We start from the raw sequence: 61,141 nt of genomic DNA on the forward strand, positions 1-61,141 counted from the left end.
TTCAGAGGCTGTCCAGGGGGACACTGAAGAGGGGTGCTGGTTGGTCTGGGACCTCACCACCAGCTCTGCTCTGCCGTTGGCAGCAGAAGTGGGTCTGGGGGCTTGGTGGGTTTGGAGCCATCCTGCTGATGATCTGTGACAGGGACAATCTGCACTGTGATGACCAGGATAACAGAAGCACGTGCACTGCCTGCAAGGAGAGGGGGCGACGGGGAAGCTTGTGGTCCTGGACTTTCAGCATCACTGCTCAGCTACCCTGCAGGGATTCTGACCCACATGAGTGGCTCTGAAGGCAGAGCTCAGGGCCAGAGTTTCAGCTCCTGATACACTGTGATGTTCCTTCAAACCTACCTCAGACTGGCAGCTGGTCCTCCCCAACATCCCCAGTGCCACCAGGCACACACACCAGGGCAGAGCTCTGGACATGAGCTGACTCCCCTTTCTCCCCCTCTAGGGGAGTGGAGAATGCTGACATGACTTAAGTGCCTACTGTGAGCTGGGCCCTTTCCCAGAACTCTGACTATTCAAGCTGGAGGGCAGCATCTCCTCACTTCAGAGGTGAGGCTGCTGAGGCCACTGGAGGCACTCCGCCAGTCTGCAGCAGATCCAAGCTTTCCTATTCCAGCACCAAATCTGGCCTCCTCCCTGAGTGCTCTAAGTTCCTTGGCCCTAAGGATCTCAGGGGCTGAGGAGGGTGGTCCGGGGGGGTCCTCAGTTCCTCTCCCCCACTTTTGGCCAAGATCCAAGCAATTGCCTGCGGCAAACATCATTGCTGGGGCTTGGTACATGGGGTCTAATAACCACAGGATTTAGGGGCTCCCAGGACTGAGGGGGGTGTGGCCCCTACAAGCTCCTGAACCTTCTGGCTGAGATGAGCACATCAGAGCCAGAGAGCTGAGGGACCCACAGCAGGAGGGAATGTCCGTGTGGAGAGCTGGGGGACACAGGGGCTTTGCTGTCTCTGCCCGGAATTTCTTTCTCATCACCCGCATCTTCAGCCTCACCTCTGGCAGGTACTGGGTGCCTGCTGTGGGCCAGGCACCATGACAGGCATGTCACGTGGTCCTTTCATCCTCATAGCCTGAAATTAACCCTTTGGAAACGTTATCATCCCCACTCTATAGCTAAGGAAACTGAAGCCCGGTGAGAACAGCAACTGAATTCCAGGGATGTCCTCGCCTGGTGGGTTCTGAATCCCAGCGCAGGCTGACTCCTGAGCTCTGCACTGACTCCCTCCACTAACAGGAACTGGGAGTCCTTGGGCAGTTCCTGTGGGATCAGTCTTCTATGTGGATTATTTCAGAGCTGCACACCCATCCTCTGAGGTAGGGACCTGTGTGATCCCCATTTTGCAGGTGAGGAAACTGAGGCAGCTCAGAAAGTTGAAAGGCCTTGGCCAAGGTCACAGAATCCACATTTCCTGGGCTCAAGTTGAGACTTATCTGAATCCCAGCTTGAAGAGAGAATCCCTAAAGCCTGCCCCATCCAAACCCCTCATCTTATGGCTGGTGAAATGGAGACCCAAAGGGGAGCGGAGGCTCACCCAGACCCCACAGTGGTCGTCAGCAGCAACGGGACGCAGGTCTCCATGGAGTCCCTCACATATAGTTTCCATTTTACAGATGGGGCAATTGAGGCGTGGAAAAATAAATGGCACAGAGAAGGCTAAAGGAAGTCAGGGTGGTAAACCCAACTTTAGCGCAATGAGATTCCTGAGGTCTCTTCCCCTACCTGCCAGATCCCCCAAGACCTGTTCGGGGGCAGGGCTCCTGGCTTCAGCCAGCTTGACCCTGGGCCCGCCTCTACAAGTTCAGATTTTCTGCCACTCCAGCCCTGAGCCCCTGCCCCTGGCCTGTGCGGTGCTCTGCCTCACCTGTGCTGGTAAGCTGGGGGACTCGGCCAAGGGCGGTGTGAATTTGGTGCTGTATGCTTTCAACTTATAATACAGTGCTGCAGGTCAATTAACTCTCAGTAAAACTGGAAGAAATAAATTGCGACTTGGGAGACACAGATTTGGGTAAAACTGAGTGTTTCAAGGACAGGAGTCAGGGGCTTATAAAGACAAAAAGCCAAGAGGCTGTCAAAAGTCGCCTGATGAGGATTGTGACTGACACTGACGTGAGCCAGTCAGGAGACACGTGTCCTTAAGGAATCACAGGTTATTTCAGGATAGTGGCTCAGTAAGTAGCTGAAGTTTCTGGCAGGTGTTCAGGATGACTTCATTAGGGCAGTAAGTGCTCACAGGGCCGGATTCTCTGTGGGCTGAGATGTGCATAAGTCACACCTCCTTAGTGAGCCCTCTCGAGCAATGCAGACTCCATTTTTATTTTTCTTTCACAAAGGCAGTCTTCTGCTGCCAGGAGCAGTGACCCCAGCTCAGCCTGGAGGACATTCAGGTGAGCTTCAGCTCACTGGCTAGTGCTGTAGGAATAGCGGAGTTTGCCTTCGATCTCTTCCCTGCAGGCGCGGCAGCGCCCATGCCAGCTGTGAATGAGCACAGCTACCTGTGCTCAGGCTTGTGCTGGGGTGGGGGCGGGGAGCGTCCCTCCACCCTTCTAGGCTCACCTGGCTGGTCTAAGAATTAACCTGGCATAAGGTAGACTAACAGGAGAAAAATAAAAATTGAATAACACGTATACTTCCTGTGTATACCCATGGGAGACAGCCAGGGTAAACTGAGTGAACTCACCAAGAAGGCTGCAGCCCTCACCTTCAACATCATCTTCAGCTAAAGACTAAAGAGGAAGCTGCAGGCAGCGGTCAGTTACAGAGGTCAGCTACATGGAATGCCCGGAGGCATGAGTTCAGTTAGACAAGGGTTGGAAAGATGTCACGTTGATTTAGACGTGGGAGTCATCAGACTCGCTGCGTGGGAATGGAGGAAGGGAAGACACACCAGAGTGGGTGGGGACGGACTGCTGGTGGGGAAGCAAGCAGATCTCTCAGGAAGTTTGTCGTCAGAAGTAAGACTGGTTCACGTGAGAGGCAAGAAACAGGGAGATGTGTACAGAGAGGGGAATTTGAAATCATCACTGAGGAGGAAGAAGGTGCAAATTAACTAAATAAAAGTAGCAGGATAGCTGGGCAGTGTGACTTTTTTCAGCAGCACTTAGATGCCTGGGGGTACGTAAGGGGGAAAGAATGAGAATCAGTCTGTTGTGTAGTTGGGAGTTTTGCCAAGTAAGTACACTGAAAGGATGGGAAAGGGAATAAAGGATCTAAGTAGGAGTTATTAAAATTTTAGCTCCGGGAAATTGTTGAGAAGGAGAGTATTTCCTTTACCGTCTTACATTCAGTGATTGGGAACCTGCAAATTAAGTTGACTAAAGCAGATTACTGTGAGAAAAAAATTACGTATGAATACATGCAAGAGTTCACAAAGCAATGGGATTTGAAGGGGTGGCTAGAATTGGGGGCTTACATACAATTTAATACATGACAGGAAAAGGAGAAAGGCATTTTCTGAAAAACAAATGACTTCTTGGTGAGAGGGGAGAGAAAGGGCACTTATGGTAGAACAAGTGACATTTAGGAAAGATAGATAACGCCTTAGGAGAATGTATGGGAGAGATGGCAGGTTTGTGACAATGTCCGTTTGAGTCTGGTGCTCCGAACTTGTCTCTAATTTTAAGACTGTTTCCAAAAAGTAAGTAAATAAATAGAGAAAATGAAAAGCCTGAGTCAGATTTCATTTCTCCATGAGGAAACATCTGTGAATCAGTGTTTCAGGTAACATACAGAAAATCTGACGGCACTGTAACGATTGTGATCCATTAGAACACTGAAACAGCCACAGCAGATCCAAACGCTGTCCGTCTAAATCTTTAGGTTGACAGACAGTGATTAACACTGGAAAATTCAAAAAAGCTACCAATCAACATGGCTCAATAACAAGGACAAATCTGGTCGGTGGTTGGGTGCTGCTTAAACAGCTGGCATCCAGGCTCAGTTTGAGTATATAATACTCCAAAGTGCTGAGTTTTATTCCCAAAATCTGCTTAAAAGTCAATGAGATGCAGAGAAACGTGGTTTAAAATACATCAGTTTTAATCATGCATATATAATACAAGAATATTTCCCTTTAATAAACATTGTCAGTATCTTACTTAGCGGGAAATAATTAAAATGTTAGGCAAACAGCCCAGAGCAGGTAAATGTTTACTATTTCAGAGCAGGTAAATGTTTACTATTTATCTTGTAGATCAGATACTTTTCTTCAGAATTTCCACATATTCTTCACGTGCTTTCGAAACCAGATCTGGACTTGGACTTGACTCGTCCATCGAGCCTACGAGAGAGTCTGTAGGACTTAGATTCAAGTTCAATAGTAGCTGGAAAGAAAAAGAAAGAATTAGATTTACTTAAAATACTTCACAGGTAACAAAATGTCAGTTTATTTTTTAAGAAAAGCTGAGACTCTTCTAAGTTTTAAGAACGAAAAATACCTACATATGATTACAACACAAAATACAAGATTACTACTCTAGACTTTGCCCAGGGCTGCACGTTGAATTAACTGCTCCTGTGGCTAAGGATCAGAGCGCCTGGTTTTCTCACTCTTCATTCATTTACTCAGCAACCATGTGCTAAGGCACTGTGTCAAGCACTGGAACCACAAGATGAAGATGACAGAGTCCGCCCTGAAAGATCTTGTACCGTAAACTGGAGAAACAGATGAACAGGCAGTTTCGGTACAGAGACATAAATGCCATGACAGGTATAAAAGAGGGCAGAGTTGGAACACTCAGAAGGGACGTCCAGCTTTGTGTCAATATTGTCCCCTTTGGTGGCCGTGATGTGTAAGCAGATACCTGAAGGAGGAGGAGAAAGTGGGAGAGAGAGGCAAGGAGCAAACACAAAGCAGAGGCAGGAAGGGCGCCCGCGGAGCTGGACGCAGTCTGACCAGCCGCTGGAGCACAGGGGCAGAGCAGGGGAGGAAAGAGATACGGCTGAAGACTTTGGCAAGAGCCAAATCGATGTGGGTGTTTTTCTTCCAAGCTAAGGAATTTGGAATTTTTCCTGAGGGCAAAATGTTAACTAGTGACAAAGTGAATGACAGGAAATTAATTGTCATCCACCAGGGGACAGGTACATGAACTGTGATTGCTTGAGTCTGGGTTTTTTGCCTCAGTCACTACCAAACTCGAGAAGCTGATGACCTCCATTCTTTGTGAGAACAGGTCTGTGTGCAGGTGACAGGCCCACGGGGACAGCAGGAGAGGAAGGGCACAGCCAGAAATAGAGGGCACAGCCAGAAATAGAGAACACAGACTTCTTGAGATTTTTTTTAAAGCTGTGGATCATGATGAATAAATGAGGAATAAGTGCATTTATCATTATGAATGAGATTGTGCTTTCTCATTTTTCATTAGCTAAGGTGTAAGGAAAAATTTAACATAGTATCTGTTATTCAAACAACAGAAAGAGGTGCCATTTACTGTTTACAGTGTATTTTGGAAATCAATGTCTAAATTTAATTCAGAAATGTTGGCAACATACCTTCTTTTAATTCTCTGTCTATATTATTCTCCAACTTCTTCCGCATCTGAAATAAGTCAAATATTATTTTTAATGTTTAAGTTAAATAAGAAACACTATCATAGGAATGACAGCTAGCTTATGAAATGTGGCCTTTAAATAATACTTTTAGAGACTTGACCTAATTTGGGGATTGCTTAAATAGAAAAAATAATCACAGGAATAAAATAAAATAAATTCCTACTCACTTTGATTTTAGATAATAGAGAACATATACGTAAGGCTATTTAGATTCCCCTGATGGAAAGCACAGTAAACACTGCCCTGTCGGATACACATAATCTCAGAGGGTGATGCCTGATCTTATTAGCACAAAGAGTTTAAACAATTCATGTTCTACACTGAATGCATTACTTTGCATTTCTCAGAAAAACTGCCCTTTATAAAAGTTTAGTTTTTTTAACGTTAATGGGTTTTTCCTTAAAATGAGCTTTTCCATTCCAGCACTTTTAGAAAACTAAAATTTTAAGGTCTGTTTTTGCTAATGGTTTTAGCAAAGAATCGTAGATACATAAAATGAAAAAAAGGGCTCTGTTATGATGTCAAGTGAAAATTCTACTGGCAAACAAGTTCAGCAAATGTATTTTGCTCTCTGTATATGACTAAGATATTTCTATCAAAATCTGCTTGAAGAAAAGGAGGCTAGCGCCAGTTTTCAAAGTTGGTTCCTGATTCACAACTTCCTTGAGTTAGAAATAAGGAAAACAATACGTAATTCTTTAACTGTAACTTTGTTTCTGTTCTAGAAGTTGGAGCCAACTATTTGAAATGACTTAATTAGTTACGTATTTAATTATGAAACGTGTGGGGACATTTCAAACTACGTGTCCCCACCTACAGTGTTCTTTTAAAAATCTTTCTTATAAAAGTCACCCGGCTCACTAAACAGGGTCTAAACTAGTACACCAGACATAATAAACACCGTGGTGACAACAGTGACACGAGAGCCGAGGCCTTTGTAAATGTTAGGTGCAAAGACAAAATTTGGGGCTACCATTTGCCAGTATTTTCAGAGACTGTTTTCCCTAACACTCTGACAAGAGCATTCTAGAGAGGCCTTCTGCCATCAACAACGTGACATCAGTGCCAGGCGGGTCCTGTGAAGTGAAAAATGCCTAACAGATGAAGGGAGAAGCCTTTACTGAAATAATTTCATATAACCGTTAATAAACACTATGCAAAATGTAGATCACATTTTTACATGAGTTGAATGTAAGATTACTACCTTTTCCTCTGCAAAGCTATTTTCCTAAATAGGTACTTCTGGGACCTTTATGTTTATTTCTAGGTGAGGACCCCCATGTCCCGATGGTGGAAGTGGTCTGAAGTCCAACATTAATAAGGACAAGGCACCTACAGTTTTACTTAAACTTTTCCATTTAACAAAAACACAGAAAGATGAGAAAATTATACACAGGAAGACAATGTATCAGCAAGTTTTAATTCTAATGATTTTTAATTAGGAGGACTCTTTCATAACTGGCAGTTTGCAGACCATGTCCCACAGAAATGGAAGGTCCCACTGGGGACACTGCAGGATTGAGGTCAAAACTGAGGTCACAGGCTGGAAGATAATGCTGCCCTCTCTTTCCGAGATCAAATTGATAAAAAGACACTTGCCTCACACATATACACACAAGTTCATTTCTGAAGTGAATATATTTTCAGATTATTGATACTTTTTAAGTTAAAACTTGGTGTCATTCTTATTTTAAAGGTTATAAAAATTAGTACAATTCCAGAAATGTAATAGAATCAAGTCATTTAACCACTCTGATTCATCATCCTGTTGTAACTAGGTTAATGTATGAAGGAAATGACACTTGTCAGTTTATAACTATTAAATACATGTATTTTGCTACAGAGAAAAGAAATGAAAATTTGTCGATCAAGGAGCTGAAAAATTAAGTAGAGAAAAAAGTGAATGAAAGAAAATAACTGGAAGAAGTTGAGTGATTGTCTTTCAAAAGATAACACACTTCCTCATTTGTCCATTCAGACAAAATGAAATGAGGGCAGGAGGGAGTCCACAGGGCAGAGAGCTGATACCAGAAACAAGGTTACTGAACTCTGCCTCTGCCTCATGAGAAATGAGCTTAACTACGGTGATAGTTTGATTCGAATTAAAATTCAGAGTGGACGTGCCCTGCCTTGGAAGCCTACTTTTAAAAGAAACGTGACCAGATTCTGCTGAGACACAGTGCTGTGTCATGTAAAAAGTTAAAGTCTTAGAATGTTAACCATTTTAGCTCTGGTGCACTGATATAGTCCCATTTAGAAAAAGGGCTGCTAAACTGAATGGACATTTGAGAAATTTAAAAGTTACTTAAATAAATCATTAGAAAATGTTTGAAAGTGTCAGTAATACACCAGAAGTCCAAAATCAATGAGTGTAAAATTTAGTCTTCCTATTTAAAATAGATTTGAAGGACATTTATTAACTATTGTGGCCATGCTTCATGTTAGGCACACCAACACTTAAAAACTCTTGAACATAAAAAAACCTCTAAAACAGTGAAATTTTGTGTGTTATAATATTGTCTGGAATCCATTTTTAAGTTTTCAATTCTCAGAAAAAAAATCTATGTGCAAGAAAATCTAACAGTGATGTATCTGCTCAGGCTAATTTTAACCTTTTGTATTTTATAGTAATATAGATAAGACAACTGAGTAAAACTGTAAAATTGCTTCTGACATGTAGGACAAAACATCCCAGAAATAAACTAGAATGTGAAATCTGAGGGTAAAAAATTAGCAAAACAGATACGGGGTCCATCTGTTACCACTACAACGATGTCACATGACAAGGCTGTACGTCAAGCAGCAGTAAGAGAGGCAATAAATCCAAGTGTTATGAACTGGAAAAAACTTGCTTCGACAACCAGCACGACTGAAATCAGACTTAGAGCAATACTTCTGTGAAGTTAGAAGAAAATGCTGAGTAAGCTGGAACTTCACAGTAGGAACAGTCCAAAATGTTTAAAATCTTGCACATAAAGGAGAATGTTAAATTCAATCCCAATGCCATTTTTAACATTTTGCTTTCTAGAACCATAGCTGAAAAGCTGTGCAAGTCTGTTGTTTTGTTAAGCCCCATGCAAAAACCCATCCCTTCATCATTTTAAACAGTATGTTCACACCTCTCATGGCATTACTTTATGTTTTCCCAGCAGAAATAATTACATCCCTAGCAATTCCACAAGGCATCTTCTTTCTCTAAGTCTGACTAAGAAATCTGTAAGCAGTAACTCTACAGTAACTCCTATGAGGCTCCCGGCAGTGCTGAGGGAGACGTGTCTCTGCACCTGGACAGAATGGGGCTTGTTAACCTCCCTGCTAAACCTAGCATGATTCGGCCCCACGGCCCCACAGAAGAACTACGTGTACATTGGAACTACAACACTGAGTTTAAAATAAATCATTTTCCAGTGTATCTAGAAGTATTAAAAAATAGACACCTCTTTCCTCCAAAAACATCAAAGGAAACAACTGTCCTCAGGAGTCTTCTCCTGAATTGCTTTTGCACTCACACTCTTCCACCATCATCCTGTAAAGTGACCCACTGTCGATTTTTTGGTGACAACTAATGAAAACATTTCGAGTTTGCATCATGCTTAGCCACTGACAGAAGTGTTAGCCATGCATTTTTTTTTAACACCATGCAGTCTGGTTTCATGACTCTGAAGCACTTAGACTCAATTTACCCACAACACTGTCTATGAAACCTGAGCTTTTTTCTTCTTCGATTTATTATTACATGAAGCCAAGTGAGAAGAAACAGGTTGACACCTCACTTAAAAAGGGCCCGTGCTACCTTTCCCTGCATCAAGAAGATCATGAAAACACCATCAAACCATAAACCAACGCGCACCGATTTAAATGGGTATTTTAACAACAATGATACACAATGAAAACTGGTTGTAATTTAAAGACTCCCTATCATTGCCACCTCGTTATTCCTAGTGAGGGCAAGACAGAGACGTAAGTGAACTTCATTTTAAAAATTTAAGTATTTCCTTTACTTGACTACATACTTAGAAATGTTCTACAATTTCTCAGTAAGACATTTTATAGCAATTAAAATAACAATGCTATAAGTAAAATAGCAATTAAGGATGTACTCTTACAGAAGAAAATGATAAAAAATTTTAAACTTAAAAACAGACCTTAATGTTTTTAGTGTTACAAGTTTGTTGAATTCATAAAAAGAATATATCTTGGATTCCTTTAAATAAAAAACATCTGCATGTGGTTAAGTAGTTCAATGTCAATCATTTACTTACGCTTAGGGGTAGAAAAACTGGGGTGCAGCAAAACTTGAAAATGACTATGAACCAATGCCAAACCGAAATCAATCAGAAGCTAAGCCAAACATTGGAAAGTGGATCTCTAGTTATTTGGCAATAATACTTAATTTCTAAACTAGAGTTTAAAATGGAGCTTTTTAAGAAATTTAAAATTTGTCAGTTTAGTTGCATTTATTGAATAAAGTTAATGACAGGTATCTCTTGAAAATTACAAGTCCAGGGACTTTAAAAAAAATTATAAAATTTGTCTCCTTTATTAACACAATTAATTATGGCTTTTACTTAGTGTGCAGAAGTCAAATAAACAACTCAGAATTTCATCAAATTAAAAACAAGAATTGTATCAGAAATCTGAAAACCAAGGAAAAAAAGATAATATAACTAACCCTGAACAGATCGCTTATGCTAGTCGAAGGGTCTGAAAAATTCCTGAAGTTCCTTCTTCGAGTAAGACTCCTTTCGGTCTCTACGCTAGTACTAGAACTTTCATCAGAAGGCGGTCCGTCAACAGGCCGTGCGGGAACAGAGCCGAGGAGAGAACTCTTGTGCTGCTTCTCCAGCTGAAGCTCAGTGCTCACTGCTGCCAGCCTCTCATTAGCCCTGCGAGGATTGCAAAGCACAGATTTCATTCATTTCATTTTCTTCCTAAGTGATGTGTATTTTTAAAGTTGCTATAATAGTAAACAGATTGTCCCATTAAACTGTGTTTTGACACCAAAACATACCACAGCACAGACCTACTGTAAACAATTACAGTTTAAAACTGTCCTAAAGAAGGACGTATATGCCTGGGGGGCCCTTAACTAACGAGTACTTCAAAGTGGGGAGAGTCAGAGATGGAGACGCCCCCACAGAGGATCCCCGCTGCCTTCTGCACTGGCTGCATCTAGACATGTTCACCCTCAGGAAACCAACTTAGAAATAAAAACTAAACCATCCCTCAAAGCCATTTTCAAGCATTTGCTTTCACCCCCCTTATACACACATTTCACTCACTACCTGGGAGACATTAAGCATGAGGCACTGAGGAACAGTTTAGAGACACCACCTCTCGGGGGCACCAGGCGGCAGAGTCGATGGTGGGAAAGAACTACGACAGCACCAGGGGCAGTTTCAAGTGTCCCCTAATGTCCCAAAGCTCATTTTGTTACTTCGCTTTTACCAGAGGCCTACATCAGCACCTGTTTTCCATAACCAAAAAATACTCCAGTGGATTTTCACTTTTATGGAAAAAAAAGCAAAAAGCCAGAATAGCACTGGGTGTTTGTTTCAGCCCGAGCCATCAGAGGGGCAATGAGCACCCCGAGCAGCGAGAGAGGCCCCACTGAGCTCCTTCCCCAGAACCACACTCAGTATCCCGGCATCACGCCACCACGGCTTTGGACTGTGTCTGTGAGCGCCTGTGCTTTATGCATGTTTATTTTATGCATCCACCAGCAAGATGTGTCCTAAGGTAACTGCCTCTTTGCTTTACACCGACAACTTTCATAGAAACACTCTACTTTTGGATAGCAGGGAGACCTGTAGCTTATACTGTTATTCAGGCACCGGAGGATGGACCTACCCTTTCTGTCTTCCACACACCCTCGGGCAGGCCACCATATTCTTTTTAGCCACTTTGTGAACCACTATACTGCCCTTCACCCCGATGTTAATTTCCCTGTTTCCCAAGCATGCCTTGACGTAGCGGAGACAAACTTAGAAGGATACAGTACTTCATCTCGATGCCCACGAGTGGTGACACCAAATATCACAATCAAGAAAGTAAATTTACCAAACACCAGAATGGGGCCCCTTGGGTTTAAGTTGTACTCTTCCAAAACACAAGTTAATTTTAAACTCATTAACACTTCTATTTATGGGAATTCCAGCTAGAAATTTTGTGATAATATGGCTGTCTAAATTACAAAGTTTGCAAAACCCCTAGCTTAAAGACTAGATCAGGATAAATATATGCAAATATAAAAAATAAAGTCATGTAAAAGCAACAAAAGGCAGCGAGATGCAAACTGCCCTGGACTGACATTTTAAAGGGGAATTCATTTACTAACACCATTTCCCAAAATGACACTATCTAGTCAGCTCTCACTTGCTACTCACTTCATGAACTTGGCTCAATAAAAATTATGCCTTAGAGGCAAGTTAATGAGCTAAATTGTTTTCTATAATTCTACGTTTTAACTTACGAGTTTAGTTGGCTTGCCAATGACATTCCATTTTCTAGCTCTTCCAGGTACAGCTGCCTGTATTTTTCCAATTCTTTTTCATTACAATCAAACTGAAAAGTTTTACTTTTCAGTTCAGTTTCCAGACCTTTAACTCTGTGTTCCATTTGACTTACTGAAGCACGTTTATACTCTCTTAACAAGTCTTCTTGAGATGCTGCTTGGGCCTACAGCAAATTAAAAGGATACAATTTTAAAAATACTTATAACCTAATTAATTACAGTACATTTTTTCCCTTTAGTTTTGAGTCAGTGATTCAGAGAGCAACTTTTAAATGTGAAAAAAAAGCTGAACTTTAAAATACTTATCATCAATGTCAAGTGAATTAAATCTGAATTACGAAATTAAAGTTGAATCACTCTTACATTAGTACTCATGTAATGTGATAGTTCAAAGAATAATAGGATCAATTTAAAATTTTAACAGTTGAACAATACAACCTAACAGTAATCCCAGAGTGTGGTACAGTATTTGAGTCACAATATATTCTTTTCCTCCTAGTCATCTTCATTTACACCAATTGGTCTTAAAAGTGATTCTCTAGTGAGAGATGTTCTGAAAGATCAATTTAGTGATAGTAATGATGGAAACTGAATTATTTAAAGGGAGTAACAAATGCGGCCTTCCTTTCAGAAATCTACAAAACAAACCGCTATATGGGAAGTAGAGGAAACACATAAAATCTACACATCTGAACTGTAATTCTCAGCGAAGTGAATTACAGCACGTTACAGATCAATGCTTCACCTGTAAGAACTGGCTGATTTCTTCCAATCTTTCTGCAATATCCTGTCTTGCTTGCTTTTCAGTCTCCTGTTTGTACCGCATGACTTGACTGAGTTCTTTCAGATTTTCTACTACATCCCGTCTTGCTCGCTCCTCAGTCTCCCGTTTGTACTGCTCCACTGGACTGTGTTCCACTGTGTTCATTTCTAGGTGACGCCTGAGGTGCACTACTTCTTCTTCCAACTGCTTTTTCTCCTCCTCCAGTGTGTCAGATTTCTTTTGCAATTCTTTCATAAATAACTCCTTTAGAAAACGTTGAGTTTCTGCACTCAGATGGAGAAGTACTGAAGATGTAGATTCCACTTTTGCTGGAAGATCAGCATTCTGCATGAAGAACATAAAACTCTTTGGTCATGAGGTTAGCAGACTAAGAACAGCCTAACTCTAAACCAGCATCAAAGGTTGAAATAAATTCAGTTACAATAAAATGGTATCTGCCTTGTGGAATGGAGAAACTCAAATTACTCAGAAAGTCAAGAAAAAAGCTCAAACCACCAAGAGTCACAAAACAATACTGTTTACTGTCATCTTTGTTATACATTTGTACTTGATTTTACACTCTTATTTTTCTGTAATCAGTTCACGTCTTTCCTACATAAAATGACTACAAGGCACCTCTTAGTAGAAAGTCTCTTACCCCTTACTCCCCCAAGTCTTAACTCTCCATGACTTAAAGTTTTAGGGAGATCACATTGAGTTACTTAGGGCTGAATTAATAAATGCCTCCCAAAACAAGACTTTGAAAAAAAGACTGCAATTAATACATCTTACAAATATGGGTTCTAATGCCATAAGCCTTTCTCTGAACCACAAATATTGTATGCTTATTTGAATTGCATTCCAAGGAGCAATGAGTGATTCGCAGAGTTAAGGAGAAACCCATCTCCTAGTGTAGTGGTTTTAAGGTGATCCATACATTTTTCTAAAGAAAAAAGCCTTAATTCTTGTAATCCTTTGTGGCTCTCCACAAAACAAGAGAACATACTCAACAAAGACAAACAGAAATACTTGCTGGATTTTCAGTGACATTGACTTGGAAGAACTACTTTCCTTCAGATAGAAGGATTATTTGGTAAGACAAGGCAGGCAGAGATGGTGGTTGTAAAACAACTACAAATTCCTTGACACTTCCCCTGTGAAATTCCCTCCCCTGAAGTATGTACTGGCCTCAGTCAACTGGTTTCTAGAGGACAGAATGTGGGGGCACTGCTGTGTGATTTCTAAGGCTAAATAGCTTCTGACTTTCACTCTGTAGGGATGCTCACCCTTAGAACCCAGCCACCACGTTGTGAAGCCCAGGCCACCTACTGAGTCTTTGTACATGCAGCTGTCCCAGCTGATGACCCCAGGGAATGTCCTTAACCAAAGCCAGCTCCAACTTCCAGATATGAGCATGAACAAGCCTTTAGATTATTCTAGTGCCCGCTTGATGCCAAGTGGAGAAGAAATGAGCTGGCTCCACTGAGCCTTCTCTAAACACAGATTTGTGAACCAAGCAGATGCTGTTTTGAGTCACCAGGTTTTGAGGCAGTTTATTATATAAATTATTAGCAATAAATAACTGGCACTGATACTAAAAATGGGGCACAGCCATTAAAAAGGAACCCAAAATGTGGGGATGCCTTTGCACCTGGAGGTAGGTGAAACCTGAACAGATGTACAGAAGAGTAAGAGTGAAAACCCAAAGTGTCCCCGAGACTGTGAGTGGAAGCCTGAGGGCCCTTGAAGGGTTGTGACGGCTTCTAGGCCAGGGAAGAAAATGACACTGAAACCGGAGGAAACGGGACTCTTGCTACCGAACAGCTGAAAGTAAAATTGATGAGAGAAGCTAAAACAAACAAAAAGATTATTAAATAGAAAGGAACCAGGATTCACTGGGTTCAAATATCTGTATCCCATTTAAAGCATCCCCACATGCCCAACTGTCACATAATGGGTAAGCAGAGAAATGGCTTCCGGGCTAAGATCAAATCTAGGCTGCTGCCAGGAAAACAATCTAAAGATGAAGCCAAGACTTTGTTAAGACCTTGGAAAGATTTAAGGTGCCGCCTCAAATTCCTTTAAAGATCTTAAAAGCATAAGAATTTCAAAGGCATGGTCCCACAACAGCTTCACAGGAAGCCCAAGGTGAAGTTTATCTCAAAAAGACATGAGAGTAGCTTTTCCAATGGCATGAACCCCAATAAAATTCACAGGAAACTCAAAAGTTTTAAAGAGAACTGTGGTAGCAAAAACACTGCTTGCTAGCTTGGACTGAAAGAGACAAAGACAGTGCAAAACAGGAAGAGGCCTTTGGGTTTTTCTTAGAAGGTCTACAAGGAGGAAGCTGGCTTGAGACAACTACTCAGCTGCAAACACAGGTCACTGCTCATGAAAGGGACAGAACAAAGAGCTCAGAGAGGGCAGCGAAGGAGAACCCCTCCCAGGGTTAGGACTAAGTCCTAATCAAAGAGCCAGCATCAGGCTGCATTTCAGAACTGCTACGGACCAGTGTGCCTCCCATCTTGCATCTGTGAGTGAGGGAGTCCTTAGCAGTTTAGCAGAATGTTGGGTGTGTGGTGGCGAATAACCCGTGTCTCCTTATCCTCAAGCCTCAGCACTGAGAGGAGTGTACCCAAGGGGCTGTACTCCAGAAACCATGCCCAGGAACCTCACCCCACCTGAATCCGGTGAAGATGGGAAAGTAAGACCTTGGACTGGAGCCTGAGCCTACCACCACAGCGACCGAGACCTGCTCAGGGACTGAGTGGGGTAAACGGATTTCTCGTATGGAAGCAATAAGAAAACATTGTGGCTAGTGAGCAGATTATGCTGGTTTTTGAATGTCTCCATAAATTTTCAGTTAATTCCATAAAAAAGGTAGAATGGGGGCCAACCTTAAGTGCCCTCCTCGTAAAGAACAGCAAACGGTGAAAGGGGCACCGAGTGAACTGCAGGGCAGGTCTGAAAAGGCAGTTCAGCTTCTGCCTCGCTCTTAACCCTGGAACCCAGTCTCATGAGGGCAAGCTCAGGCCACAGAGACAGCTTAGGTGTTCCAGGGGAGGTGGTCTACCTGCCCGCCCCACCAAAGCCACAGTCCACCGCCAACATCAACCATCAGACATCAATGGATGAAACTGCACGCGATTCCAGCCCCCCGCCTTCGAGCTGCCCCACCTGAAGCTGAGAGGATTAGAGGCCAGCTGTCTTGGCCACACTTTTCCTAAGTGTAGGTTGTGAACAAAATAAATGCTTACTTAAGCCACTGAACTTTGGGGAGTTTGTTAGGCAAAAACAGATGAACAGAAAAGTGGATGAAAAACGATAGTAAGAAATGTAACTTGAACATAGTAGAAATTGGTCTCCCATAAACTGGAATATAACAAACGTTGAGATTAACTTACTAATGACAAAGTGCTGATAAGAAACAGCAGGTAGCTGAAAGAAAGACCTCAGAACTAGTGAGAAGGAAGGTACTTCAGAGTTCCCCCCAATCACAGTTTCTTACAAATTGACATGTATTTCACAATTTTCCCTCAACTTTGAGAGTAAGGAAGACTGGTAAGCAAGGAGACATAGGATTTGAAGTCTAATAACTGAAAAATAACTAGAAACAGTCAGTTTACCAAAATCAGACTTTTTACCTCATTTCAATTAACTGAACTTCTAAGAGACAGGCAGCTTTGAGAATTTATTAATCTAGCACTCACTCTTCATTTTCCTTTCCTCAGAGAGAAAATAAAATATTATGGAACCGTAAGTATAGTGTCCTTTGGCAGTATTTAAATTAAATACAATTTTTCCTTTACCTGACTTCAAAGCTGGTTGGTAAGGGAAGGTAGGACTGTCTCAGCTTCATGTTGTAGCACAATGCTTCTCCGTATCACACAGAGTGGCTTTGAACTTTTGAAATTCAAACTACTAGTCTGTTATCTGTTTCTGATAAACTAATTGAATATTATCTAATTTTTAACAGCTGTACTCTTGAAAAATTTTCCTTCGATGGGATGAAATACTTATTTCATTAATTATGCATTCAGCTATAGATTACAGCTAGGCATCTCTCTTTTTAAGTAAAAGGAGGTAGACACAGGGAGCTGAGAGTGCAGGATCTACACCAAGAACAAGATCGGCACCAGTGTTACACACAAGAACCAAGCCAAAAGAGGACTTGATCGTGAACCGCAAGATGATGGATTAGAGAGGCTTCCAAAGAGGAAAGTTGAATTAATCTTTTCCAGGCTTAATCTTTTGCCTCTAGATAGTGAAACCTATGGATGAGTCTATGAATTATAATGAGTGCAACATAATGAAGTATATTGCAGACTGAGTGAGCAGATCCTGTGACCATGATTTGATGGAAACTGGAGTGAAGTGGGAGGCAAGGGTGAGAAACAAAAGGTCTGAATGGGGGCGAGGGATGGACTTTATCTTTGCAAGCCTACTTTCTGTCACAGAGTCATGTCAGAGTCAGCAAGGCATAAGCTGGCCACAGGCCCCTTCAGGAAGCAGCAGATCTCCACAGAAGTAGTTACAGATACCCCATGACACTGACTTTTTGTTATTATGTAAAACAACTGGTACTATGCAAGATGACTCGGAAAGAGTTCTCGTAACATCTGACTTGGTACCGGCATAGGACAGACATAGATCAAGGCATCACCACTGAGAATCTAAAAGAAACCCTCACATTTACGATCAACTGATTTTCAATACGAGTGTCAAAATAACTGAATGAGACAATAATAGTCTTTTTAACAAATGGTACTGGGACAACTGGATACCCACAAGCCAAAGAACAAAATTCGACCTCTACCTCATACAATACATACAAAATTAACTCAAAATGAAAGAGCTAAAACTACAAAATTCTTAGAAGAAAACACAGGTGTGTGTCTTCATGACTGGATCTGGCACTTGTTTCTTAGGTAGGACAGTAAAAGACAGAAATAGGTTAACTGAACTTCATCAGTATTAAAAACTTCTAGTCTTCAAAAGACACCATCAAGAAGGTAAAAAGGCAATCTCCTGAATAGGAGGAAATACTCGAAAATCCTACATCTGATCAAAGATTTGCACCCAGGATACAAAAAGAACTCTTACAATTCAATCATAAAAAGACAATCCAATTTTAAAATGAGCAAAAACCTGGACAGGCCTTCAAAGAAGATACACAAATGGATAAGCGCATGGAAAGATCCCCAACATTCTCAGTCATCAGAAAAATGCAAATCAAAACACAATGAGATGCCAGTTCACACCCACCAGGAGAGCTAATCACCAGTGTTGACAGGGATGCATAGAAACTGGGAGAATTACACACTGTGGATAAAAATGTTAAATGGTGCAGCCACCCTGGGAAACAGTATGGCAGTTCCTCAAAAGGTTAAACACAGTTACCGTATGACCCATATGACAGCATTTCCATTCTTAAGTCTATTCCCCAAAGAAATGAAAACATGTTTACATCAAAACTTGGACAGAAATGTTCGCAGCAGCATTATTAACAATAGGCAAAAAGCAGAGGCAACCCAAAGGTCCATCAACTGATAAATAGATAAACGGTTTAGCCCCACAACCGAGTAATGTTTGACAATAAACAGAAATGGAAATACTGACAAGCGCTGTAACATGGATGAACCTTGAAGACGTTTTGTCAAATGAAAAAAGCTAATCATGAAGGACCACACAGCATGTGATTCCATCCATGGGAAACACCCAGAACAGGCACATCTATAGAGACAGAAGTCAGCCTGGTGGCTGCCGGGGGCTGAGGGGGATGGCGGGCTGGGGGTGATGGCCAAGGGATGCAGGCTTTCTTTTTAGGGTGATGGGAATGTTCTAAAATTGACTGTGGTGACAGCTGCACATCTCTGGATATACTAGGAGATACTAACTATGCATCCTAAATGGGTGACTTATATGATACGTGATTTTTTTTTTTTTTTTGGTGCAGGAAAGTAATCAGGTTTTACTTCTTTATTTTTAGAGGAGGTACAGGGGATCGAACTCAGGACCTTGTGTACGCTAAGCATTCACTCTACCACTTGAGTTATGCAATCCCCCCTATAATATGTGAATTATATCTCAATAAAGTTAAAAAAAATCCAAAGGCAGGATCTAGACAATTTTCTTAATTGTCTATTTTGGGTGTACATTCATGATCTGAACTCCTCCATGCTTTGACAACATGTCTAAAACGAAGAGAAAATGAAGGCAATGTCTAACTTCAACTGGTTAGTATAATGACTTTTCTGCACAAGGTATTCTGAAATCCATGAAGTAAATACACACAGATTCTATATCCATTCACAAAAGTGAAGATGCGTTATGACAATTTTCTGGAACATGCCATGAAACATTATCCTCTGATTTTATCTACCTTGCCTCGTGGTGAGAGATCACTAAAAAATACTGTTTAGTAGGGAAAAAAAGTTAACTTCTGTGGGGAAAGGTGTGTAATTTTCAACTTCTCTAAGGGTAAATATCATAAGAAAAAATATATAAAGAAATGGCAGAATGAAAGTCAAAGTTTAAGAAACAAGTGCATTATAAAGATAATAAAAGTGTAATTATAATGAAGATACAAAAGAAAGCTGTCCCTGAGAAGCTAGTGTCCTGCAATGCTCTGCACTGCACTCACGGCTGACGTGCTAGATTTCACACGTACTGGGTTCGCAGCTTGATGTGACCTCCTCTCTGAGTCCTGTGTCTCATTTTCTGAGTTAGTGTGATGATGTGCTGTCACCTCCAGGGAAGCTTCCAACATGGACACTTTCTTTCGGGTGTCAGTCAGCTCTTGCTGAAGCTGTCTCATACAGGCCTAAAGAGAGAACTCTGTTACTGATTTTTAAGTCACCTTATCATTAAGTTACATTAATAATATATAACTCCAACATATGGACTTTGAGAACTATCCCCACAGACATCAATTCACCTTCTTTTCCTCACAGGCACACATTCCTGTTTACTAAATTTCATTAAAGACACACAAGGCATGACCCTCCTGCCTTACTGACAGTAAGTTAACTTAGACAATGGATGCAGCCCCACCAGCCATTCCCTGCCCCTCCCAGGAAGTGGCCAAGCTTTACCCCCACTGAAGTCTCAAACAGAAATGGGCGTGTGGGTGGGATGAGTGGTGGTAAGTTCCACACTGTGGAACACTCTCCCTCTTTCTCATTAGAGGCTAAGTTCAGAGTCCTTCACATGTTCAATCTGGTGTTTAAATCCTTCCAACAGACTCCTATCTCACAATAAAAATGAGGTTATTCCAATGGCCTCTGGGGACCCGCGACAACCTGGCCTCCCCTGCCTCCTGGACTGCAGCTCCTACAGCTCCCCCCACCCCTCCCACTCACTCCCTTCCTGCCACTCAGGACTCTTAGCTGCTCCTCAGTCTGAAAATGGGACCCCGATGCCAAACTCGTACATCACAGAGCGCTCCAGTTCCTCTGTACTGGACAAACTTACATCCAAATGACAGTAACTGAGACTTGAAGTGAGAATTGTGAGCAGACTATTTAAAAAAAATGTTCAAAGTAAATTATAAATAGAACAGGGGAGACTGTCAGTTTTGCTAAAATTTACATTTGTCTCAAATTATGACTGAATGAAAAGTAGATGCCTTTAAGGAGTGGCGAGGTCGTAACAATACATAATTTGAGATGGAAATATTTCAATTTAATTCCAGTTGACATGAATACAAATAAAATTATATCAACTAAAAATATATGAAAAGCTACTGAACGAAAAGTACTGCAAGATACAGTGTTTACACATCAGTTCATCTGGGAAATCTGGATTTGACTGTCAAGGTAATCCACACAATTGAATCTTTTCTCTTTTTTTTTCTTTTACTTTTTTTGTTCACCCAACTGAATCTTAATTTCAAAATACTCATTTTAGGTCTGAGCATTTCATTTATCTGCTTCATCACGACACTAAAATGTGGTGACAGGAAGATTAAAATGATTTGGGCAGTATAAGAGGAAATTACTAAGACCTGCCTGTATCTGTCAACAACTTACAGCTTAATCTCTTAGAATTTCAGGTGACACGGCATCTTTACTCAAAGTAAAGCACCTCTCAGGCCTAACTTTTGCTTGCTGGATACAAGGCATGCTTTTAGGCTGCTTTACAATGTACATATTTACAGCCCACACATTTTTTATATTCAACTAGTTTCAACACTCAGCTTTCATTGGATACTGCTTTGAACTTTCTTTGAGGAAGTCTGAAAATCAGTTCCCTTTCTGGGTACTTACTTCCATTTCTGCTCTGTCCGTTACATACTGATACAGTCTGTCCTTTAAACATCTGGATTCATCGATTAACTCCTTGTTTCCTTCCTCCAGCATCAGAACTCGTCTGCTCATGGCTTCAAGTTTTCCCAGGTGATCCAGAAACGGCGCTGGGATATTAAGTATTGTCTTTTTACTTGTGGCCTCACTTTGAGCAGCTTCCAGTTGCTGTCGAAGCAACACGTTTTCGCTTTTTAGTTCACATACTCTCTCCTCCAAGAATGCCTGCTTTCCAATGTATCTGTTGACTTCCCCTTGTTTGCTCTGAGACAAGGATTCAGTTTCCTTGTTTGAACGCTGGGCTTGGCCTCGGTCTCTATGCACACATTCAAATACCAACGTCGTTGGTCTAAGAGCATCTCTCCTGGGATGGAGCTCAATTTCTTGGCCACGGAATTGACGTTCAGCTTCAGGAAGTTGCTGAGGAAGCACCTCGCTGTTATCTTCTGGGTCAGACAGCTCAAAATCCTTTGTGTCCTGTAAGTGAAACCCCTTATCTCTTACTCTTTGAACTGTACTCAATAAACTGACATATCATAATTTCCTTTGAAGTGAAAGACTAATCTCTAAGTTTATACAACAAAAAGTTTGCAATATCTGGGTATCCAACTGGAAGAACTTAAGGTGGATACAAATCTCAAACTTTAAACAAGCAGAAATCCCCAAAAGTTCAAAAATTTAATTAAAGACAGTGAATCCATGAAAGTAAAAAAGAAACCACAAAAGGATGTTTAAGAAGCTCAGAACTGGGAAGGCCTTTCTTTCTCTGAAATACAACAAACCCAAAAGGCTTAAAATAAACAATGAATAAATCTGACTACACTTAAAAATTATATCTGACATCTAACCTTTACAGCTACCCCCAAAGTAAGAGCCTTAGCTCTGTATATATTTGGACAGGTTAAATTTCCTAAAAAATTTTTTCCTGAGAATACTCCATAAATATTCTCCCTTTCTAACATTTTTAGAGCGAGTTATAAGAATTACATCTACGGATAAGTGATAAATCTAAGCACTGTACTAAGCACGTCTACAAACATCAGTTAACTCAGTTAGCTGTGACAATTCTGGAATAAAGGGTTAAAAACACAAGCAAGCTGCAGGGTTTCCCCCAGGTCTTCTGACTCTCTGACTCTTACACCAAACCAACACTACTTCTCTAGGACAAATATAGAAACACAAGAGAAGCCTTCTACTTCCCTAATGGTGAATACACTAAAGGTCAAGAAGCTCAAATTTACAGAGCTCTTCTTAGAAAACCAGGAGACTATTTGCTTCTGCAATAATTTTTATTTCTTCTTCATGGTGTTTATAACAGTAATGGATGTGAAGTAGCAGGGAAATACAGTGAACTGTTTTATTAAAAATAAAATACTGATCAATAAATTATCACTAAGTATAGATTATGGTATGTCACTATATTCAAAAGCTCCTTGTACTGAAATCGCATACCACATGGAGCAGAGCATTACTTTTTATCACACGTAGGAGAACGACACCCAGACTATGGTTTCTGAACCGGCTATACTTTTTCCTCCTTACCATCAGTGGAAATGATAAAGTAACCTCTCCATTCATCTATCAAAGGAGTGAGATCACTGCCAGAAACTAGAATGCCTGCTGTTAGTAGCAACAGTTTTGAGATCATGGAAAGTTCATCAATTCCTATAGGAAATATGAACAGCCTCTCCTCGGATGAGGCCATCGTGAATGTCACTATGTCACTTTTGCAGGCAAATGGATTTGAATTCAAAATATTGCTTTATCCAATGAACCAGAAATGAAACCCCCAGAAAATATATTTACATATATAGGCTTTTAAAACCCTCTATACTTTCTATACCTATAGTATTGGTTTTTAAACTATGTAAGTATACAAATTCATACACACACATGTTTGAAGATGACTAAAGAAAATACCTCAGCATTCATTTTCTTGTTAGTCTTTTCTGCCTCCTTTTGTTGGGAAAGATGACGGGCCAGGATTTCATCTTGTATTACTCTGGCATTCTGCTCTCGAGAAAGTTGTCTCTGAGCATCATTTTGCTCTTCTAAAACCTGGAGACATATTTCATTAGGTTTGGGGTTTTATACCATGAAAAAAAGTCAAAAAAAGCTCAGGAGGGGAATCTTAAACAAAAAATTTTTTAAACTGTTAAAAAGAAGTAGCCTTTTTAAGCACAGGGATCTTTACTGCACATAAATAACTCAAATTCTAATATATATGACAGCTAAATTTATCACAGAGCAAAAACACAAGGGATGCAGTATCATGAAAGAAAAAATTTTTTAACACTTTTTAAATTGAGTTATAGTCATTTTACAATGTGTCAAATTCCAGTGGAGAGCACAATTTTTCAGTTGTACATGAACATATATATATTCATTGTGACTTTTTTTTTGTTGTGAGCTACCACAAGATCTTGTATATATTTCCCTGTGCTATACAGTAAAATCTTGTTTATCTATTCTGCATATTCCTGTCGGTATCTACAAATTTTGAAATCCCAGTGAAAGAAAATTTCTTTATAAGGCATTTAACCAATTCCATCACAGTCTCAAGGCAATTCAGCCTGGATTTTAACTTCAAAAAGCCAGAATTAACACATGGATTTGAATTAGACTTGTTACTCTGTTGAATGGACCAAAACCGTCAATCCTTATGTTAATGATTAAGCTCAATTTAACTTCCATTCCTTCATTCAGAAAAGACACAGAGCATCTATTAGATGCCAAGAACATCAAGAAATTAGTAAGTTAAGCTCTAAATGTCATAGTTCATGTTTAGGATGAGATAACTTTTATTTGTTTTAAATGAAAATACAGATAAATTCAAAAGAATATTATAAATAATATTGATGAAACAGTGTTAGAGATACGCAATTTTCACCTAAGACTAATTTACCTGGTTTGGTTTATTCCTTATGCTCTTCCGTTTGCATTCTAGTGCCCGGGCAGTGCTTTCAAGTTCTTGGTTCGCGGAAACTTGCTCATTGCATTCTTTCTCTTTTCTTTTTAAGTCATCCTTAGTGTTTTCATATAATATATAAGCATTTTTCTTCTTCTTTGTTTCTTGTTCTAATGTTAATCTGCAGTGAAATATGCTTACCTTAAAATTTATTTTGTTAGAAAATAAAAAGTTCATTTTATGATCTGGTTCTTCACATGCTGATTTATTACCCCAATGGAATTTCTATGTTCTCAATTTTTTTTTTCATTTTTAAGTCTCACATTTTAAATTCCTCACTTCAATCTCTTCATAGACTATATATATGTATATATATATATATATATATATATATATATATATTTGAAAAGTAGCAATGAAAAGACATAATGCTACTGAGTTTCAGTCAAGAGTAACTCTGGTCAATAGTGTAGGAAAGAAAATTTGCAATTATTCAGTAAGGTTTGAATTGAAAATTACCCTTTCCCCCCACATAGTCATAAATTACTCCTTCATTAGGACAGAGAATTTAGTTATTAATTAAAAGAGAAGTTGCTATTTAGAAACAGGTTTATAATTTCATGAGAAATAAAATTTCAACTTCATGAGATATTACAGGGACTCCTACATGATCTCCAGGGGAAGGTAACATCCGCAGATGTCTTTTCCAGAACACTGACCCACTAATTAGCATAATCCAAGGCGAGGCTGGGGAGTCTACTCCCTGATGCCCTACACTTTATGTTTCTTCTTTTGCAGCACTTTGAACTTACCTTGTTGAATATTATTTATTTTAGTAAATCATTTTTAAATCCCTTTTGGTACAAGGCAGGATCCCTATTAAGTAATTAAGAAATAAAGAGTAACCCATGCTTTCAGCACAGACCTTTGAACTAATCTTATCTCTGTATGAGAGAGATGCTGAATAAACTAACCAGTAATCACTTTCCACTTCACTTTTTAGTCCATCCATTCATATGTTAAGAGTCAAACTGCATAAATTTTTTTAAAGTTTCTGCCTTGAGAAAAATGGTCATTTCATAATTCTGCAAGTGGGAATGTAAAGTAATATAAACTTTCTGGAGGACAATTGAGAGATAAGGACCAAAGATTTTTTTAAAGAAATATAGAATGAGTGTGTGTGTATATATATATAGCTGTTATTTCCAAGAGTCTCATATTCCACAATATTAATGAAATTTTCTCCCCTGTAAAATCCCAAAAGGTAAGTTAGCAATCTTAAGACTTTTCCTACATACCTACAGTATTAAAGTAAATATAGAGTTCAAATATTTCTTTAAAACCAAGAAATTCAGTACCTCATGCTGCAGAGCTGTCGTTCCCACTCCACATTTTGAAGTTTTAACTGTGATTTTGCTTCTCTTGTTTTCAACAGCTCTGCTTGTAGCCAGTTCACCTTATTTTCCATTTCTTTAATTTTTCCTGTAAGTAGTGCACAGTCAGATTCTTTCAGTTCTATTGATCTGAATGAATGAACTGGATCCTCAATTTTCAATAACCTATCAGAATCTGCATTAGGAAGAAAACAAACATAGAAACAAAATATACGAGCAATTTTTGTGTATAAAGGACTGTGCATTTTCACATTCATTCATCCATATATTGAACAAATGGATATTGAGCATCTATAACATGGAAGACATTCTTCTAAGCTCTGCAGATATTAAAAGAATGACAAAATAATATTATGAACATTATGCAAATAAATTTGACAATTCAGATGAAGTGGGTAAAATTCCTTGAAAGAGAGAAATTACAAAAGCTCAATTAAGAAAGAACAAATAAGCTAAAAAGCCCTATATCTTAAAAACCAAAACAAAAGTCCTATTTAAAGACCTTACGACAAAGAAAATTCCAGTCCCAATGGTTACACTGGTGAATTCTACCATATATTTTACGAAAATTTAATACCAATTCCACACAAAGTCTCCTCGAAAAACGAAGAGGAAGAACTATGTCCTCATTCTATAAAACTAACATTACCCTGAATCCAAAACCAGACAAAGGTATTACAAGAAAGAAAACTAATGTCATGAAAATGGAGGTAAAAATTCTAAACAAAACGTTAGCAAATTAAATCCAACAATACAGGAAAATTCATCACGACCAAGTGGGGTGTATCCCAAGAACGCAGGGCTGTTTTAACACGTAAAAATCAATGTTATTCATCATATTAACAAACTAAAAAAGAAACCATATGATCATGTCAGTGGATAAAAAGAGGCACTTGCCAAACCTCAGCATCTATTCCTGATAAAAACTTCCAGCAAACTAGGAACCAAGGGAACGTCTTCACTATGACAAAGATCCGTGCTAACCCTACAGCTGACACCATACGCAATGGTGAAAAACGGAACGCTTTTCCCAGAAGGTGAGGAACCGGACAGGAATGGCTTCTCTTACTCCTTCTATTCAGCACTGTACTGGAGCCAGTGCAATCAGGCAAAATAAAGAACCAAAAGGCATCTAGATGGGAAATGAAGAGGTAAAAGTGTCTGCTAATCAGCGGGGAATACGATTACATGATGCGAGTCAGCTAACTCCAACCTGTGGGCTGGGTTGCTTGCTTTGGTAAATAAAGTTTTACTGAAATACAGCCATGTCCATTAACTTGTGTATTGTCTATGGCTACACTTGTTGCAACACTGACAGAGCTGATTAGCTGTGACAGAGAATGTATTTATTGGCTGCAAGTCTTAAATGTGAACTCTCTTTAGTAAGACAATAGTTTAAGAAAAATCTTGACCACCTTTGGTTATGTAGAAAATCTGAGAGAATCCATAAAAAGGCTACTAGAACTAATAAATGTGTTCAGCCAGGTTGGAGGGCACAGAGTCAGTATACAGAAATCAGCTATATTTCTATCATCAGAAACTAAAATTTAAAATATAGTATTTTGAAACAAACAAATAAGTAAAAATACACTATTTACAGCTGCACTGAAAAATAAGAAATACAGGTAAACATAAAAGATGGAAAGACCCAGACACTAAAAACTCTTAAAATATTACTGAGAAAATCAAGGAAGACCTATGTAAATGGAGAAATGAACTTTGTTCAGGGTTAAAAATTCCATTTTGTTAAGAAGTCAATTCTCCCCAAATTAATCTACAGATTCAACATGATCTACATCTCATTTCCAGGACACTAGCAGACTTTTTTTTTTTCACATTGACAAGATGATTCTAAAATTCATGTGGAAAGAAGGGTAATAAAAGGAAACAAGATGAAGCCAGAGGACTGTGGCCTTTAACCATGGAGCTACGAGAAGCAGGAGCTGGATTTTAGGCAAGGAGGTTAACAAAGACCTGAATTTTAAAAACTATCTAGTAATCATGCTGGCGGCGTAGACCAAGGTTCCAGGAGGTGGAACGGCGGAGAAGAAAATCCTGAGGTGATTTCAGCGTTCTAGGAGGGAAGCAGTGATACCCTGACCTTGGGTGAAGGCGTAGGAGCAGCAGAGTCAACAGAAAGCACAGGGAGTGGGAACGGTCACAGCCCCCGGCTGGCAGCGCACAACACGTCTGCTTCTGCTTTGACACAAAGCAGGTTTCTGAGACGCAGCGGACTGTAACGGAGCTGTGCTCCCTGGGGCAGTACTAGGTGTGCAAAGGTTACCACGAGATACTTAAAAAGGCTGTGTAGTCATATGGGGGTCCTACCTTTACTCTCCGGGCCAAGTTGTTCGATTAGCCTCAGGGTACTCTTACAATTAGGGGAAAGCGACTTGTGATCCTCAGAAGCTGTTTCCGGTGCCAGAGTTAAGTCATCGAGGTCATCCACAGAATTCACCTGCTCTGTGACCTACAAATAAATAATGCTATTTCACAGTGTCTCCAACATAGTTGTAAAATACGCTCAGTGTACAGAGGTGATAAATATCCATCTTTTTATGAGAGCAAAAACACAGACAATTCTCCAAACAACTGATTTTCGTCAGAAGGCTAACTTTATCAATAATGTTTCTAAATTATTTTTAAGTAAATGTCTCTACAACAAAGGAGGATTTTCTGTTTTTCCACTCTATCTTTTATAAATTTTTTTTACTACAGGAAAATATTTTTGATTAATATCTTACTATACCTTGTCCTTTTTAGTAGACATTTTCTTTGAAGACCTGAAAAAAGAAAAAAGCAATTCCTTTAAGCCAAATACTAAATATTGAAAATACAAGAAGTATGTAAATCTATTTTTTTATATAAAACCTTTGCATTGATAATTTTCAATAAAAGGGATTAAACAAAAAATGGAAACAGTAACATTAAAGGACAAAGAAAGCATATCAATTATATTATTAACAAAGTATTAAATTTAAATCAAGCAGACAAGGAAAGGAAAAGGAAGAACATAAAATTACTTGTATTATTTGATAGGAAAAAATATACCAGGATTTTCTTGTTGTTGTCCTTTTCAATAAAAACTGGCTTTCATGGCAATAAAACCTATTTGGAAAGTATTACTTAAGTCCTTATATGAAAGAAACCGTTTTCTAATAACCATGACATCAGCTTTTTTGAGGACTTAGTGTGCAACTGCTGTGCATTATTATCAGCACTTTACGTGTCTTAAAGACATTTTAATCCTCACAACAATCCTGGGAGGTAGGTAATACATCAGGTACTTTACCCAGGAAGAAAATGAGGCACAGAAAGGCTAAGTCATTTGTCGAAGCCCCTATGTCTGCCCAGAATTCCAATCCAGGCAATCGGGCTTCAATACTTGCATTTCACAGTATGCTAAGAAAGTAATATTTACTTTTAAGCATTTTTAACTAATGTAGTAAATGAATCTCTATTATTATTCTATGTCTAGGTATAATTATAAGTAATAATTTCTGGGGCATATGTCCAGAAGGAACCCTACTTCAAAATGACACCTGCACCCCAATGTTCATAGCAGCACTATTTACAATAGCCAAGACATGGAAACAGCCTAAATGTCCATCAACAGATGACTCGATAAAGAAGAGGTGGTAGGTGTATTTATACAATGGAATACTATTCAGCCATAAAAACCAACAACATAACGCCATTTGCAGCAACATGGATGCTCCTGGAGAATGTCATTCTAAGTGAAGTAAGCCAGAAAGAGAAAGAAAAAAACCATATGAGATCACTCATATGTGGAATCTAAAAACAAAAGCAAAACAAAACAAATACAAAACAGAAACAGACTTATAGACATAGAATACAAACTTGTGGTTGCCAAGGGGGAGGAGGGTGGGAAGGGACAGACTGGGATTTCAAAATGTAGAACAGATAAACAAGATTATACTCTACAGAACAGGGAAATATACACAAGACCTTGTGGTAGCTCGCAGTGAAAAACATATGTGACAATGAATCTATGTATGTTCATATATAACTGAAAAATTGTGCTCTACACTGGAATTTGACACAACATTGCAAAACGACTATGATTCAATAAAAAAATGTTAAAATAATAATAATAATTTCTGAATCTTAACACCTATTTTTTAAAAATAAAAAGACTTTAGACCTAGGCAATACTGGAAATCTACTTTTAATAAAGATTTGCTTTTGCTAAAGACATTAATCAGCGGGCATTCATTATCCATTCAGCTGTTTGTTCATGCATTTGACAGGTCCTTATGGAGCATGATGGCTTTTTTAATTTAGAACTTAGTAATCCAAAAGTAATCATCTGTGATAGATTGTTAACAGTTTATTATTCTATCGTATATAAACAAAATCTTCCCCTTCTTCCTAGAATCTAAACAAATATTAAGTTAATATAATCTGGTATTTTGTAATAGCATACAAAATCATAGCCACTCATGATGATACTGTCAAGGACACTATAAAATCTAGAATCATCAAGGAATGATTAAACCCTATTCAGTATGGCCTAAGTGTTTGTATAGTCATTATGAGTATACAATTTTTAAAAAATCTATGGACAATGGTGTAACTTTGAAGTCATTATCTGCATATTCAATTGTGTAAGAATATTACGCTTCAGAACTAATGAATAAGCCTTACAACAATACCATACATGAATACTTTACTACAGTATTTTAAAGATAACAGTACAATCAATACACTTTCTAGTATCAGAAATTCAAACAAAGTTAAATTGAAAAACACGTCTTCTATGGAATCACACCCAACAGCACAGAGACATCCCCTACAAACTATCATCTCATCATTAAAAAAAGAAAGGGAACCCCCACGAGCCCCACGTTCCCCTTCACTTATCACCCAGTCCTCTCCTGCCTTCCCAGGGAATGTCCTCTGAGGGGCTGTTCACACTGATTCCCTGCAGCCCGGCTTCCCTGGGGACGTATTACTGAAACTACTTCCGGTCAAAGGCACTTGTCCTCATCTTAGCCTTTCGGCAGAGTTCCTCCGACACAGGTGAGAATCCTCTTGCTTTGGCCTGTGCACTATATGCTGCTGTTCTATTTCCAGAGAAGGTAATCACTGCTAATACGTCTTCAGCTAGAAATAAAGAATTTGTAGGTTTTACCTGCCACAACCTTGATCTCCTTCACTTAAACTGCTGTTGTCATTCCTGTGTAGGAGACCACCAGCCAGCGAGGCAGTCTTCGCAAATACACGTGAAGTCACAGATGCTTTTAATGTCCGTTTTCCACTTTCATTCTTTACTCCCTTCATGTGCAAGCCAGGACAGCTACTTTAAAACAATCCATAAAAAAGCCTATTTTTAAAATATAATTCTACTGATAAATTAAAAAAAAACCAATTTTTGTAAAATTCCAACTCTTACCCATCTTCAATCATTTATTAATTCACAAAATGGTTAACAAGTGCCAACCATATGCAAGGAAACACAAATTCTTGCTTCAAAGACAGATTTACAATTATGATACAATGTGATACGCAAGAGCTGACATATGAAAGTAAAGTGAGCATGAGGAAGGCTTTACAGAAGAGGGGAAATAAACAGGAATCATGAGCAAAAGAGACAGGAGGAAATTATTCTACTTAAGAGATTAAGAGATTAGAATGTGAGCACAAAGATTAGGCACATGGCATTTAGGTGTGTCCTAGGAACCTGGAAGGAAGAGTACAAAATATATGGAAGCAAGTAGAGAGATGAGTCTGGGAAGAAATTCTGAACAACTTCTAGGAAAAGAATACCTACTCCTGAATACTGATATAGGCTTACCTATCAGAATCTGCTTTCTGCAGAGCAGGAAACCGCTGGTCATCAGTTTTTCCCCTCTTCCTCTGCTGAGTTAATCCTTCATGATAGCTGCCATCACATATGGTTTCTGATCCTTTCAGTTCACCACTTTTGCTCCTGTTCTCTTCTACTTCAACCTTCAGTGAAAGTTTGATACAAAGGGTAATTATTACTTTATTCATTATAAAGACTTTGTTATCATTCACTTTATCATTTGACTCAGAGTTTGCCCTGATTTCAATTGATTAAGATATTTTTGTGCTTATTTTAATTTTTATCATTTCAAGTCATTGGAATGTTTGAAAATTCTGCTTCTTTCTGTTTGAGGAAAAGAAACAGAATTTCCAAAATTTCAAAAAGGACTTTCTGAATGTTGTGCTCTTACATCCACTCTTCCCCATGTGAATGGCAGAGACAGAGAAATAGAAAGACAAAGGCATAAAATTTGTCCTCTTCTGTCTTTACCACCAAGATTTTGTATTAAACAGCCAGATTTAGAAGATGTCGAACCTTGGTGCTTCAGTAACAGAAAGGAAACATTCTTCTTTCTGTGCTAAAGCTATCCTTTCCCCACTACTTTTTATAATTCTTGTTTCACTTGGATCCTGGGGTATCAAAATGTGGTGTTTAACAAAACATATAAACCCATGTTTACCGAAAGGAGCAGAGTGAAACTGATGAATTGCCAGTTAGTGTGGAATTCTGCAGAAGGAATAATGCTTCCCAATTTCACATTCAATAACCATGGCCATTTTATAGCTAGACGGCATAGGAGTAATGAGTGATCTACCTTAGCCCCACTGTTTACTGAAAACGGGAACACAACCAAGAAAGGTTAAGTGATTTGTCCAAGTTCCCTAAAGCAGTATTCCACAGCATTTTACGGTGTCAAAAGAGATGATACAATTCTGTAACACTAAATCTAATAAGCTACCAAATAAATTCATCAAATTGATCAGATAAGTGTGACTTCGGCAAAGTTGGGGGCAGGGCTCATATCCTTTTTCTATTAAAGGGGAACACCTTCAGATTTCCATCTTTAACACTCTTTGCACCTCACACAAAAGAACACACACATTTTAAAAATCTATTACTAGAACTAAAAAAAATCATTCAGTGCATCTCAAGACTCAAGTTTCTCAAAACTCAAGTTTTCTCCTTTGGAGATAAATACTGAATTTTTTTTGCTGAGGGTTCATACTACCTATATGATAGAATCATACATGTCAAAACTTCCTACACTTTATTAAATAATATAATGTAAGTGTCTGCCTCAACAGAAACACCCAGAAGTGGTGACTCAAGAGTATGTGGGAGCACATGTATTCTTAAGAATATCTCAAAGTGGCCATGATGGAATTCTAAGTGTCCAGTGATCAGTAAAACAGAGAAGCCTGCACTCACTAACGCACAACACACGGATCAGTTTAGTGAGAGCGTGTGCTTATATCCCTTCTCTCAGTCACTGCTTCCTTCCCATTCTATGGATGTGCAACTTACATTTAAGCCAATAGATTAAAACAAAAAAACAAAACCCTTGAGCTTATTATATTTCTTAAGCTATTTCACTTGCGTTTATTCCGGCTCAGAAGGTCATGTGGCACAAAGCTAAATTACTTTCCCACTTCATACGAAAGACTGGCACAGAGACTTAGGTTGATTAAGGAACAAAACCCAGGAAAATACTTCCCTGAGTTCCTGTTACTTAGATGGCAGAAATAATCTGTTTCTACACGATTACATATTTAGATGACCCCGTTTTATACATAGGCTATTTTCCTAAGTGGAAAATCAGATCAAGTATGGACCAGAATGGAAGAGATTATTGATATAGAGAAAAAAAACAAGAGCAGTAGCAAAGGAACCTCTACCTCTTTTTGAAGCTGAATTTTCTTTTTCCAAAGCCAGGAATTCTACTTGTAACATGCCTACCTCATTGTTAAACCTTTCCATATCTTGGTGTAACTCTTTTAGATATACTTTGGATGTTCTGTTACCATTTGATGGAGAACTCACATTTCCTAATTCAGGGTCCATGATTTTAGAATTACTAGCACCGCAGTTATCTGCAAGCAATGGCTTCTGGAGCTGGTCTTGTATTGGTTTGGTTTTCTTACAAGTATTTGAAACAGCAGACATATTGTGACTTTCTATTTGAATCATGTGTTTCATCTCACTGGAGAGGTCAAGCCACAAACCAAAAAGGCTTTTTGGGTCACTTACCTGAGGTGCACGTCCAATGTCTGATTTCCAGTGAGTATTTTGGCTCCTTTTTGGTTTTCTTTTTGTAGCAAATTCTTGGTCTTCATTCACTGTAAATGGAACTCGGTTCCTTACTTCATTTTCTCTGTCATTACGAAAACTCTCCTCGGTTTTGTTAAAAACGTGTTCAATGTCTGGCTTATCATTTTCATCCAACTTATTTTCATTTAAATAAAGTTTTGAAGATGACTGGCAACCATACTTTCTTGACTCAGACTTGGAATAACATGGAAATACATTTTCAAGACTGGGCTCTTTGTGTTCAGAGACTGCCTGGAATCCTATAGAGACAGAGGCTCCAGGTGCATCCTTTTCCTCAAAATCAAATGTATTATCTGTCACGTTGGAAGGTAGTTCCTTTAAGTCACCATGTAGTTCAGAGTTGTCAGGTAGCGGCACTCCCTTACGATGAAAAGTAATTTTGCCTTTTTCATGGATTTTACTCATTTTCTGGTTTGACTTCTTTGTGATAAATTCTGAATTATGTTTCCAGTCGAATTTGCCTTGTTTGACCCACATGTCCTCATGCTTCTCCACACAAGAATGTTTTGAAGATACAGGTACATCCTTTCTGTCATTTTCCTTATTCACTTCTGGTTCTCTAGGCGTTTTTTGCAGATGCACAAGTGAAAGATTAATCTGGTTGATTTGATCTTCAGATTTCTTTTCTTTCACAGTATGTGCTTGTGAAACACATTTATCCTTAAGTAGTCAAGTACAGATAAAGAAAAATTAGAAAATAATTAAAATTTAACAAACTTTGTAATCTATGTTGGGCTACTCACAAACTAAGAAGTGAAACATAACTTGCCTTAGCCTTGAAATAGGAGAAAAACAGGAACTCAGAAACCTAACTTTGTCACTGTTTGTTTGAACTAAACAATTCACATGTGTTAAATCTACCAAGAATTAAGAGATTAGATTTTTAACATTACAAAGATTTCCTCACTAAAAAATATTTCACCTCTTGTACTTTAAATAGTGAGCCCCTCCAGTGCATGTAAAGATTTTTTTTTAAGGACTAATAACTGGAGAATAAGCAAACTGTAAATTATTAGGTGCCAAAATCAATTAGCATCAATCAGAAAGAGGAACAAATTCCTGAATTTTAATGCAAACGATATACTATGATAGTGATCTATCTCAATATGTATTCTCTGCATCCACTGAGTTATATTATACTCTAACATTCACTAGTGAGAGTGAATGAAAGCATTTTTAATAATATTTACTGGTTTCCTACCCTGAAATGAAATAAATTAGAAAGTTTTTGTTTCTTCCCTAACAATAAAGGTCCAACCCTGGAAGGTTTGATTCTCTTACTAGGCAGTTGGGTTGACTCTATGACCCCTATTCTCTCCCTGATTGTAGATTCTGAAATCGATTACATAGAGATCACAAGACTGTAGATTCTGAAATCGATTACATAGAGATCACAAGACAGAAGAAATCTTTCATCTTGGCATCAATGACTTGCAATTTGAAACTGCAAATTTTGGACCACTGGGAATGACTGTTCCTTACATGAAACTAACTCGGTGGCCATCACTGCTATATTATTTACAATTTCAACTGCTTATATCACATGATTTAATATTTGATATCACCTTCTTTATCATGTGTGGAAGTTATAAAAATGGAAGAAGTAAACAATACTCAGGAAGGTTTTTTGCCTCAATTCCAAGGATAAAGTTTAACTATAAATTGCTATCGATCCTAACAATACTTTTAAGTTTTGTAATTAGATAAAATGCTATTCAAAACTAAACATTAAATAATTATTTATTGACTCTAAAAGTCTAGTCTGAAAGGCAATTTCTTTTGAATTTGAATAACTGTGTTATTAAAGCACAGAAAACAATATAAACCAGAAGCTTAAATTTACATTTTCACATACCTGTGAGAGGTTGTTTTCACTCCCATCAAGTCTTTCTTGCTCTTCCTCAGCTGCCCTTTGGAAGTCTGGGTCTGCTGAAAAATGAATATGCTTAGTTAAACTTCACTACTTAGAACGGCTAGATAAAAGGCATCATCTTTATAAAAACATAAACGTTTCATCAATTGACAGTTTAAATTAAGCTTAATCTTTAGCTGGATATTTACTTCTTTAAGAACTACTTCTAACTATCTAAAACTTCAACAAACTATTTGGGAAATACTAGATGTTACCAGATAAAGGCATACAAACATCTCAAAGTTTCACTCACAAATTGATTCACCAGACATGAACAAAACAAAGAGAAATAAAACAAAATTTAAAAATACAGTAGAAATATACAAAGTCACGATAGACTCTATTCTCCCCTCCTAACAGTACCTTTTTAACAACATACCAAGCTTCAAGAGCAATGTTATTCGTGGTTTCCAAAATTACGGTTACTTTTTATGCTTTTATCTTTCCTTAACCTGAAATGTTTCCCTCTATTGTTCTGACAAGTTCCTTTTCCTCTTTGAAGACTCAGCTGCTCTGTGAAGTCCTCCTTGATTGCAGCTGTCTTTCCACAGAGACACAGGGATCTCTTTCCTTGGAGCTACCTTGGTACCTCACAGATTTTTCTAGTGTGTCTTCACCAGCTGAACTGTAAACTATTTCTTTACATGTCTATCCTCTTTGCTCCCATGCTGTAGAGGACAAACTCTTAAAAGTATCTGTGTATAAACAGTATTTATTAGAAAAACTTTGAGTTTAGAGCTTGTAGTCACTACTATAGGAGATAACTGAGAATCTTTTGTAAATACAACATTAATTCTGCAGGTAAGGAAAGAAAAGATAAAACTATAGGAGCAGAAAAAATATTGTATGACATTACTACAGCTCTGATTACATCACTGATTAAGGCACTAAATTCACTGGTATATAAAGTAGAACACATATTAGATATGGTTAATCAACAGACTGGGTATCCTAGAAGAATTAGAATTGATATCCCATATATTATTTTTAAGTGATAAAGCACTCCTTAAAAACCAATATCCTTTTCGACCCATCAATCCATTAAAAATAATAAAACAAGCTGATATACTGTGTGGACACAGTTAAGAAGGAGGTCCTGTGTAGCAAAATCCAATGACTGCCACTACTGCTGGGAAAGCCACTTCTAAAATACAGAAAGGCAGAGAATATACTAGAAATACTTTGATATTTAGTTGCAGAGGTGCTTTTTCAGTTACACTGACTATAGCTATAACAAATATTTATAAATTCAGAGCTAGATAAAAATAAAGCTAAGAAACCATACTTTGAGAAGGGAATCTTTGGATGTCCACCTAGGTTTCCCAACTACTCACAAAGCTCTAGACATCATCCTCCTACCCACTCTCAGGAGTGTGCTAAATACTACTCTGAACGAACTTACTTTCACCTAATTCTCTTTGCTATTTAATATGTTGCTTTGGTCAGAGGATGAATGTAAATGTCATGCCAAAAGGTATTGTCTGGTTGTAGGTTGCATAAAAGGAGTAAACACAAAGGAGATCCTGCCACAAAATGATTTCTGCAAAGTCGGAGTGTGGTGAAGCCACGCACAGGTAGACTATGGCTAGTTCTCTATGCTGCTTTATTACCTTCTTTGCTGCTTCTCTTCTCTGGCAGCTGTGACTCACACAGGCCACGGAGCGCTGCATTTTCTGACAGAGACACGGCTCCAATATTCACCCGGTCTTTATCTACCAGGGCCGTCTGCCTCAGTTCTGTGGGTGCTGACTGGTTTGTGGTCACTGATTGTGATACCAACGGACATTTGTCAACTTTCAAATGCTTGGCTCTTTGACCAGCCTTATTATTGAGGCTCAGACTAGTAGAATCCCAGTCTGAAGAACCTGAAAACAAAGTTTCCACTTATTAGAATGTGAATAACAATACAAACTTTTACAAATTCTCTTCCCAGAGCAGCAGCCCCACGTCCGCAGCCCCACGCCCTCCTCTCCCCCAAACACACTGCTCCTTCCCAGCTGGTTGTACTTTACATGTCATTGCTGTTCATATAGGGAACCACTGTCTCTTGTTTCTAAGTTTAATTTTCTAGTATTACTAATTTGGATTCACTCATCACTCTCTATAAAACAGTCAATATTCCATAAGAGCTTTAGGAATAATTATGATTCTTCAACATATGAATTTTTTCATTAACAAAATGTATGTCTAACCAGCCATTTACTGGACGTTTAAATATGCATGACAGTATTGAGTCCTAGAGACGTGGGCTTTAAGGAAACTTTTACTGAATGGTACTACTTAAATTACAATGAGACAGTCTTTCCTCAATGTACCAATATCTTCAGAATTCTTACCTTAAGCCGTGGATAAACATCATAAATTTATATAAGAAAGGATAGCCTTGAGTGACTAATTTTTTCCATATAAAAATAGGGTAAATCTAGGTACAAACTAGGTCCAAAGAGTACAGAGTGCCACGAGACAGGAAATATATAACAAAAAATGTTTTCCTTTTTTAAAAAGAATTAAGTTGTCAGATTCAAACTTTTTAAGACAAGTTAAAGAAAAAAAGGCAAGAAATGTATAAGTGAACTTTAAAGCCCACTTCATCACAAGGGCTCCTTTATTATTTCACACCCATGAACCCTGTTTAAAACAGCAGTTCTCAAGTGTCATCTGAGAAGCCCTGAAGCCCCATGTTCCCTCCATCTAGGGAGTCCAGGAGGTCAAAACTATTTTCACAATAATACTGAATGCTATTTTCATTCTCATTTTTTGTTAAGTGTGCAGTGGAGGTTTCCAGACACATGACATGTGGTAACATCATAGCTCTAATGGCTAATGGAATGTTTGTGTGTGCTTGTTTTTTAATTTTTCAGTTCTATTTTCTAATATACTAAACATCAATAGATACAACCCACTTAAAAGTTCTTCAGAATCCTCAATAATTTTTAATAGTATAAAAAATATCCTAAATCCAAAAACTTTTAGGATTATTGTTTTAAAAGATCGTATCTACCAAACATTAAGGTAGGACTAATTACTTCCATCATTTTTAATAATCAAAGACACCACTTAGAGAGAGAGAGAGAGAGAGAGAGGGAGGGAGAGAGAGGGAGAGGGAGAGGGAGAGGGAGAGAGAGAGAGAGAGCATGCTAATCAAAACATCCAGTTGGCTTAAGACCTTTGGGCTAGGGAAATAACTCTGTGGTAGAGCACATGCTTAGCATGCACAAGGTTCTGGGTTCAATCCCTAGGACCTTCATTAATAAATAAATACAGAAATAAATAAATATCATCAATGTGATAGCACTAGATGAAATAAAGTGAAATATGACTGACATGTTAGCAAGTGAAGCTTTACCCTACATAAAGTTCAGAATTCAATTAAGCATTTTAAAACTCTGGAAAAATCTTAGAACCTAATAATCAATCTCTCAGAATCCCTGAGAAGTATAGGGACTCCAAGCTGAGCACTTTAGTCTCCCAGCATCAATAGAAACATCCAAGTCAAAGCTGACATTTTAAAAGTCTATTTCTTAAGCTTATATATATTTTTCAAACATGGATACCAATAATAACATCTGCCGCATTTATGTCATCTTTCAATTAAATTTGAAGAAATAAAAGGAATTAGGAATAAGAAGACTGTACTTCTCTTCAGACTTAAATTTGTATTGCAAAATTTACCTGATTTGAATGTTTGTAAATTCTTCATTTCTCCTGTTTTATTAGGAACAGAATCTTTCACTCCAACTGCAGGCTGAATGGTTTTTGAAACAAACCGATTAATAATGTACATTTGATACAATCTGTAGTAATAATTCGGGGGGGGGTCTAGCTCAGTGGTAGAGTGCCTGCTTAGCAGTGCATGAGGTCCTAAGCTAAATTCCCAGTACCCTCATTAAAAAAAAAAATCAAGATAAAAGTATAAAAGTTTTTACCTTCAAGTGAGGATATTTTTCAGTAGAATCTAAAAGCCAAAAGGGACACATAATCAATTATATGTAAATATGAAAGCCAACTATCCATTCACACAGTTAGTACTGAGTGCAATCCTCATGCTTGCTTTGGAAATGGACACGTTAGGTTTCGGTGTCTTGTTTTTCAGGGGCAGTTAGGACAGCAACAAGACAGAAACATGAGTCCATTATAGACACTCAATGAAGAGCAGGAATACAGGCTTAACAGAACATGCAGTTAAGATCTCAAAAGCACGATTATGTTTCAAGTGACTTATTTATAAAACAGAAACGTGCACATGTACCAGTGTGAACTTGCTGCCTGAGGAGGAGAAACGCGATCTCCAATCAGAGGAACAAGTCACGGCTCCAAGAAGACAAATGTGAAAGCTGACGGTAAAACGCAGCAGCACATCTTTCGTGCGCCTGACACCATGAATCTACAAGTACTTATCATACTCTTCAATTCGTTCTGCGATTTAGGAAGTCCACAGCTGTGACGGCAGTCCATTTGTATGTGCAATTCACTTCTCGTCAGAGAAAGTGATACGAATTGATCGGCTTGGATACACACTTGTAGAATAATAGTTCATAAAAATATTTTTCCCATACCCACATGGGCTGTTGGTATGCCTACATTTCTTGGATCCTCTAGCCATCCAAGTTTCTTGATCCACTCATGCAAGAAAGAATGTATACTGAGTTTTCAATATTGAAATCTGGTGATCAAAAAAAATTTTAATTGCCACAGAATTATTAGATACTAAAAGTCTTTTATATTTCAAAACCTGTGCCGTATTCACTGAAAATAACAATGTTAGCATTTATGGAATGAACCCTATTAATTTCTTTTGTTTCCAAAATTAGTTTGGTTTGGTAAATCAGGCTAATGTTTACAAGGATTTTTGTGAAACAACTATCTTATCAAAAAATTAGGTATCCTGAAATAAACAAAAAAAAAGCAGTCAATGCTTCATATTCAAGTTAATCTCATTTGAATAACAAATACCAATACAACATATATCTTCAAAGCCTGATAGGAGGAGTGGCTGTGGTTTACCCCAATTCTAGGCCCCCTCCTGATTCCAGTATTCTCTGGAGTGGCAATGATCTAATCTGGCTTCAGTGCAAATACACTGACGCCATCGAAAAGGAGTTCTCTCAAGTTTCCTCCTCAATTCCAAAATCACCTACCTGCTGCCTTTTTTTCCTCCTTCCTTCCTTTCACTTTCCTCTTCAAAGGTACCTCTACATCTGTGGTCTTAATTCTTCCCCTTTTCTATTCTTTTGATGGACGATCCCCACCACTTCTTTTTCCTCTCTGCTTAGCAGCACTATCTTACATCTCTAATTTCTACTTCAACTCTTTGCCTCCCTCTGGCTATGAACGTGCTCAGAAAGAAAAACAAAATCATGCTTTTCCTTGTTGCTGTTGTCTTTAACTCCCCAGTGGCTCTTCTTCCAGACTCCCCTAAACACAAGTCTACCCTCTGAGTGTGATCTGAAGACCAGAAACAAGGGCATCACCTAAGAGCTTGTTAGAAACGCAGACCCACTGCTCAAAATGTGCACTTTTCACTGGGTCCCCAGGTGACTAAAATTTGAGAAACTCCAGTCTATACCGAGTCTGCTTCTACAGCACTCGGACTTAACTCATCCCTCTGAAATCCAGCCGCATGCGTCTCACTGTAACACTTCCCCAAAAGCTGCATCAGGAGTTGCAGACTTTTCAGGGGACTCTTTACCAGGCTCCAGCTCCCCTGACCTCCCCGGAAGGCACCCTGCTCTCTTCCTCTTTCCCACTCTTCTGTTGGCCTATGAGACACCACCCTATAAGGCAGCAACATGCTGCATGACACAAAGATCCAGACATTGACAGCTGACCACACACGCCTGTGCTCACCCACGGCAGGCACACCCAGCTCTGCGTGATCAGGTACCGCCGTCCTCGCCGCCTTCCTAATGGTCGGGGGGACGAGGGAGTGAGACATCCTGCTGTGCTTCCCAGACAAGCTTTGGTGCTGGAAGCAGCTCACTTCATACCCATCTCATTTCAAACACTCTTCTCTTCCTTCTTCTAAAGAACTATTCTACATTACCAACTCCTGCCAGGGACCCCCCCCCCATTTTTTCCTTCATTTAGTTCCCTCCTCTCTACCTCCCTCATTCTTCACTCCCTCCTTCCCTCCTCCTGGTTTCCTGACTGTCCTCAGGTCACAGAGCATCTTGAAAGAAAGCTAACAACTGAGCTCCTTAAACAGCATTCTAGTTTAATCTGTTGCTGACACCTGGTAAGATATACAATTTACTTCCTTTTCTCCTCTTTTTTCTCACTATATGTTCAACAGGTGATTTTCTTTGGCTGAGAGAATAGATCCAAATCCATGTTTTAAATCAACGTTCTGTAAAATGAATTTTTTAAAATAAAATACAGTACTTACTTTCTATTTGTCCATTTAATGTATTTTTTTCTCCTCGACCTGCAGCTCCAGATAAATTATCAACACAGTTCAGAAGTTGAATCTCAGAGATACTCTGTTAAAATTAATATTAATAATGAATTACATAAAGATTTCCTGATCCCTTTCTAAGAAAATACCTGCGTTTCCTACCTTATTATTCTTTTTTTAATTTCCTACTTTAAAAGCAATTAGACTCGAAAACAAAATAAGCATATCCTGGAAACCCAAACATTTAAATAGAAAATTTCATATACACTCTTCAGATCAAGTCTATCTTTTATCTTCAGTTGGCTTTTGACTCTGTAAACTGAGCATGGAAATCTAGAGCAAATATTTTCACAGACAAAATACTGACTTACATGCAGATTTCAACAAAGAATTAACTTCAAAACACCTAATTCCATTTTGCATTCCTCGACAAAAGAAGAGGACGTTTGAAAAAAATATGTATTTTTATATGTGTAACTGAATTGCTTTGCAGTACACTTGAAGCTAACATTATAAACTGACTACACTTCAATAAAAAATACAATTAAAAATATACATATTTAAATATTCTTTAATAAATGTGCTATAAATTTAAAATGTTTCTTAGTACACATATTGTGTTTAGTATTAAAATAACACACATGGCATGAAAAGAAGCCTTCGAGTCTGTCATGTTGAGTATTAACAGAACACTGTGGAAACTGCTACATTTCAGTAAACAAAGGCTTAGCAGAATCTAACTATTATTTGATAAAACTTTTATTGATAGGGAAAATAGTTGAATAAAGTACCAAAGTAGAAAGAAAAACATTTGATTAAATTAACAGCAGAAAAATTTTAAATGTAGCTATGCAGCTCTTCAAAAAAGTACCATAAGCTTTACTTTAACAAGGGAAGAATAAGAACACTGTTTAGCGACCACCCGCATGTGCCAGGCCCTTATGATGCACATTCTCTCTTCTCTACACACAGCAATAACAGTGATTCTAAGGACGGTTACCCACTCGCTGCTTCCTGGCCACTCCAAGATGCTGGAGCACCGTGATGAGCAGACGGGACCCGCTGTTCTGTCTGGAACATCCCTCCCCTGGACCTTTGTGTGACTGGCTCCTTCCTGTCCATCATCTGGCAGCTTTGGTCACACTCAGCTCTTTTCTGACTACCTAAATTCCACCCTTACTCCACCCCCGTCCTAACTACAAACTCCCCCACTGTTGTCTAACCTAACGCTCTCCACGTTCCTTATGTGAAGGACTTACTGTCCCTGATAAAGGGTTCCTGTTTATTTGTTTTTCTGTTCCTGCCACTACAGCCTAACCCCTCAACTGCTACATTCAGTGTCTAACTGCCTGGTGCATAGCTGGTGTTCAGGAACAGGAATTTATTTAAGGTCAAAACGTCTAAATTCCCCAGAGGGCTTCAAGTACCAAAGCACTATATACCTATCGGAGATGTCCGATAATAGTCTACCGACACTCAACATAGCCCAAATGAGAAATCCCCGCGCCCACTCTAACTTTCCCATTTTATTGTCCTTCAGATTTTAAAAAAGTGTCCTCAGCATTTCACTAGGTCCCTAGTGGCCACTGTGCTCATTCTCTTACATTTCTATAGCACCCTTTACAGTTGACAACGTGTTTTCACATTTGTTACCAGTTTTGTTCATGACACATAACCTGGGAGGTAGGTATCAGTACCATGTTTTTGAACGAGGTCACTGACATTCAAATAAGTCAGACAAGTTTTTCCAAGATGCCACAGTGGGTCAGAACCAGGATGCTACGTCTGCTGACTTCAAATACAGTGCTGTGCCACTAGGCAGGAGCTGCCGAGATCCAAGAGTTCAGGCTCTTCTTACCTCTTTCCATGGCTGTCACCTTGGAATAGGTCATCACTACCCTGCACTTAGCTTCCTTCAAGTCCGGTCGCCATAGAGGTACTCAGTGCACGCTATTTTCCCTACCCAAAATGCGCTGTCCTCAGTAAAACATCACTAAACCAAACTGCTGGTATTTTAACCCCACATATTTATTACTATTCCCCATGCTTTTGCTTCTCCTGAAATGTTCATTGCAGATCTACTTGACAATCCAAATATAATAGTACTTTCAAGTCACAGGCACTGTCTTTTCAAGGACAAAGTGGTTAAACAAACAAACAAAAACACCGTGTTTTTTTTTTTTTAGTACAACCTGTTTCTCTCTCAATCTCACTAGGAGTTTTACACATTCATTTATAACAAAGAAACAAACATCTGGTCACAGGCTGACCAAGAATTATTTTTAGTTTTTAGAAAAGGTAACTTCAGAACCCAAACCGATTCCCTGTGACTTCTAAGCCTTGGCTTTTGCACTACATACACCAGTTTCATTATGTGAGTCTGGAAAATTAACAGAAGTGCACTCTGCAGTGGTATGACATGTAGCACGGAATGACTTTACTAAGTGTGGGTTAAAATGAGGAAAAAATTTTGCTGGGTAAATGCAGAAGTGAGAAAGTGAAGTCAGAACATCCCTCCATTTATGTTTTAATATCACGCAATGCTTATATCTGAAAATAATAATAGAAGGCAGCACCTCAGAATCCAAGGGTGATTTGACATCTTCCTTTTCTTCTAGTCCTAAAGCTGAAGTTGCGCCTACAAAATGCAGTCACGAATACATTAATGAGAACACATACCACTGGGAAGTTTAAATATATATATAAGTCTATCTTGATTCATGAATATGTCAATAAATTAAAGTGGCAGAAAAGAATTTCAGAAGGTTGAAGCATTTTCTGGAAGAAAACTTGGTCGTAGTTGGGGTATTTATGAAAGAAGATGGCAAAAGAAAAACACTTAAGAAATGGATATCATATTTGGATCTACACACTTTAGATTTTTTACACTAGCTTTTTTGTTTTTTTAATGGCGGCACTGGGAATTGAACCCAGGACCTCGTGCATGCTAGGCATGCGCTCTCCCATTGAGCTATACCCTCCCCCCTCCAACCACATTAGTTTTAAACAGAGAAGAAAATCCATAGATGCTCACTGACTTACCACCTCTGTCACTTTTGTGTACTCCATCAACAGAAATCAATTTGCTATGATCTGCTTGCTCCTTTACAACACTGTTGATAGTCCGAGTGCCGTTCTCTTTTCCCCCAGTTTTTGGCTTTGTTGTTTCTTCCTATAAAAACAAAACAAAATGTAACAAAAACCCAACTTCAGAAAACATCGTATTCCTACACTTGGTCATTCAGTCAGGAAGACAACATATATTTACTGTATGCATCAGATCATAGGCATTACCCTGGGAGAAGCTGGCAATCTACATAAAAGACAGATTCTGCTCTATATTCTAGGGGAGGTAGAGACACATGAAAATGAATCAACACAGACAAGTATCATTCAACAGCTCTACACCTGCAGTGAACAGACACAGTAAGGGCACAAAGGAGAGAAGAGACTTGCTGCGTGTCAATAGCTCCGGGAACGCTGGGAAGACAAGACTGTGTCTTAAATGACAGACCCAGTGCAAAGAGCAGACGTGAAGGGGGTTCTAAAAAGGGCAGCCTGAGCCGAAGGTCGAGGTGTGAAACAGCATGAGAAGTCACATGGAAAACTAGAACTCAGTTACTGGGGACGGAATGGAGAGACAAAATTTGCTGGATTAAATATAAGACATCACTTCATCAATTTAAATGTGAGGATTTCTAAAAAAAGAAATAACTTCAAGTTAAAACTAACTTCCATTGGGAACTATATTCAATATCTCACAAACAACTACAATGGAAAAGAAAGAAAAAGAATTAGATATATACATAGGTATGTATAACCAGATCACTTTACTGCACACCTGTAACTCATATAATACTGTACAACAACTACATTTGAATTAAAAAACAAACTTCTATAACCAAAAAGAAAAAAGGTGAGGATCAAATTTTCTTTCTGCTGTTCATAAAATCAGCTATATGTCCTTCAGAAGAGTCTGAGCACTTTTTTCCATGAGCTGACTTTTCCTTCTCTTAATTTGAATTTGAGATAATTTCTATCATAATTTGTACTATAGAGATCCTGCTCTCACTTAAGCCCACTATTTCTGCTGTTTTTTTTTGTGTAATCATCTCTCTCATTTTGACACTCATTTATCTTGTCCTTATTAGATGAATCTTTCCCCTTTGTACCCCTGCCCATCTTCATATTCATCCAGCCGTTCTTTCCTCCAGCCGTTCTTTCCAGTTGCTTTCTTATTCTTTCTTTTCTTAATGGCATATTTGAGAACTGTTTATTGCCACCAACCTTTACAAATCTCAGTCCTGCACGTGTACCTCTCTTGTTATCACACTGTTTTCTATTGTGATCTTGAGGACTTCCATTCCTGTGTAGGATCCTTTTCATCCCCATGAGAATCAGGGGGACGGTAAGTGAAAAAGCACAGGAAGGAAAAGTTAAAAACAAAACGACTTACCTCTGTAACACCAAGGACTGCTGAAGATGTGAGAGGTTCCGGTGCTGGGAAGGCAGGATGAGAAAAGCCTGAAACTTCACTTGATGGTTGGGAAAAGGTTCTAACTGCATCTTCATTTTCATTATTAGAATTATTGTCCTCAAAGAAGGTGCTAGTTCCTGGTTTCAAAACACCATCTTCTGCCTCTGCTGTAGTGAAAACAAGGTATGGTAGATGGAATTATCTGTAATTTCTCATCAGTGAAAACACAAAAAGACAGTCTTCAAATAACTTACTGTTTATCATGGGTTCTTCCCAGGCCTGAATTAGCTTTGCGAATCTTGGATGCCGGACTTTCTACAGAAGAAAATAGCAGCTTTAAGAACAACAAATACGAAATTGAAAAACGTAACTGTAACATTCCCCATTCCTAGATGATCTAACACAAAGAGCGCTGGCTTTGGAGTCATTCAGATATGGATTCAAGTCCTGGGTCTGTCAGTTACCAACCTACATCTTCTCATGGGGTGAGCATGATGAGAGATGACCTCAGGGGTAACAAAATGTTACTTTCTTTACCCCTCATTGATTATTATACAAACACTATGGTATCCATTAGATGACTTTCTTGACCAAAATGATCTAGAACAAAAACTTATCCCTCATAGTTTACAGTCCTATTGAAAAAACTAACATTAAGAAATTTAAAGTAATTGTTATATTTTGAAATATGCTTGCATGATTTATATATGTGTGAATGATCTCTCATGGGGGAAATATGAGAGTTTACTTTTTAGCAGTATCTTATTTGGATGAGTTAGAACAACAAACAGTATAAGCTACTTCTATTCCATTCGCCAAAAAGCTAAAGACAAATGATTGTTCAAATTCAGTTACTTCTAAGAAAGAGGAATAAAAACAAAAGTAATTCTGAGGGGCAATGACTCATGAGTGAAAGCCACACACACAGTAAACAGAAAACTGTCACTAAATATGTTCACAGAGGCAGAGTGAGATGGACTGAAAGAACAGACACTGAAGAAGTGTTTTCTGCAAAGAAATATTAGGTTTGGGACAAACCATTAAAAAAAAAAAGTGGGGAGGAGGAAGAAAAGAAAAAATGAGACCTGACTAGTCAAGTACAAACTTAAGGCAAGAAAAAAAGGAAAATGTAAGTATAACAAGGCATGTGGAGAAATATATATATTTTAGCATTTATATATAATAGATCAGGGATGTATCAGTATTGTTAGGGATATACCATGAGTGAAAGCCTCTGTTTCACCTTTTTATTATATATATAAAAATATATGAATTATATATGCAAGTATATATATTCTTCAACAAATTTTATAAAAATATCAAAATACATGATATATGAAACATATATATAAAACAAAGGCCTTTGTTCATAGTGTATCCCCAATAATGCTGACCTGTATTACTCTACAACTGTTTGTTTGTAAATACTACTATAAGTGAGAGTTAAATTTTGTCACTCTCAGTCACTCAATTGAACATGGTCGTCTCTCACTACCTGAACGCTGCAAATTATTACTAGAGAGAGAGAAAAATAGATTTTAGAAAGTTCCTAACATATCAAATTTCCACCTAGACAAAGAACTGGTAATCAGGATTCTAAGGATAATATATAGCTTGAAAAGATATATTTAATGGAACATGAGAGGGGGCTAAAAGAAGGTTAAAAAGTTTTCATCTCAAATTCTAAGCTCACAGTTGGTGGATACTGAAAAACAGACTGTAACCTTTTCCTACTTATCATATACTTCTTATCTACTTCCTTGGCATTTATGACATACTTCCTCTCATAACAACTGAACTTTTACAGCCTAAATAAAGGGAAGAGAAATTTAAGTCATATTTTTAAAATCTGAATAGATTTCACTATGACATAGTACGCATATTATATTACCTGTACCATCAAACAGATTTCATTATGATAGAGTGTGCATGTTACAGTACGTGCAGCATGATGCAGAATTCCATGTCTCTTCATGCATTCACATTCAAAAAATAATAAAATGCTTCTTACATTTAAGACCTCATTCTCGGTGCTCCAGGAAATGCACAATTATGTTCCCTAATCTCTAGCGGTGTATACTGATGCAGGGGCTATAAGATGAATATGTAAATAACTATACTACAAACTGTCTGAAACTTGAAATTTTAGAATGGGACACGAGGACTGGACATACTTTTTAAAACTGTAATACAAAAGAATTCTGAAATAGGTTTCATCATATGGTTGTTATTAAGAGTCTACTTTTAAAGCTGGCTGTTATTTTAGGAAAAACATGTATTCTTCAGTTAGATGCAGAGTTTTGAATATACTTGTAATGGGATAATTTAGAAAACACAGAGGAATCTCTTTATAATACGGATTTTGAGAAACAGAATTTTAATTTCTAAATTTCTAGAATTTCAACTATTATTTTAGTCTTAATGCAGAACCAGAGATAGAAATAAAGTAAAAAAACAAAAACAAAAACAAAAAACAAAAAAAAACCCTCTTTCCTCACAACTCTGATACCAAAATAAAAAGTGTCCAAGGGGGAAAAAAAAAAAAGATACATGCTATGTAAGTTTTGGAACTGAAAGGCCCCAGGAAGAGGCCATGATTATCACAGTAAGTAGCTGTGTGCACTGAAGATGTCCCTGAGGCACGAGTATTATACAAGTGCTGTCAGTGTGGTTTGAAAGTCAAAGAATCCTTAGCCTTGGCCAAGCTTCACACCTCCTCTGTTGTGGGAAACCTTTCCACAATACAATTTTCCTGTCATGATCTATTTTCTAGTCCATTTTGCTTCAGCCTCATCTTCAGTATTTATCAAAGTAAAAAAAAAAAAAGAAAAGAAAAAAAAAACCTGCCATATTTTCATAAAATGGTTTACTCTGACCAACTTTCTCATACAAACATAAAACAATGATAAGCAGAACACTGCTAAATTTTAAGAGAAAATACTACACAGAACTAAATTCAGAGCAGAAAAATTAATTTCACAAGAAAACACTTTACCTTGGGAGCAAGATCTAAGTTACCATCTGATGGAGGCCGTGAATCATCAATATCATGTTTGGGTGAAATACTTTGGAGAAAAATACACATCAAAAATGAGTGAGTTCATTTCTTTAAACAAACAAGTCACACAAGTCTATGCTGAGGGATGAGAAAGCAGATTTGGGAGCCAGGCTGCCTGATGGTTAAGTCACAGGTCAACTACTTGTTAACCATGGAATCATGGGTCAACTAGTCAACCTCCTTAAACTACAGTTGCCTAATTAACTAGAAGTAAGCTATAACAGCACAGCTACTCTGCAAAGCTGTTGTGGGGACTGTATGAGGTAACAAATGCTAAGTACATAATACGGTGTCTAACCCACAGTAGGACACTCAAGAAGCCTTGTTTCTTTTCTCTGTGTTCCCTTAGTCAACATGTAATTTTTAAAAATCCATAAAATCCTACCTGCTTACAGAGATGTCTTCAAACCTCGGTGCAACCTTAGTCACTGAAATCTCTATTAAAGAAGAAAGTAAAATAGTTTATACGGGCAATAGAAAAACACAGAATATTAAAAGTATAAGACCAATGTTTTTGTTAAAAAGCATTCCATTGGGACCACACCTGGAGACTACACACTTGAGTGAATACTGGTATACTCCTGGTAGGTAATTAATGCATAAAAACCACTTCCCCTCCTTTATATTTATCAAAAAAAAGAGGGTGTTTATCCAAATTTGATATTTTAAAGTGAACTGCTGTTTTCAAGGACCAAAATCCCAACCAAACTTGATGAGACTCACAAAAGAATGATAATCATTAGTAGAATCAGTATCATAAACTGACAGTGTCAAGCTTACATAGCGTGGTGTTTCTGGACGACACCCACGGGACAAACCCACCCCACCATTTGGCTTTGTCAGCCTCGTGTTATCTGGGCACGGTCATCCCTATTCGCTCACATACGGTCTAGGGCTGCTTTCACACTGCAATGGCAGACATGAGTGGATGTGACAGACACCACATGGCCTAAAATATTGACTCTCTGGCCCTTTACAGAAAAAGCTTGTGCATCCCTGCTTTATGTCATAACAGGAAACCCTAAGACTCAAATCGAATCTTCTTACTCTTCTCAACATTCTTCACTGAATCCATGCAGCTGCCATTGCTGGTTCCCAACTCGACAACCACTTCTTCTTCGTTGTCCTTGCTGGACAATTGCAACTTTTCTTGGATATTTTCTGCCCCAGGATGAGAAGAAGGTAAACTCTCCTTAGCTGCAGAAAGAGAAATGATTGTTTTACGGTCATCACAGTAACTGCATTTCCTTTCCCAGTGGCTGCTTTAGGAATGAGCATGTGATGTAGCCCAGCCAATAAGATGCTAGGGGAAGTCTACGGAAGCGTCTGTTTCCTTCCTAGTTACAGAAAACATGCAGAGAGAAGCAGCCCTCCTCGCCTGCGGATATTGTCATGTGAGAAGATGATGCTTGGAGCTGCTGCTAATCAGCAGACCAGGAAAGGCGACATCAAACACCAGCAGCCTCACAGCTGAAGGAGGGACAGCATCTGGGATCCTGATGACATCACAGAACCTTCTAAACAATCCTGACTCCTGTTGCTGTAGCCACTGTTACTTAGGGCTCCTATTATTATTTGCAGCTAAAAGCATTCTGACAAATTTCCCAAGGTCTACAGCAGACCTCCTCGTTTCTATACTACTAGAAAGGCTTTCAGAAGCATGCCTGAGCTAGGTAGTCACCTCGTTCCCAATCACTCCTACAGCATCCTTTCTGCACCAACAAAATGAAACTCATAGATCCTGCAAAGTTCACTGGCACATCTTAGCCTTTGCACCGCTGTCCTTTCTGCCAAATGTAATCTTCAAAGATGTTCCACCCACCAAACACTGCCCTTCTGCCTCCTTCCCTGGCAAACTTCTACTCGCTCTGCATGGCTTACCTGACATCCTACACACTTTTAAAAAACTTCTTTCCTCACCATGGACTTGAAGTATTTGGCACATGTTAAATACCAATAAAAAATACATAAAGACAGTTACAAAGTCCTCGTGGGCTCTGGGACACAGTAAGCACAGAATAAAGTAAAGCCAGTCATAAAAATGGTGATGACAGTAACAAGCTCCCGGAGGCCAGGAACTGTGCTTTTGACCTGTTTGCATTCTGTAACGTCAGAGTGGTGCTTACTACCTAAAACACACTTGATAGTCATCTGTTAAGTGGATGAATTAACAGATAAGAATGTTTTCTTTGAAAGTCCTGTTAAAAAAAAACAGACATTAACCAGGGGCAACTCTGTTGTGTTATGAGCACCTTGAAGACCAAAACTCTGTCTTTTCCATCTTTGTATTTCCTACAACAGAAATTCTTTGCTTGATCAAGGTCTACCAAGTTAAAGGTGCCCTCATACAGTTCAGACTGAACAGCACGCGAGGGGTCACACCTAGGCAACAGTCGTCTTTTTTTTTTTTTATGTGAAGCACTTCTGTGCTTTTATTACAATTTGTTGAGTCCTCAGTTGTGCTATTTGAATACTTATTATGACAATCCTTCAACTAATGGCAATAGAAAATCTTGTTCTAACAAAATATAGTTTCATGACAAGTATCCCCAAAAAAGAAGAAAACATCTGACTCTCATGAAGGCAGCATATCTCATTGTTTGCACTTCTGAGGAATGAAATTGGTGAGAGAGCCCTTGTTCGTGTAATGATGTGAAAAGTAACCAGTGCTTCTCAACAAGGCACTGCTTTCCTGACTTCTGCCCTATCACTAGGTACCTTTAAAAAACAATCTCTTATTAGCATGCTGCACACTGGCCCAGCTGTGCAGTTCTAATTGTTGGCCATTTGTTTACAGCACCAGGAAGGTATTGCCGAGCTCCCAGTTTTAAAGACAATCACTTTTTAGTGAGACTAATCACTATGCAATAACTAGCATTCATTTACCCAATGTAATCCATTTCCTGTAAAAATTAAAGATCCAGTTCTGTAACAAGGCCAACTTGTTATAATGTTACAGGAAATGTACAACAAAGTAAAAAAAACCTGTTTTTCATATCTACACAAAGATATAATATGGGATTTAAGGGGCCATGATTAAACAAATGAATTTCTTTTAAGACAATATTGTCTCAGATTTTAAATTACCTACAATTAACTTCTTAAATACTTCTGAATACTAGACCATTAAGAAAAAACTAATTAAAAAAATAAAAACATACATGAAATTTACACACTGGCTTTCATCACTGCCCTTTCATTATCAAAATTTCCTCAATCTTACTTCCGTATCTACGGTGGGCCCAACAACAGTAACTTATTACCAGAACTCTGTCCTAGGTCGCTATTTTGAGGGGAAGTATTCGGTATCTTTCCGGCTCTGTAGTCGACAATCAGTTGGTAAAGGCTATGTATAAAGTGATAAATAAATATTAGTACTTGAATGCTAATATGAAAAACAATTACCAAATATATTAAGTTCTTAGATTATTTCAGACAATATCAGAGGTAATATCAAAACTTCAATTGTCCCATATATTTCAAATTTGTACAATCTACACTTTTAAATTTAGGATGTATACTTAAAAAGGAAAAAAAGTAAGGTGAAGTAGTCATGAACTGAGGGCAGTACAGCTCAGTAAAAGTTAACTAGAGCGACCCTGACATACGGAAAGTATCTCGAACTCAGAAGTCCCAGCTCTATAACCAACAGCTATTTGTTCCTGGACAAGGTGCTTCTCTTCAGCTCAAAGTCTCCCTTTATAAAACTGGGATCTTACTGTCAGGCAGTTAGTTATTAATACTCGTAAGAGTATTAGGAAGATTTAATGAGATAATGTATCCCCCAGATGCTCAGAGAAACAGTGGAAGAATGGAATAATTTGTTCTTGAACTTTAATGCTGGAACTATTTGAGAATCCCAAATAAAACCCAATGTGTGTTTTTTTCATAGGTGTAACATCTAAATGTGGCAGTTTTCAGAAAATGTTACAAATTACGGTGACGAGCTGTTCTTCGTGGTTTATAATTCAGGGCACCTCAGCTACTATATAACTTGTAGTTAAACTTATTTATAAATATATGACCTCATACAAGCATATGTATGAGAACTAAACAAGCTGTCACTCTTAAGTTTACGTGTCCATCGCCACGAAGACCGCGGAAACTGGATCAGCACAGGCATCCCGGGAGCAGAGGTCAATCATGACCCGACTGCAGGACCAGTTTCTTTTTCCTTTTCTTCTTTTAAAAATTTTATTAAAGGTCTTTAGAGAGCAACATCCAGACCCCAGACCCAGCTGCCGAAGAGATCCTGTTAAAACCAGTTTTAGTACCAATGCTGCAGCAACAGAATCAAGGGAAACAAGAGAACGATTAGAATGCCCTCGCCCTGCCCCAATGCCTTGTGGGAGAGGACTGTCACTGTGATCTTAGGCAATCCCTTAGGTTCTTGGAAAATTCAACAGCAAGATTACAGAAGAAAGTTCCCACAGGAAAATACAGGATTTTCTGCTCTACTAAACATTTTAAGACCCAAACAACTAGTTAGAAAAATCAGATATGTGACATTATTTGTACCCCATGCATTGGGGTTACACTGGAATGAAATGGAGAACAGCAGGACCCTAAGGATAAACACCTTACAAACCCTGAGATAAAGAACCCTGTGCCCACTGCTCCATCTCACTAGTCTGGCCTTTTGCTGGTTTCCAGCTGATGATGTGGAGGGTCTCACTGCCATCCCCAAAGTGCCTGCTCCCAACTAGGAACTCTCACCTGTCACGTAACAAGTAACAGTTAGGTCATTTTCAACCTCAGTTTAGAGAGAACTGGCACTTTAATGTAAACACTTACTGTTCAAAACCATTACAATAAGCATATTCTTCAGCAGTCCGTCCGTGTGAATCTAGCGAATCGGCATTAACACGTTTCTCAAGAAGCAGCTTGACTATGTCCGGTGAGTCATGATACACAGCAAGTGTGAGTGCTGATCTAAAATAAAAGAGACAACTTCACCCTTAGGAACTTAGTTAGCTTAACTTAAACAGTTAATTTGATCTATTTTACCAAGTTAATATCCTGCCCACCCCTGGAGAACTGACCATTTACATGCTTGAGTGCTCATCTTTGCAAACTACCTCCAAGGCTAAAACAGAGGGACAAAAAAGAAGCCTCCTGTCCTACTTGGGTAGCACATAGTAGAAGTTGCTAATTTAAAGTCCTCTGATGGAGAAGGATGCTGAGGTCACTTATCTGAAGTAGGTAAAGATTTAAATAAAGGATTCCCCATTTCTTCCCTCGTCTGAAATACAATACTTTAAAATCAGCTAGAGGTCAGCTAAGGAGAAGCTGTTTGCAGGCTGAAAACAGTAATATGAATAAAAAAGGCAATAAAAATAGTCACGGCTGCAGTTAATCACGCTGAGAAGCATGTGCCCGGCACTAACCTGAACAGTCTACGCATGGTCTTTCTTAGGCACAACCCTCCTTGAAGGATGTACTACGACCCTCCTTTACGTGACAGGAAACATACTGGTTGGTGATAAGTCATGTCCCCCAGGTAACACACCTGGCCAGCCGGAGAGCTGGGAATTCAACCTCGTCTGACTCTAAAGCCCAGCTCTTTCCTCTTTATCGTCCACCTAAGACTTGTCTTCTTTAAAGGGAATGTTTATTCAATAATTAAAGCTATTTTTCTTCCTTCTACCGTTATCAATTAAAAATAAAAACATCAAACTGTACTAGAAATGAAAAAGGATAAAAACTGACGAGCCCACAGTATCTGGTCATAGTTACTCTCTTAGTGATACTCACTCAGTGATAACCTAATAACATCAGTATCCTTCAAAGAAAGTAATTTAAAGCAGAGTCATCCAAAAAGCAAAACAAACTCCTCTTTGTTTAATATGCATCTTTTAAGAAAAAAATATATACCAAGAAGAGGTTAAAACAAATTATAAAAGAATGAAGAAATTCAACAGTCTCATAAGGTAAATAAAAACTAGAGTCCATACTAATAAAACTAAAATGAAACCCCTGAACTATTTTAAGACCGTATGACCAAAAAAACCAGGTTGCAAATTACATCAGTCACTATCATAAAGGAAGATGAATCCTGCTGCATACTGTTCTTTGTGACACCAGGCAGAATAATTGCTTTTCTACCTAACTGATGATGTGTTGATTCTAACTTAATCCTCTTCTTATTAAGTTAATCTTTCTGATTGGCTGTTACTATTCTAGAACAACATTAAGATTAAACAAAAAGAGAGAGAGAGAGAGAACAAACTATTGTACCTTTGCAGCTTGTCAACTGCATGTACATTTGCCCCGTTCTCCATCAAAAATTTGACCATTTCTTCTTTGTTCTTCCTGACGGCGAGTAAAAATGGTGTCATGTTATACTGTAAAATAGTAAAAACAGTTGACAATGTACAAAATTACATATAAATTTCAAAACTGAACTTAAAAACTTGAATCTTTGAACTTAAACATACACTATAAAGTAAATAAAAAGTAGCCCCTTCTTCCTCGCCGCTCTGTGCTCCTTCTCTTTAAAAGGTTCCTCCTTGACCTCATCCAAAGTTTCCCTGTGAAGTCACTCTCTGAAACCCACTTCAGACATTTGCTGGTTCCAAGAACCTTCGCTTCTATTGCAGCGTGTGTCAGGCATTCTCTAGTTACCTTACTGCTCAACTACTACTCCCGACACTAAACACTGCTCCAGAGAGAGAACCATTTAGCTGTCGAATCAACTACATTTCTAAGGAGCCACGCTGAGGAGAAAGATACCATACTGTCTGCAACATGCATAACCTATCCAATTACAACTACGACTGATCTCATAAAGCTTGCAGACATTCCAATGGGAATATGACTACTTGCATGTAAAGAAAAAGTTTTTCTTAAACCAACTTATAAATTCTAATTTGAAAAATTCCATCCCACTCTTAGGGATTATTATAAAATATGAAGTAGGCTATAAATTAATATAGACTATCTTTAAAATCTTGAAATATTTATCAAAATATACAACAGGAATTGTAAATTCAAATGCTTACAGAGGCAACATAGGTGACCCGAGTAAGTGAAGGTCACAAGTGAGGACAGCAAACTGGAGAACACACCCCCCACCGAGAAGGGGCCACCTCTGCAGACCACACAGGCCTGGGCTCAAGGGGGACCAGATTTGATTCTTTAGGAGAAGTTCTGAAGTGTAGATTTCTGCACAAGTCTCCTAAATTTTAAATGTTGACTCAATGTGTGGAGACAAACTGAACATATCCAGGGCCATGTTTAGTCTATAGCCCACTTGTGTTTTTATGTTTGCTGTGTTTCCAAACAGTTGGGTATAAATCAACTATTTGTATGTAAAACCTTGCCTTTCTTTAGAATCATATGTCTTACACACAAAAACACTGGGCCCCAACATGTAATAAAGATTCTGATTAAGACTCATAATACCCACTTCAAGAATGTTTCCAATGCCTACTAAAACTACAATCTATCTGTATCGAATTCTCCCTGATTGTTAATCAAATGGATAATTAGGATTAAGGATTAAGAGGTATAAACAATCAAGCATAAAATAAGGTACAAGGATGTACTGCACAACATGGGGAATAGAGCCAATAGTTTATAATAACCGTAAGTGGAGCATAACCCTTAAAAATTTGTGAAACACTCAACTGTATACCTGTAACATATAATATAGTACATCAACTATACCTCAATTAAAAAAATATATTGTAAGATAAATACACTTTAAAAAGGCTCATAATACCCACTTCAAGAATTTTTCCAATGCCTACTAAAACTACAATCTACCTGTATCTAATTCTCCCCAATTGTTAATCAAATGGATAATTAGTTCATGAGATGGCCGAAACTAAATTATTAGAACAATTCCAATTTGTTACTAATGTCATGGGTCTTGATGTTTAAAACTGCCATCTTGCATGGTATACTTATATATAATGCAATACAACTCAGCCATAAAAAAGAATGAAATAATGCCATTTGCAGCAACATGGAAGGACCTAGAGATTAACATACTGAGTGAGGTAAGTCAGAAAGTGAAAGAGAAATCCCATAGGATATCACTTAACGTGTGGATTCTAAAAATGTGATACAAATGAACTTATTTACAAAACAGAAATAGACTCACAGACATAGAAAACAAACTGATGGTTACCGAAGGGGAAAGGGGGTGGAAGAGGAATAAATTAGCAGTTTTGGACTAGCAGATACAAATTACTACATATAAAATACATGAACAACAAAGTCCTACTGAATATACTATAGGGAACTATACTCAATATCCTGTAATAAACCATAATGGAAAAGAATATGTGTGTGTGTGTGTGTGTGTGTGTGTGTGTGTGTGTGTGTGTGTGTATCTGACTAAGAATGTATATATAACTGAATAATATATATAACTGAGTATATATATAACTGAATGAGAATATACATAACTGAGTAAGAATATATATATAACTGAACAACAATATATATATAACTAAGAATGTATACATAACTGAATAAGAATATATAAATATAACTGAATCACTTTGCTGTATACCAGAAACTATCACAACACTGTAAATCAATTAGACTTTAAAAAAAAAAACTGTCATCTTGATTATGCTAGAGCTCAGTGAATCTAACAGATATATTGCAAAAGTCCATCACACAGCTTTAACCAAAAGAAGACTCATGATTTCCTACTATAGCGATCAGAAAAACCCTGTTGACCTAATGACCTGGATGGGAACAAAAGGTGCAAAATCTTTAAAGGGTCCGACTCTACTTATTGAATCACTCACCACAAGCAAGTTTCTAAGACTGAGTGCCACTGAATGATCAGTGGTTAGAAAGGAAAAGGAGCTATTCTTCCAGGCAATAGATACTGCCAGTAATATTGCCAATAAACTCGTCAGTCACAGAGGAAGAGACGGGTAAAAGTCAGGCTAACATGGCTGGAAAGCAGAGCACTGAAAGCAGTAGCATCTATCAAACCCCCGCTCTTCCAGAGATGTCTTATTTTTGAGATCTGTGAATTTACATGCATTACACGAATCCATTCAATAATCCTTAACCAAGGGTTGTATCAGAATCTCAGGGAAGTATTTCTAAATACCTGCGTCTAGACCTGAGTACATTTATTCAATCAAAATCTTCAGGGGAGAGCCAGGAGAAAAAGCAGGAGGACCAGCTGCGCCATCACTTGCTCCCCACCTACAGCCACAGCCCCGCAGGGGAGCTGCACCAGGCTGAGTGTGGAAGACCCCAAGGTGAAGGTGTACGTGGAGGGCCACGTGGCCACCAGCACAAGCGAATGCCCCTGCTGGCTGTCAAACAGGACCTGACCTCACTTGCCCAGATTCGAGAACCTGGGATCCTGGGGTGCTCAGGGCCTGTGGCTTGCTGCCTCCCCTGCCCAGGTGCAGTCACCCAGCTCCCCCTGCTGGGTACTGGGTTCCTTCCTCCTCCCACCCATCCCCAGGCAGGCACCCAGCCCCTGCCATCACTTCACTCCCCGCAAGCCTTCATCTTCTGTAGGCTCTGAGCCTACCACCCACTCCCAGGCACTTCCTAATGGGAAGTTGTTCCTTCTGGGGTACAAGTGTGGCTGGGAGACAGAGCTCTGCCCTTTCTGTGGGCACTACCTCTAGCCTCTGGCCTTGGCTTTGGAGTTGTTTCCATGATAACAGTTCCTGATGTATTGTATTCAGTAAACATATTACTATAAATAAAACACCTATAGCTAGAAAAGACCCTGTATTTCAAATATCTTGTAAATAAAGTCAGTTGAGCTATACCTCGTTTATCGCCTCGATATTTGCATCATAGCGGAGCAGCTCTGCTGCAACTGATGTATTTCCAGCCAAGACGGCGTAATGCAGAGCAGTGTTTTGAAAGTCGTCCGCAAGATTTGGGTCAGCACCCTGTTCCAGCAGGATACTGACACACGCTTCTTTCCGGCATTGTACAGCCTGTTGGTATCGCAGCAAGAAACAGACTGTAAGTGCCAGGCATTCCAAGTTAACATTCCTCAAGTCCCAGCAGTTCATTATATTTAAAACAGGTAAATTCATTTTTATTCTAAGTAATTAAATCAAATCCATCTCACATGGACACGGTTGGCTGCTACACACCTTGATGAGAGCTGTCTTGCCTTCCTTGTCACGAGCATTCAGATCACAACGCCACCCTATAAGGAGAGTCACCACTGGTGACTGGCCGCTCGTGCAGGCTAAGTGTAGGGCAGTCCTGCGAACGTAAGAGGACTGTTTAGGAAATTAGAGCATACTAGTTCAAAGATACAGTTACTCACGTAATTGTAAACATTCAACAGCATGCTATTCCTACCCCTTTAAAACTAACATTTAGTCTTCTTATCTTAGTTCTTTCTATGGGGAAAGAACAGTATTTATTAGCTCTTATTACTCACCACATTAACGGAAGAACTACCTGTTTGAATAGAAAGGGCATGCCGTTGAGATTCAGCTCAGCTTGGGTCTGACTTCTACTTTAACACTGTCACTTATTAGCTCTCAATTAGCCTGTCTGTGCCTCAATTTCCTCATCAACAAAATGGGCATGAAGTAGTAGTTATCTTACAGGACCCCACTGCGATGCTTAAATGAAAAGCTATGCAAAATGTCTGGCAGTTCCTTGCACAAAATAACAGCTCAATAATTGTTAGGTAATATTATAATTGTTACCATTACTATTTTACAAAGACAACATTTCAATTCAGTAAAATGACAGTATATCTACTTTGCAGCTGCAAGGATGCGAGAGAACACTGTACTTCAATGATTCTAACATGCTCATTGTCTCACACTTCAACATCTCTGACATGGGAAGGCAATTTAAAATTCATGTCTTACAACCTTATTTGGCAGCTCCTCCCAGGCCCGCCCCGCCCTGCCCCGCCGCTGTTACCTGTTGTTCCTGTCTCTGCTGTGCACGAAATTCTTCTTACGTAACAGCAACACCTCCACTGTGTCCAGATCGCCAAGATATGCGGCTTTGTGGAACTTCTTTAGTTCGTGCTTACGGATGGGATACCTAGGCACGGGGTGCTCATGATCCCTGCGCTCTCTCTGACGGGCGCTGAAGCCCACCCAGCTCACAAACTTAGCGAGTCTCTTCTTCATTTGGCTTATCGCCTTCCGACACCGCTCACTTCCCTCCTGGCCTCTTGCCGCCTCCCGATCTCAGCGCTGGCGCTACAGAAGAGCCACAGAGGTCTCGCTTCCACACCTTGGCTGCGAAGCTCAGCGGCTCGGAATGTTTCGTCCGGAACAGTCGTAGCCTAGCAACAGCACTGACCCTCAACTGTCCCTCAACTGTCCCTCCAGAGCCAGTGTCCCTGTGAGTGCGCACAGAGGCCCAGAGGCCCGGTGCGCACGTGGGAGCCTAATGCATTTCAAATCTCTCCAATTGCTTGTGGGCCATTTTGGATTCCTTTCAAATGTTGGTGCTAGGTGGCTGAGTGTTTTGGGACATTTCCAAAAGTGAGGCTTGCCCCTGAGAAAGTCATGTTTGTATGCAACTGTGGTTAGAGTGGGGTGGAACCAAAGGATGCTGAAGGCCTAGTCCCCCAGAGAGCTCCCCACCAAAAATCTCTATCTCCTTATCCCTCAGTTTATTCCTTCCCCCATCCCTCTGGGCCCCACCCAGTCTCCAGGGAACTTAGCAGATGCAAACAGCAGAAAGCTGTTTTCATGGTTTCAGAGATTGTGGCAATATGTATCATTAAGTACAAACT

General features: G+C 38.8%; 1 protein-coding gene across 7 annotated transcripts; it reads right to left on the minus strand.

Moving 5' to 3' along the window:
- Nucleotides 1-4,029: 4,029 nt before the first annotated feature.
- On the minus strand, nucleotides 4,030-60,692 carry LOC116151738 (coiled-coil domain-containing protein 144A-like). Of its 7 annotated transcripts, none has more exons than XM_064481723.1 (33): nucleotides 60,313-60,692; nucleotides 59,520-59,634; nucleotides 59,184-59,357; nucleotides 55,660-55,766; nucleotides 54,217-54,354; nucleotides 52,686-52,768; nucleotides 50,470-50,619; nucleotides 49,808-49,859; nucleotides 49,360-49,429; nucleotides 46,619-46,679; nucleotides 46,344-46,531; nucleotides 44,930-45,059; nucleotides 44,464-44,525; nucleotides 41,879-41,972; nucleotides 39,420-39,448; nucleotides 39,166-39,238; nucleotides 37,104-37,358; nucleotides 35,437-35,507; nucleotides 33,501-34,241; nucleotides 31,260-31,414; nucleotides 30,597-30,764; nucleotides 28,191-28,224; nucleotides 27,770-27,911; nucleotides 25,406-25,616; nucleotides 24,045-24,228; nucleotides 23,060-23,197; nucleotides 21,104-21,616; nucleotides 19,507-19,659; nucleotides 12,819-13,181; nucleotides 12,032-12,237; nucleotides 10,232-10,445; nucleotides 5,500-5,545; nucleotides 4,030-4,331 (listed from the first exon to the last, which is right to left on the minus strand). In XM_064481723.1, exons 1-33 carry the CDS (start codon nucleotides 60,525-60,527, stop codon nucleotides 4,237-4,239), a joined length of 5,430 nt encoding a protein of 1,809 aa, XP_064337793.1. In that variant the 5' UTR covers nucleotides 60,528-60,692; the 3' UTR covers nucleotides 4,030-4,236. The 7 variants fall into 7 exon arrangements, with proteins under 7 accessions (XP_064337793.1, XP_064337791.1, XP_064337790.1 ...); XM_064481721.1 differs by having other exon boundaries at nucleotides 30,597-30,761; nucleotides 35,437-35,510; XM_064481720.1 differs by having other exon boundaries at nucleotides 35,437-35,510; nucleotides 60,313-60,691.
- Between the last annotated feature and the right edge of the window lie 449 nt (nucleotides 60,693-61,141).

Source organism: Camelus dromedarius, chromosome 33, assembly GCF_036321535.1.
Source record: "Camelus dromedarius isolate mCamDro1 chromosome 33, mCamDro1.pat, whole genome shotgun sequence".
NCBI classification, from domain to species: domain Eukaryota; kingdom Metazoa; phylum Chordata; class Mammalia; order Artiodactyla; family Camelidae; genus Camelus; species Camelus dromedarius.

Excerpts from the sequence above, each read along its gene's own strand:
- LOC116151738 (XM_064481720.1), bottom strand. The coding sequence starts at position 60,527 with ATGAAGAAGAGACTCGCTAAGTTTGTGAGCTGGGTGGGCTTCAGCGCC. Across the intron at positions 24,229-25,405 it reads CGACAGCTCTGCAGCATGAG|ATTAACATTAGAACAAGAAA; the intron begins GTACTGAATTTC and ends ATTTCACTGCAG. Across the intron at positions 19,660-21,103 it reads CGGACAGAGCAGAAATGGAA|GCCTGTATGAGACAGCTTCA; the intron begins GTAAGTACCCAG and ends TTCTCTCTTTAG.